Raw genomic sequence first — 71,699 nt, 5'->3', positions numbered from 1 at the left:
AGTTTGGAGGAACCGACCGCCAAGCACCGGAAGCTGGACCCGGGGAGGAGGCCCTCCGATGGCGGGTCAAATTTGATGATACCGCAGCTGGCTGGACACTAGCCGTAGAAGAACACCTGGGCGGGACCAGGCATGTCCCTCTTTGCAGACAAGCATATGTGCTCCCAGGAGCAGAGTCAATCCCACAGTTTGGAGGAACCGACCGCCAAGCACCGGAAGCTGGACCCGGGGAGGAGGCCCTCCGATGGCGGGTCAAAGTTGATGATACCGCAGCTGGCTGGACACTAGCCGTAGAAGAACACCTGGGCGGGACCAGGCATGTCCCTCTTTGCAGACAAGCATATGTGCTCCCAGGAGCAGAGTCAATCCCACAGTTTGGAGGAACCGACCGCCAAGCACCGGAAGCTGGACCCGGGGAGGAGGCCCTCCGATGGCGGGTCAAAGTTGATGATACCGCAGCTGGCTGGACACTAGCCGTAGAAGAACACCTGGGCGGGACCAGGCATGTCCCTCTTTGCAGACAAGCATATGTGCTCCCAGGAGCAGAGTCAATCCCACAGTTTGGAGGAACCGACCGCCAAGCACCGGAAGCTGGACCCGGGGAGGAGGCCCTCCGATGGCGGGTCAAAGTTGATGATACCGCAGCTGGCTGGACACTAGCCGTAGAAGAACACCTGGGCGGGACCAGGCATGTCCCTCTTTGCAGACAAGCATACAGGACTGTCTCAGAAAATTAGAATATTGTGATAAAGTTCTTTATTTTCTGTAATGCAATTAAAAAAACAAAAATGTCATACATTCTGGATTCATTACAAATCAACTGAAATATTGCAAGCCTTTTATTATTTTAATATTGCTGATTATGGCATACAGCTTAAGAAAACTCAAATATCCTATCTCTAAATATTAGAATATCATGAAAAAGTATACTAGTAGGGTGTTCAACGAATCACTTGAATCGTCTAATTAACTCGAAACACCTGCAAGGGTTTCCTGAGCCTTGAAAAACACTCAGCTTGGTTCAGTAAACTAAATCACAAGTATGGGGAAGACTGCTGATCTGACTGCTGTCCAGAGGACCGTCATTGACACCCTCCATCAGGAGGGTAAGACACAAAAAGAAATTTCTCAAAGAGCAAGCTGTTCACAGAGTGCAGTTTCAAAGCACATCCACAAAAAGTCTGTTGGAAGGGGGAAATGTGGCAGGAAACGCTGCACAACCAAGAGAGATGACCGCAGCCTTAACAGCATTGTGAAGAAGAGTCGCTTCCAGAATTTGGGGGAGCTTCAAAGACAGTGGACTGAAGCTGGAGTCCAGGTATCAAAAGTCACTGTTCACAGACGTGTCCGGGAAATGGGCTACAATAGCCGTATTCCCATGGTCAAGCCACTTCTGAACTCAAGACAACGGAAGAGGCGTCTGACTTGGGCTAAGGAAAAGAAGCACTGGACAGTTGCACAGTGGTCCAAAGTCCTCTTTTCAGACGAAAGCAAGTTTTGTATTTCATTTGGAAGTCAAGGCGCCAGAGTCTGGAGAAAGGCTGGAGAGGAGCAAAATCCAAGTTGCTTGAAATCCAGTGTGAAGTTCCCACAGTCAGCGATGGTTTGGGGAGCCATGTCAGCTGCTGGTGTTGGTCCACTGTGTTTCATCAAGCCCAGAGTTATGCAGCTGTGTACCAAGAGATTTTAGAGCACTACATGCTTCCGTCTGCTGAAAAGCTCTATGGAGATGAGGAATTCATTTTCCAGCATGATCTGGCACCTGCCCACAGTGCCAAAACCACCAGTAACTGGTGTACTGACCATGGCATTACTGTCCTCGATTGGCCTGCAAATTCCCCTGACCTGAACCCCATAGAGAATATGTGGGGTATTGTGAAGAAGAAGCTGAAAGACACCAGACCCAACAATGCTAATGAGCTAAAGGCCGCTATTGAAGCATCCTGGGCATCCATAACACCTCAGCAATGCCACAGGCTGATTGCCTCCATGCCACGCCGCATTGATGCAGTAATCCGTGCAAAAGGATTCCCAACCAAGTACTGAGTGCATTAATGGACATTTTCAAATGTTTGATTGTGTTTTGCTGTTATAAATCTTTTTTTTTTACTTGGTCTGAGGAACTATTCTAATTTTTTGAGATAGGATTTTTGAGTTTTCTTAAGCTGTATGCCATAATCAGCAATATTAAAATAATAAAAGGCTTGCAATATTTCAGTTGATTTGTAATGAATCCAGAATGTATGACATTTTTGTTTTTTTAATTGCATTACAGAAAATAAAGAACTTTATCACAATATTCTAATTTTCTGAGACAGTCCTGTATGTGCTCCCAGGAGCAGAGTCAATCCCACAGTTTGGAGGAACCGACCGCCAAGCACCGGAAGCTGGACCCGGGGAGGAGGCCCTCCGATGGCGGGTCAAATTTGATGATACCGCAGCTGGCTGGACACTAGCTGTAGAAGAACACCTGGGCGGGACCAGGCATGTCCCTCTTTGCAGACAAGCATATGTGCTCCCAGGAGCAGAGTCAAACCCGCAGTTTGGAAGAACCGACCGCCAGAGCACCGGCACGAAGCCGGGCCGGCGGAGGCCTTCCGATGGCGGGTCACGTTTGCCATTCGATCAATGTCTTTGCAGACAAGCATATATGTGGTTGTTACGCAGGATCAAATAGGTAGTTTGATGAAGTAGGGTCCTGTGCCCGGAGCAAGGCCAATTGCTGAATGCCGCAGCCGACTAAGGCCGCTATGCCACAGTGGAGGATGAGAGAAACAGGTGTTTGTTTTGCATTCCGCGGCAAAGAGGGGAGGTGGAACTTCCACCCCGCTACGGAACCTGTGGTGGGACCCCTGAGTCAGACGGTTCGTCTTGGAAACGCTTCATATCGGTCGGCCTGGGAGGTAAGAGACACGCAGTGTAACGGACACGCAGGGTTACCCCCACGCAGCCCACGCAACACGGAGGAGGCAGGGGAGTCTGGTACCCGGAGGCGCATGGCCGCAACACCGCACTGGAGTCAGGGTTTCGAGTTTTTCGAGCCAGGTCCCAGTGAACGCAAGACTCCAGCAGGAGCCTCCAGCAGACCCCCCCGACGTTTCCCTCGTCCCTCCCGGCCATCAGAGTCGAACCCGCAGTTCGGAGGAACCGACCGCCAGAGCACCGGCACGAGGCCGGGCCGGCGGAGGCCCTCCGATGGCGGGTCGCGTTTGCCATTCGATCAGTGAGAAATCAGAAGAGGAAGGGGGAAGAAAAAAGACTAACTTGTCTTTTTGGAGAACCATCAAAAATGGGTGAAAATGAAAAAATGTATCCGAGAATAGTGCCCCATAAGGCGGGTAAAGTCCCCTGTCAACTCCCCTCACCTTCCTCCACACTCCGAAAAAGTCAGAGTTATTTTTTGGAGAACCATCAAAAATGGGTGAAAATGAAAAAATGTATCCGAGAATAGTGCCCCATAAGGCGGGTAAAGTCCCCTGTCAACTCCCCTCACCTTCCTCCACACTCTGAAAAAGTCAGAGTTATTTTTTGGAGAACCATCAAAAATGGGTGAAAATGAAAAAATGTATCCGAGAATAGTGCCCCATAAGGCGGGTAAAGTCCCCTGTCAACTCCCCTCACCTTCCTCCACACTCTGAAAAAGTCAGAGTTATTTTTTGGAGAACCATCAAAAAGGGCTAAAAGTGTTGAAATGTATCCGAGAATAGTGCCCCATAAGGCGGGTAAAGTCCCCTGTCAACTCCCCTCACCTTCCTCCACACTCTGAAAAAGTCAGAGTTATTTTTTGGAGAACCATCAAAAATGGGTGAAAATGAAAAAATGTATCCGAGAATAGTGCCCCATAAGGCGGGTAAAGTCCCCTGTCAACTCCCCTCACCTTCCTCCACACTCTGAAAAAGTCAGAGTTATTTTTTGGAGAACCATCAAAAATGGGTGAAAATGAAAAAATGTATCCGAGAATAGTGCCCCATAAGGCGGGTAAAGTCCCCTGTCAACTCCCCTCACCTTCCTCCACACTCTGAAAAAGTCAGAGTTATTTTTTGGAGAACCATCAAAAATGGGTGAAAATGAAAAAATGTATCCGAGAATAGTGCCCCATAAGGCGGGTAAAGTCCCCTGTCAACTCCCCTCACCTTCCTCCACACTCTGAAAAAGTCAGAGTTATTTTTTGGAGAACCATCAAAAAGGGCTAAAAGTGTTGAAATGTATCCGAGAATAGTGCCCCATAAGGCGGGTAAAGTCCCCTGTCAACTCCCCTCACCTTCCTCCACACTCTGAAAAAGTCAGAGTTATTTTTTGGAGAACCATCAAAAATGGGTGAAAATGAAAAAATGTATCCGAGAATAGTGCCCCATAAGGCGGATAAAGTCCCCTGTCAACTCCCCTCACCTTCCTCCAGAGCCCAGTTCAAAAACTTTAAGTTTGGTAAGAACCATGCTGGGGGGTCTCCAGGCAACAAAATGTATCCGAGCCAAAGTGCACATACAGCGGATGAATTCCTCCATGAAGTTACACAGCCGTTTTTTTTCTGAGTCCTCTCAAAAACCGGGTTTCCGATTTCATGCAGAAGGTAGCTTGTAAAACATGAACGGTTTTTTACAACGGAGGAGGGGAAGTCTGGATTCCCCTCTCCGTTGTACCTTGCAACGGGGGAGGGGAAAAGTGTTCGGGGCTTCGTCCCGAAGCGCCGAACACTTTTCCCCTTCTCCAATTTTTCAGATCCCCTCTCCCATGTAATTTTAAAAGTTCATTTTTTGATTATTTTAACATATAATTGACCGTTTTCTTTCATTTTTTTTTTCATTCCACGGGTGGGGGCCTATGGCAGGCTGCCTATGAGCTCCCAAATTTGGCCCGGATCATCCGGGATTTGTGGGATAAGCTCCATAAACTGACAAAGTCATCCAAACATGTCGCTTTTATAGCCCAAAGATATATCATGCAAATACATTAAAATAGTAAAAGGTACGATTGTGCTCGGCATTAACCGGAATTTGATTTATATAGCCCCCAAAAAATGATTAAAAATCGTTTTCGTGGGGAAAAGTGTTAAAACGCCTGATTAAAGCATTTGCGGGACACCAGCGAGCTCCAGACTAGTTTCATTGTGTCGGGGACCCTGGAGAATGATAAAACCCATCATTTAAATGCCAAAAACACCATTAAAAGTCACTTTTAGGGGCAAAAAACAGCCTCTGTCCACTTCGTTAACAAACTGATGGGCAAATGGACCAAATCGTGATTAAAGCATTTGCGGGACCCCAGCGAGCTCCAGACTAGTTGCATTGTCTTGGGGACCCTCCACAATGATGAGACCCATCATTTAAATACAAAAAACACCATTAAAAGTCACTTTTAGGGGCAAAAAACAGCCTCTGTCCACTTCGTTAACAAACTGATGGGGAAATGGACAAAATCGTGATTAAAGCATTTTGCGGGACCCCAGCGAGCTCCAGACTAGTTTCATTGTGTCGGGGACCCTGGAGAATGATAAAACCCATCATTTAAATGCCAAAAACACCATTAAAAGTCACTTTTAGAGGCAAAAAACAGCCTCTGTCCACTTCGTTAACAAACTGATGGGGAAATGGACAAAATCGTGATTAAAGCATTTTGCGGGACCCCAGCGAGCTCCAGACTAGTTTCATTGTGTCGGGGACCCTGGAGAATGATAAAACCCATCATTTAAATGCCAAAAACACCATTAAAAGTCACTTTTAGGGGCAAAAAACAGCCTCTGTCCACTTCGTTAACAAACTGATGGGCAAATGGACCAAATCGTGATTAAAGCATTTGCGGGACCCCAGCGAGCTCCAGACTAGTTGCATTGTCTTGGGGACCCTCCACAATGATAAGACCCATCATTTAAATACAAAAAACACCATTAAAAGTCACTTTTAGGGGCAAAAAACAGCCTCTGTCCACTTCGTTAACAAACTGATAGGCAAATGGACAGAAGGGGGAACACGGCCCAGCCGCTGCTCCGCTGCTCCAGACTATGTGCATTGTGTCGGGGAGCCAGGTCAAACCCCTCCATGCACACCGCCAGAACCAGAACCTCACGACCCTGGTGACCTTAAAGGTGTTTGTCTTTGTTTGTTTTTGTACTCCACATAGACAGGCAGGTGTTCAGCACCGCGGGCCCGCTGCTGCTGCTGCTGGAAGGTGGAACACTTTGAGTCTTTTTATTTTCTCTTTTCTCCCTGCTCCTGCACACACCTTTTGTTCCCCTCCTCTGCCTTACACATCCTCCCACGCTCGAGCACTCCTCACTCGGACTAAACCCCTCCATGCACACCGCCAGAACCAGAACCTCACGACGCTGGTGACCTTAAAGGTGTTGTCTTTGTTTGTTTTTGTATTCCACATAGACAGGCTGGGGTTCAGCACCACGCACAGAGCCTACCCGCTACCTCCAGGGCGCATCACCACATTTTACAAGCCAGGAAAGGTGCATGGATCCTGGGTAAACATTGATTAAGTGTTTTTAAATGTGTGGAACAGTGTTTTGTCACTTTCAAAACTCTCCTGTCATTGACCGGAGAATTTGGGTCGATGTTGTATTCAATCTGGCCATTAATATTCCAGTGAGACGAAGTCCGTACATTGACCGGAGTGATCCCATGTTAATGTTGTCCAAATACCGGAACATTCCCTAACCCTCTGTCTTCTCTCTCTCTCCTGTACAGTGTGGTGATCGTTAGAAGGCTCAGCTGGTTCACAATGAGGAGCACCTGTACTCATCTAATCAACTCCTCCATAAAACCCTGGTCATGTTCACACTCCAGTGCCAGATAATTCCGTCTCACTCGGTAGAGCGGAATGTCGTAGTAGCCTAGCTTAGTGTGATTTTCTCTTGCTGTTTTTGTTGAAGAGTAACCTTGTTTTTTCCTCTGTTTTTCCAGTGTCTGCTCGAGCCAGCCTGAGTCCTGCTGCCGCCACCAGCGTGAACTAGATCCACCTTCATTTTGTGGATTGTTTTTTAGTTGCTCCTTTTTTCCGTTATTAAACTTTGTTAAAAGACTGAATCCATCTGGTCGCTGCCATTGTAGGTCCTGAACTTTGGACCCAGCCCTAACAATATGCAGTATATTTTTTGTATATTTTTGTGTTTGCTTCCTCCTGCTCCCTTTCGGACACATACTGTATGATTTATTATTATTATTAATATGAAGATATTATTAAGATAAGATAAGATGTTACTTTATTGATTGAACATTTTAGTTTAGAATGTGTTGTCCCACGGTAATTCAGAAGGCTCACAGGTCACATTCCAACCATTATTTAAAACAATAGGTGCTTTCACACCGTCTACAGTTTGATTTGTATAGAGGGAGCTCTGTGGCCAGTGTTCAAATTACCCATTTGCTTTTGGGGGAGCCCTATTATTCAGGTCACATCCTGCTACTAAATATATCACACGCACGCTCTGTTGACTGGCGCAGCAGCAGTTGAGTAAAGTTGGAACCATATTGGCAGATTCAGATTTCACGGATCAATAACTCATGAACAAAACGTTATTCAGACACAAATGACGTCTCTTAAGTACCGTGGTAAGGTTGACAACGAACTACATTTTTATCAAAAAAAGCCAATACGTGCTGTCCTCCAAACTGGAAACATTACATTGGTCTCTATCCGCAGCCGGAGAAGAAATGAGTGCTCAGGGACCGTCTGCAAAGTGCAACTCCGAAAAAAGACAATACAATAATATTCAATCACTTCACTATTATACAGATTATTACTACCAAACTCACTACACACATCAATAGTCTCCAAAACCGAACCATATTCTTCCAAACTCTCTGCTGTAGTCTGACTACCAGAAGACTAGTGATGTGTGTAGTGAGTTAGGTAGAAATATACTGTATAATAGTAACGTTATTGAAGATGATGCCATGTTTATTGAAGATTTTACATTATAAATATTCCCCAACATTACTCAAAAGCACATTCTTCCAAACTCTCTGCTGTAGTATGAGCATCAGGAGACTATTGATGTGTGTAGTGAGTTTGGTAGTAATACTGTATAATAGTGAAGTGATTGAATATTATTGTATTCTCTCTTTTCGGTGTTGCACTTTGCAGACGGTCCCTGAGCACTCGTTTCTTCTCCGGCTGCGGAAAGAGACCAATTTAATGTGTTCAGCTCGGAGGACGGCGCATATTGCCTTTTTTTTTATCAACATGTGATTGCAGTTGTCAACCTTACCACGGTACTTAGGAGACGTCATTTATGTCTGAATAACGTTTTGTTCATCAGTTATTGATCCGTGAAATCCGAATCTGCCAATATTCGATCAATTGCTATAAAATCACTCTGCTACTACTACAGACGGTGTCACTACGCCGACGGATGTGGCCGTTGTTGAAGCGTCTTCAGGCTCCGCATCGGCAGGCCTCTCCCTCGGTGTGGAGCTGTCAAACTCGACCCTAACGCCGCTTACAGCCGGCCAACTAAAAGTTTTTTTCCGTTCACGTTGTCATTTTTAGACTCCTTCACTTCTTTGCTTGTGAATCCAAAAGCTTTGACACTTGGCTGTTTTCGTTTTGCCATATTTTTTATTACAAAGCCAGAGTTAAAAAAATATCAATTTGAACATTTCAAATACCGCGCCGGCATCACCACCGTAACCATAGCAACGTAAGTAAGAATGCAGCGCCGCCATGTACAGATGGCAAAACCCAGACATATTCACAAATATAAAAAAAATATTCAGAAACTGTAATGAACAATAACTATTATTTATTTCAAGAACTGTTATTTACAGAAACTCAACATTTCTAATCTGTGTGACACAAATATGCACGATTGTTTTGGGCTCCCCCTATTTATCTCAAAGTCAGCCTTCAGGGGAGCTCCCTCCCTCTTCGGGGGAGCAAAGCTCCCCCTGGCTCCCCCCATTTCAAACAGTGTCTGTGGCTGAATGGCCAGCGATTAGGTGCGGCGCATTTATCATAGGTGATCAGAGCTAACTGGCTGCCGTCAGATTTCATTTAAAAAACAGCTCTGATTTTAAGACTACTTCTGCGCTCATAAAAAATGATAAGAATAAGAATAATGCGTATTGAACTGGTTTCATTAATTAGTGAGTTTATTTAACACTAGAACCACCAATCGGGTCAATTTGTGTGATGTGTGTTGTGCTCTCTGAAGAACCAGCACCTTACCGTGGTAGAGAGGTTTGTGTGCCCTGATGAACCTGGGGGCTGTGTTGTCTGGAACCTTGTGTTCCTGGTAGGGTCTCCCATGGCAAATTGGTCTCAGGCAAGGGGCCAGACTAAGATTGGTTCAAAAGACCTCATGAAAGACGACACACGAAGTGAGGATACCCGGCCCGGAGGAAGCCCGGGGTCCCCTTCTGGAGCCAGGCCCAGAAGGAGGACTCGTCGGCGAGCGTCTGGTGGCCGGGCTTGCCACGGAGCCCGGCCGGGCACATCCCGAAAAGGCGACGTGGGCAACACCTCCGCTTCTCCGTCCCGCGGGCCCACCACCTACGGGAAACAGCGATGGGGTCGGGTGCGCTGCCAGAAGGGTGGCAGTGAAGGCAGAGGGTCTCGACGGACCAGACCCGGGCGACAGAAGCTGGCTTTGGGGACGTGGAACGTCACCTCTCTGGGGGGGAAGGAGTCGGAGCTTGTGCGGGAGGTGGAGCGTTACCAGTTGGATCTGGTTGGGCTCACCTCTACGCACAGCGTCGGCTCTGGAACCTTACTTCTGGATAGGGGTTGGACTCTATTCTTCTCCGGAGTTGCTCAAGGTGTGAGGCGCCGGGCGGGTGTGGGGATACTCACAAGTCCCCGGTTGGGTGCTTCGTTGTTGGAGTCTACCCCAGTGGACGAGAGGGTTGCCTCCCTACGCCTGCGGGTTATGGGGGGGAAAACTCTGACTGTTGTGTGTGCTTATGCACCCAACAGCAGTTCAGAGTATACGGCCTTCTTGGAGACCCTGGAAAGAGTCCTGTATGGGGCTCCTGAAGGGGACTCTTTAATCTTGCTGGGAGACTTCAACGCACATGTGGGCAATGATGGAGACACTTGGAGGGGAGTGATTGGGAGGAACGGCCCCCCTGATCTGAACCGGAGTGGTGGTTTGTTACTGGACTTCTGTGCTAGTCATGGATTGGCCATAACAAACACCATGTTCGAACATAAGGATGCTCATAAGTGTACGTGGTACCCGAGCACCCTAGGCAGAAGGTCCATGATCGATTTGGTTATCGTATCATCGGACCTGAGGCCGTATGTTTTGGACACTCGGGTAAAGAGAGGGGCGGAGTTGTCAACTGATTACCATCTGGTGGTGAGTTGGGTCGAGTGGCGGGGGAAGCCTCTGGATAGACCTGGTAAGCCCAAACGTGTAGTTCGGGTGAACTGGGAACGTCTGGAGGAGGCCCAAGTTCAGGAGGCCTTCAACTCACACCTCCGGCGGAGCTTTTCGGGCATTCCTGTGGAGGTTGGGGACATTGAACCAGAGTGGTCGGTGTTCAAAGCCTCTATTGCCGAAGCCGCGGCGGGGAGCTGTGGTCTCAAGGTCCTAGGTGCCTCAAGGGGCGGTAACCCTCGAACCTCCTGGTGGACACCGGTGGTCAGGGAAGCCGTCCGACTGAAGAAGGAGGCCTTCAGGGATTTGTTATCTCGGGGGACTCCCGAGGCAGTTGCAAGGTACCGACAGGCCCGAAGGGCAGCAGCCTCAGCCGTGGCCGAGGCAAAGCAGCGGGTGTGGGAGAAGTTCGGAGAAGACATGGAAAAAGACTTTCGGGCGGCACCAAAGTTGTTCTGGAAAACTGTCCGACACCTCAGGAGGGGGAAGCAGGGAACCATCCAAGCTGTGTACAGTAAGGACGGGACGTTGTTGACCTCAACTGATGGAGTGTTAGGGCGTTGGAAGGAGCACTTTGAGGAACTCCTGAACCCGACAACTCCGCCCTCTATGTTAGAGGCAGAGCTGGAGTATGAAGGGGGATCGACACCAATCTCCCGGGGGGAGGTCACTGAGGTCGTCAAACAACTTCACAGTGGCAAAGCCCCGGGGGTGGATGAGATCCGCCCAGAAATGCTGAAGGCTCTGGGTGTTGAGGGACTGTCATGGTTGACACGTCTCATCAACGTTGCGTGGAAGTCGGAAACAGTACCGAAGGAGTGGCAGACCGGAGTGGTGGTTCCCCTTTTCAAAAAGGGGGATCAGAGGGTGTGTGCCAATTACCGAGGCATCACACTACTCAGCCTCCCCGGGAAAGTTTACTCTAAGGTACTCGAAAGGAGGGTCAGGCCGATTGTCGAACCTCAGATTGAGGAGGAACAATGCGGATTCCGTCCTGGTCGTGGAACGACGGATCAGCTTTTTACTCTCGCAAGGATCCTGGAGGGGGCCTGGGAGTATGCTTATCCAGTCTACATGTGTTTTGTAGACTTGGAGAAGGCGTATGACCGGGTTCCCAGGGAGTCACTGTGGGAGGTGCTGCGGGAGTATGGGGTGAGGGGGTCTCTACTCAGGGCCATCCAATCTCTGTACTCCCAAAGCGAGAGCTGTGTCCGGGTCCTCGGCAGTAAGTCGGACCCATTTCAGGTGAGGGTTGGCCTCCGCCAGGGCTGCGCTTTGTCACCAATCCTCTTTGTAATATACATGGATCGGATTTCGAGGCGTAGTCGTGGGGGAGAGGGTCTGCAGTTCGGTGGACTAAGGATTGCACCACTGCTTTTTGCAGATGATGTGGTTCTGATGGCTTCATCGGTCTGCGACCTTCAGCACTCACTGGATCGGTTCGCAACCGAGTGTGAAGCGGCTGGGATGAGGATCAGCACCTCCAAATCTGAGGCCATGGTTCTCAGCAGGAAACCGATGGACTGTCCACTCCAAGTAGGGAATGAGTCCTTACCCCAAGTGAAGGAGTTCAAGTATCTCGGGGTCTTGTTCTCGAGTGAGGGAACAATGGAGCGTGAGATGGGTCGGAGAATCGGAGCAGCGGGAGCGGTACTGCAGTCTCTTTACCGCACCGTTGTGACGAAAAGGGAGCTGAGCCAGAAGGCAAAGCTCTCTGTCTACCGGGCCATTTTCGTTCCTACCCTCACCTATGGTCATGAAGGATGGGTCATGACCGAAAGAACGAGATCGCGGGTACAAGCGGCCGAGATGGGTTTTCTCCGCAGGGTGGCTGGTGTCTCCCTTAGGGATAAGGTGAGAAGTTCGGTCATCCGGGAGGGACTCGGAGTTGAACCGCTCCTCCTTCGCGTCGAAAGGAGCCAGTTGAGGTGGTTCGGGCACCTAGTTAGGATGCCACCTGGGCGCCTCCCTAGGGAGGTGTTCCAGGCACGTCCAGCTGGGAAGAGACCAAGGGGTAGACCTAGAACCAGATGGAGGGATTATATCTCTTCTCTGGCCTGGGAGCGCCTTGGGATCCCCCAGTCAGAGCTGGTCGAGTGGCGGGGGAAGCCTCTGGATAGACCTGGTAAGCCCAAACGTGTAGTTTGGGTGAACTGGGAACGTCTGGAGGAGGCCCAAGTTCAGGAGGCCTTCAACTCACACCTCCGGCGGAGCTTTTCGGGCATTCCTGTGGAGGTTGGGGACATTGAACCAGAGTGGTCGGTGTTCAAAGCCTCTATTGCCGAAGCCGCGGCGGGGAGCTGTGGTCTCAAGGTCCTAGGTGCCTCAAGGGGCGGTAACCCTCGAACCTCCTGGTGGACACCGGTGGTCAGGGAAGCCGTCCGACTGAAGAAGGAGGCCTTCAGGGATTTGTTATCTCGGGGGACTCCCGAGGCAGTTGCAAGGTACCGACAGGCCCGAAGGGCAGCAGCCTCAGCCGTGGCCGAGGCAAAGCAGCGGGTGTGGGAGAAGTTCGGAGAAGACATGGAAAAAGACTTTCGGGCGGCACCAAAGTTGTCATGTCCAAGAAACTTATTGTGAAAGTTTATTCTTTATGTTAGAGTTGTCATGTCCTTTTGTCTTGTGCTTTATGTCTATACCCTTAATTATTTCTTCCTCTCATTTCAGGCCTCCACGCTCCCCGCCCCTTTTCTGTCTCCTGCGTCCTTGATTATTTTCCCCGCCCTGATTGTTTCCAACTGTGTCCCCTTTACCTGTGTATATATTGTGGTAGCTCCCTCCTGTTAATTGTCAGTTCGTTGTCTCTCGAAGACCACGTATCGGCTTACCTCACGGATCTTTTCACGGACCTTTCACGGACCTATGCTATAGATCGCATTATAGTTTTCCTCGAAAGAGTGGTTTTGTTTTCCTTGTTTTATTACTGTGCAAATTCCAGTAAAGTCTTTATTTTGAAACGCTATTTGAGTCTGAGTTTTGAGTCGTGCAATTGAGTTCATGCCTCAGTGTTCTCCCCTTGACAGTACGAACTGACCATCAAAATGAACTCAGCCGACTCAGATCAGATTAAGAACGCTATCCGTTCTCAGGGCCAACGTCTTGGGCAACAAGAGGAGCGTATGGCCACCATGCAGCAGGGAGTGCAGGATCTAACCAGCAGCCAGGGGGAACTACAAACATCGTTGACGACCCAAGTTAATCTACTGGCAGCAGAGGTTCAGCGTGTGCTCACTCACCTGCAGGCTGTTTCTCCTCCTACGACTCCTCCGGTTCCAGCGGTGACCGGATTCGATCCCAACCGGGTTACTGAGCCGCACAGTGCTTCCATGCGTCTGGCTCCACCCGAAAGGTACTCCGGGGACTCAGAAGGCTGCCGGCCGTTCATCGTGCAGTGTGAGTTACACTATCACCACCAACCGGCTGCTTTTCCCACGGACATTTCCAAAGTGGCTTTTATGATCTCTCATCTCTCCGGCCGAGCAGCAGCGTGGGCCACGGCAGAATGGTCCCGAGGCTCGCCTATCTGCGGGTCTCTGGAAAACTTCATAGACACTATGAGGAAGACCTTCGATCAAACCACGCCGGGCAGGGAAGCAGCTCGGGCTCTGATCAAGCTGCGACAACATCAGCGGAGTGTGGCTGACTACGCCATCGAGTTCCGGACTAAGGCAGCCGACAGCGGCTGGAACTCCGCTGCATTGTTTGACGCTTTCGTCAGCGGTCTCTCGGATTCTTTACAAGACCAGCTGGCGCCTCTCGATCTGCCCGCTGATTTGGACTCTGTCATATCCATGGCCTTACGTATAGACAATCGTTTGACGGAGAGGAGAAGGAATAAATCCAAGGATACGGTTGATCCACCTCTCCAGAGGAGACGCTCGCCGCTGGATATTACTTCTTCTTGGAGGCCCCGTCACCCCTCACCAACTGCGTTCCGGACAACAGCGCCCCCTGGCTCCGTGGAGGAGCCAATGCAGTTGGGCCGCGCCAAGCTGTCGCTGGCAGAACGTCAGCGTCGATTCAAGGAAGGTCTGTGTTTCTACTGCGGGCAGCGCGGACACCCACAAGCGGCTTGTCCGGTAAAAGAGGAGGCTCACCAATGAAGAGGAGTACGTTGGTGAGCCGGATCTCTTCCTCTGACTTTCCTCCTCGCACCCTGACCCGGATCCAGGTAAAAATCAGAGACAATGTAGTTACTCATGGTGTTCTCATTGACTCAGGGGCGGACGAAAGTCTTATGGATTGGGGTTTAGTTAAAAAATGGGACATAAAAACTAAACCTCTACCCCAGCCTCTTGAAGCGAGTGCTCTCGATGGGCGGCTGTTGTTTAAAGTGACTCACCAAACGGAGCCTTTAGAAGTAAGATGTAATGATAACCACCATGAGACAATGTCTTTTCACTTATTTAACTCAGCCCAACATCCACTCATTTTGGGTTTTCCCTGGTTGAAACTTCATAACCCTCACATAGATTGGCAATCTGGGAGGGTGGAGGGGTGGGGAAAGAATTGCATTGATCTCTGTTTTAAGCAGGTAGCAGAGATTGACAGGGGATGTAACACTGGGAGTGTTAGGCAGGATACAGTCCCAAAAATATATCTTCCGGATGTACTTTCAGTTCCTTCCTGCTACCACGACCTTAGTGAAGTTTTTAGTAAGTCCAAAGCTCTGGCTCTTCCTCCTCACTGCTCCTATGACTGTGCTATTGACTTGATTGCCGGGTCTCCCATTCCTAAGGGTCGACTTTATGCAATTTCAGGACCTGAGAAAGAGGCCATGAAGGACTATATTGATGCCTCCCTCAAGACAGGGCTTATTCGTCATTCCTCATCCCCAGCAGGGGCAGGTTTTTTTTTCGTGGGCAAAAAGGATGGGTCTCTTAGGCCCTGTATCGACTACTCACCTCTCAATGACATTACGGTTAAAAACCGGTACCCCCTCCCTCTCATCTCGTCCGCTTTCGAGCAGCTTCAGGAAGCCAAGGTTTTCACCAAATTAGACCTGCGGAACGCCTATCATTTGGTCAGGATCAGGGAGGGCGATGAATGGAAGACGGGTTTTAACACCCCTTCAGGACATTATGAATACCTGGTCATGCCGTTTGGATTGTCAAACGCTCCTGCAGTCTTCCAGGCTATGATCAACGACGTGTTGAGGGAGTTTCTGAACCGTTTCGTTTTTGTTTATCTGGACGACATTCTGATCTACTCCCCTGACCTTCACACCCACAAACAACATGTCCGCCTGGTTCTACAGAAACTGCTCCAAAATAAGTTGTTTGTCAAAGCTGAAAAGTGTGAATTTCATGTGGAAACAGTCACTTTTTTGGGCTTCATCATTTCCCCAGGTCAGGTTATGATGGACCCAGAGAAGGTTAGCGCAGTAGCCTGTTGGCCTACCCCTGACTCTCGCAAAAAAGTGCAGCAGTTTTTAGGCTTTGCTAATTTTTACAGACGTTTTGTGCGGAGCTTCAGCGCTATTGCAGCCCCTCTTCATGTCCTCACGTCCCCTCAGGTGCCTTTTGTGTGGTCTCCTCAGGCTGAGGAGGCTTTTTCTCGGCTGAAAAAGATGTTCACCACTGCCCCCATACTTACCATGCCGGATCCCACTCGCCAGTTCGTGGTGGAAGTGGATGCCTCCAACGAGGGGGTGGGAGCGGTCCTCTCCCAGCAACAACAGACGACAACAAACTTCACCCCTGCGCCTTCCTGTCCAGGAAGCTCTCCCCGGCAGAGAGAAATTATGACGTGGGAAACCGTGAGTTGCTGGCCGTGAAGTTAGCGTTGGAAGAGTGGAGGCATTGGTTGGAGGGAGCCGAGCATCATTTTGTGGTCTGGACCGATCACAAGAACCTGGAGTACATCAGAAAGGCCAAAAGACTGAACTCCCGCCAGGCTAGGTGGACCTTGTTTTTCAACCGTTTTGACTTTGTTCTTTCCTACAGGCCGGGGTCTCAGAATGTCAAGCCTGACGCTCTGTCCCGTCTGTTTGACCCTGTGCCTGCAGCCAAGGAGCCGGAACCCATCATCCCATTGAACCGGGTGGTAGGAGTGCTGACTTGGCCAGTAGAGAAGGAGGTAATACGTGCCAATGCTGGAGCTCCTGCACCAAGGGGTTGCCCGCCTAACCGGATTTTTGTTCAGGAGGCCGAGCGACCACAGGTGATCCACTGGGCTCACACTTCGCTGCTCACCTGTCACCCCGGAGTCAAGAGAACTATGTTCATTGTTAAACAACGTTTCTGGTGGACATCCATGGAGAAGGAGGTGAAGGAGTATGTGGAGGCGTGCCCTATCTGCGCTCGAAACAAGACCTCTTCCAGGTCGCGAATAGGGTTATTACAACCACTCCCTATTCCCAACAGGCCCTGGTCAGAGATCTCCATGGACTTCGTCACTGGCCTGCCCCTCTCTAGAGGTAAAACCACAGTTCTCACGGTAGTGGACAGATTTTCCAAAATGACACATTTCATTGCTCTGCCAAAGATGCCCTCAGCTAAGGAAACGGCGGAGGTCATGATGCAGAATGTGTTTCGGCTTCATGGTTTCCCTAAGGATATTGTCTCCGACCGGGGCCCCCAGTTTGTGTCACGCTTCTGGAAGGAGTTCTGCAGCCTCATCGGTGCCACGGTCAGTCTCTCGTCTGGATATCATCCGGAGTCTAACGGCCAGACAGAGCGCCTAAATCAAGAACTGGAGACCTGCCTGCGCTGCCTGGTGTCCCAGAATCCATCCTCCTGGAGCGAGCACCTCACCTGGGTTGAGTATGCACACAACATCCTCCCTACTTCTGCCACGGGCCTGTCCCCGTTTCACTGTGTTTATGGCTACCAGCCGCCACTGTTCCCAGCCACGGAGAGGGAGGTCACGGTCCCGTCTGCCCACGCTCTGGTCAGGCGTTGTCGGCGCGTGTGGGCTGCGGCTAGGAAGATACTCTGCAGGAATTCACAACTGGTTAAAAGAGCAGCAGACCGAAAACGCCGACCAGCCCCTGTATACCAGCCAGGCCAAAAAGTCTGGCTCTCTACACGAGACCTTCCCCTCCACGTACTCTCCCGAAAACTGGCTCCCCGGTTTGTGGGTCCTTTTCCCATCACCAAGGTCATAAACCCAGTCTCAGTGAGACTACGGCTTCCCAGGGCCATGAAGGTACATCCCACCTTCCATGTAGGGAAATTAAAACCATTGAAGGAGAGCGCTATGGTTCCCACCGTCAAACCCCCCCCGCCCCCCCGGATGATCGATGGAGGTCCGGTTTACACGGTCAAGTCACTATTGGCTAGTCGGAAAAGGGGTAGAGGGCGACAGTTACTGGTTGACTGGAAGGGTTATGGTCCTGAGGAGCGGCAATGGATTCCTTCCCGCTTCATCGTGGACAAAAGCCTCATTGAGGATTTTGACCGCCTCAACTCAGAGGAGCCTGGGCCGTCAGGAGCCGTCCCTAGAAGGGGGGGTACTGTCATGTCCAAGAAACTTATTGTGAAAGTTTATTCTTTATGTTAGAGTTGTCATGTCCTTTTGTCTTGTGCTTTATGTCTATACCCTTAATTATTTCTTCCTCTCATTTCAGGCCTCCACGCTCCCCGCCCCTTTTCTGTCTCCTGCGTCCTTGATTATTTTCCCCGCCCTGATTGTTTCCAACTGTGTCCCCTTTACCTGTGTATATATTGTGGTAGCTCCCTCCTGTTAATTGTCAGTTCGTTGTCTCTCGAAGACCACGTATCGGCTTACCTCACGGATCTTTTCACGGACCTTTCACGGACCTATGCTATAGATCGCATTATAGTTTTCCTCGAAAGAGTGGTTTTGTTTTCCTTGTTTTATTACTGTGCAAATTCCAGTAAAGTCTTTATTTTGAAACGCTATTTGAGTCTGAGTTTTGAGTCGTGCAATTGAGTTCATGCCTCAGTGTTCTCCCCTTGACAAAAGTTGTTCTGGAAAACTGTCCGACACCTCAGGAGGGGGAAGCAGGGAACCATCCAAGCTGTGTACAGTAAGGATGGGACGTTGTTGACCTCAACTGATGGAGTGTTAGGGCGTTGGAAGGAGCACTTTGAGGAACTCCTGAACCCGACAACTCCGCCCTCTATGTTAGAGGCAGAGCTGGAGTATGAAGGGGGATCGACACCAATCTCCCGGGGGGAGGTCACTGAGGTCGTCAAACAACTTCACAGTGGCAAAGCCCCGGGGGTGGATGAGATCCGCCCAGAAATGCTGAAGGCTCTGGGTGTTGAGGGACTGTCATGGTTGACACGTCTCATCAACGTTGCGTGGAAGTCGGAAACAGTACCGAAGGAGTGGCAGACCGGAGTGGTGGTTCCCCTTTTCAAAAAGGGGGATCAGAGGGTGTGTGCCAATTACCGAGGCATCACACTACTCAGCCTCCCCGGGAAAGTTTACTCTAAGGTACTCGAAAGGAGGGTCAGGCCGATTGTCGAACCTCAGATTGAGGAGGAACAATGCGGATTCCGTCCTGGTCGTGGAACGACGGATCAGCTTTTTACTCTCGCAAGGATCCTGGAGGGGGCCTGGGAGTATGCTTATCCAGTCTACATGTGTTTTGTAGACTTGGAGAAGGCGTATGACCGGGTTCCCAGGGAGTCACTGTGGGAGGTGCTGCGGGAGTATGGGGTGAGGGGGTCTCTACTCAGGGCCATCCAATCTCTGTACTCCCAAAGCGAGAGCTGTGTCCGGGTCCTCGGCAGTAAGTCGGACCCATTTCAGGTGAGGGTTGGCCTCCGCCAGGGCTGCGCTTTGTCACCAATCCTGTTTGTAATATACATGGATCGGATTTCGAGGCGTAGTCGTGGGGGAGGGGGTCTGCAGTTCGGTGGACTAAGGATTGCACCACTGCTTTTTGCAGATGATGTGGTTCTGATGGCTTCATCGGTCTGCGACCTTCAGCACTCACTGGATCGGTTCGCAACCGAGTGTGAAGCGGCTGGGATGAGGATCAGCACCTCCAAATCTGAGGCCATGGTTCTCAGCAGGAAACCGATGGACTGTCCACTCCAAGTAGGGAATGAGTCCTTACCCCAAGTGAAGGAGTTCAAGTATCTCGGGGTCTTGTTCTCGAGTGAGGGAACAATGGAGCGTGAGATGGGTCGGAGAATCGGAGCAGCGGGAGCGGTACTGCAGTCTCTTTACCGCACCGTTGTGACGAAAAGGGAGCTGAGCCAGAAGGCAAAGCTCTCTGTCTACCGGGCCATTTTCGTTCCTACCCTCACCTATGGTCATGAAGGATGGGTCATGACCGAAAGAACGAGATCGCGGGTACAAGCGGCCGAGATGGGTTTTCTCCGCAGGGTGGCTGGTGTCTCCCTTAGGGATAAGGTGAGAAGTTCGGTCATCCGGGAGGGACTCGGAGTTGAACCGCTCCTCCTTCGCGTCGAAAGGAGCCAGTTGAGGTGGTTCGGGCACCTAGTTAGGATGCCACCTGGGCGCCTCCCTAGGGAGGTGTTCCAGGCACGTCCAGCTGGGAAGAGACCAAGGGGTAGACCTAGAACCAGATGGAGGGATTATATCTCTTCTCTGGCCTGGGAGCGCCTTGGGATCCCCCAGTCAGAGCTGGTTGATGTGGCCAGGGAAAAGAAAGTTTGGGGCTCTCTGCTGGAACTGCTACCTCCGCGACCCGACCACGGATAAGCGGGAGAAGATGGATGGATGGATGGATGGTGTTGTGTGTGTGCAATGTAACTTTTTTTCAATAAAATATTAAAGTCTTCCAGTCCGTGACTTATGTGTTATGTAGCACCCTATGTTGTTAAAAATGGCGTTCTAATAGCGGGATTTGACGGGTTTAGGTAGGCCGATACAAAAACCTCTGGCGGTTCTAGTGTTAAGGTAATTAGGTACAGTAGAAGCCCTTTTTTATCAGTCACAAATTTAGCAGTTGAACATAAAAGTCAACTAACTGAGGGTCACTTGCAATGACAGTGTTGTGTCTAACTGTAAGCTTGTCACTTAGAGTAACCTACAGTTAATTTAGCTGCTGGAGAAGAAAGATCAGGGGGGAGGGGGGGAGAGAGCTGTGGTTGATGGGCCATTAGTTGTGTAAATACACAGCTGAGAGCTGCCGTTTCATTCAGACTGTTTAAAAAACGGTAACAACGGACTATTTTTCTTAGCGGATGCATGTCAATTTAAATCAATACATAGGCCTACAACTATTTTTTAAATCAATACATATTTTTTAAATCAATAAAAACATTTTCTAAATCCATAAAAGCATTTAAATTAATATTGGGAGTCATGTCGTTACTTTGTTGAGAATTTGGCCATGTAATAAGCGGGATAATTTGCAGCGACTTGTTCCTTATGGGGAAAATAACACCCGTCATGTGTGTGTGAAGGTGTGTGTGGTTAAAACACTTTCATGAAGTGAAGGAGGTTTTCCTTCTATAAAACAGCTGTGGGCAGCAGTGAGTGTCACGGACATGAATTCATAGATCAAGGCAGACTGGTGCACACACTCTCCTGTCCTGCCAACACTGGCAGGACAGTAGGCGACACGCCCGTTCTAAGCCGTGTCCCTCACTCCTCACATCCCAAGCTGCATCCCCACAAGTGTATTATGTTGTTACATCTCAGATGTTATGTTTCAGTTGTGCTCTGTCTATGTTCAGTGATGCAAACTTGTCACCTTTTGGCGAAATTCGCCGTTTTGAATCCAAAATAGGTCGTTTGAGTGATTCATGTAGATCTGCAATAAAAATATTTTTGGGGTATGGGGGGGTCTGGGACCTGGAGTAATCTGCGACCGTGAGCTGTTATGTCCCATCATGACACGCATGGTGTTCTTTTTTTATATATTATAATGAAGTGCGAGCTGTGTGCTCGAGTCTTCCTGCCTGTCGGCTCTGCTCATGGTGGATGTGTAGTAAGGCTCTGCTGCTCCGAGATGATGGTCTAGCTTCAGCAGCTACATTACCTACGGGTGCGTTCGTTAATAACTGCGCGTCCGGAGTTACTGTGGCACAGACTGGACCGCTGGTGAACAGCTGTTAGAACGGGCCGTTCAGGTGTTCAGAGCAGAGCTCCCTGTCGGAGCGGCAGAGCGTGATGTGAATTGAAAAGTTTTTCTGTGTCAATATTATTTAAGGAATCGTTGAGCTAGCTAGCTAGCATATATTGTCACTATCTGCTAACGTTAGCTTTAGCCTTCTATTTGTAATCGTTTTTTTCATAGGCTATAAACAGAGGTGGTATAAGTATATATATATTGTACTTGAGTAAAAGTAGAAGTACTCAGATCTTGTACTAGAGTAAAAGTAGAAGTAGGCTACTCAGGTCTTGTACTTGAGTAAAAGTAGAAGTACTCAGATCTTGTCCTTGAGTAAAAGTAGAAGCACCAGAGTGTAGGAACACTGTTACAGTAAAAGTCCTGCATTCAAAATGTTCCTCAAGTAAAAGTAGAAAAGTATTATCATCAAAATATAGTGAAAGTAGCGACAGTAAAAGTAGTCATTGTGCAGATTGGTCCATTTCAGAATAATATATATGATATGTTTTTTAATGATTGATCATGAAAGTGTTCTCAAAGCTGGTAAAGGTGCAGCTAGTTTTAATGACTTTTTATACTGCAGGGTAGCTTGTGGATTTACTCCAGGTGGAACTAAAGTCTGATTTAACACTTGATTATATTTCACATCATTCATCCACATCTGTAAAGTAACTAAAGGTATTAAATACATGTAGGGGAGTAGAAATACACCATGTAGCTACCTCTGAACTGTAGTGGAGTAGAAAAACAAAGTAGCAAGTATCTCAAAATTGTGCCCAAGTATAGTAGCCTACTTGTTGAGTTTATGAACTTAGTTACTTTACACCATGTGGCTATAAAGATAAAAAGACTTAAGCCTTGCACAGAGGCATGAACATACATTTTCAAAATGCTCAACAGTGCTGCCAAAATTATAAACTGACTGCTCCACAATTTAAAATAAATGCTTTTATATATTTCTATTAGATGTGACTCTTTGGCGTTTCTGTTATTATTAACACTGCTGCTTTAGTTGTTCTGACTGCTAAAATCCTCTGTCATTCCGTGGGGTGGGGGAGCCCGGGGCTCGGATCCTTGTCACCTTTTTCATACCTGATGAGTTTGCATCCCTGTATGTTAAAAAGCCTCAGTCACCTTAATTCATGTAATAAAAACATCTCAGGTCAGTAACACTCAAAGCTAAATGTGCAATACCATGTTCAGCTATGTTACTATTTATAATGTTATTGTTACATCAGAAGATGTACATATTGGAATGATTTCTTAACTTACAGTAGGCTATTTTTTATAATGTGTGTTGGAAGGATTTATTAAATTACTATGAATATTGTCATTGTTGAAGGCTTTTAGAGAAGGATGAACTATAAGCCTGAATTACATAACATGTTATACCTAAAAACATAAAAGCCACAATAAATAAATCACAATTATTCTAGTTATTTTTACCTCCCGTATTGCTTTCAACCCACCAGCTTTTATGGTGTTGTTACGTCACTAACTGTAAGCTTGTCACATACAGTCTATGGTCACTCAGAGTAACCAACAGTTAATTTAGCTGCTGGAGAAGAAAGATCGGGGGGGGGGGGGGGGGGGGGGGGGGGGGGAGAGGGCTGTGCTTGATGGGCCATTAGTTGTGTAAATACACAGCTGAGAGCTGCCGTTTCATTAAGAATGTTTAAAAAACGGTAACAACGGACTATTTTTCTTAGCGGATGCATGTCAATTTAAATCAATACATACAACTATTTTTTAAATCAATAAAAACATTTTCTAAATCCATAAAAGCATTTAAATTAATATTGGGGGTCATGTCGTTACTTTGTTGAGAATGTGGCCATGTAATAAGCGGGATAATTTGCAGCGACTTGTTCCCTATGGGGAAAATAACACCCGTCATGCAGATGAGGATCCCTCCGCTACACTTTGGGATCCTGATCGACCGACGAAGCTCCATTAAAATATAAATATTTTTGGTGAATTACTGAGTTTAGGCACGTTAATAACGTTTTAATGAAGTTGAATACAGTATATTCATATGTGTCAGTGATTTCATGTCAATTCGGCAAACATAAACAAATGATCGTGGTGAAGATGATTAAATTAGGATGAAAAATCGAGAGCCGGGCTGCATTTCCTCCCGTTCGTTTTTTTCGACGAAACATTATTTTGTTAAATAACAATATGGTGATGTTTTATAAATGATTAGGCCTACACGTCTCTTATTTAGCACAGAGTATGATATCCGTGACATATGGATCTTAACAAAGTTCCGCTGTACATCCAGCGTACTGTATCTGACTTTATTTCACATGAGCTCCAGTGTGGAACCCCACTGCACCCCCTGTTGGATCAATGATCCATTGCAGCTGGCTTCATTATAAATTACATTTATCTATCACGGGGGCGGTCTCAAGTCAAGCTGGAGGTTTTCCCTTGAGCGAGGGCAGATCACGTACCAATCATGGCCCTCGCGTTTCAAATTGTCTGAAATGCATCGCCACATCTGTAAACTGAAAAAACTCCTTTATTTCAAGGCTACGATATATATACAATGACAAAACAGAACACTCACCGCAGAACTAGTCATGGCACAAGACGAACCCACAAAGACAGACAGAAAACCCAGCACTTAAATACACAAAAGACTAATCAAGCAACAAGACACAGGTGAGGAGGGAGGAGGAAACACAGGGGCCACATGTGAACACAATCAGACAATTAGACACACCAGGGAAAAGGACCAGACAATAAAAAGGAGGAAAACATGACAGGGAAAACAGCAAAACACCCAAACCTAGACATAGAATTGTGACACATATTGATAGATGTCTTGTAATGCACTGTTGAGGAACCTGCGACCCAAGTTGTTCATCTCCGACCTTGTCAGGTATTGAACATTCAATAAATAAAGAACACAGAATTATTAAATATAAAAAACAGAATTTGTGTGATTATACTAAATGATTTACAAATAAACACCACTGCATATTTACAACTGTTACACATGCTGATGTAACGCAAATGTTTCCAACTTGGGATCAATAAAGTATATCTTATCTTAAGATGATCGATGGCTACTGCCATATTTGTAAAATTTGCCTCTGAAACTTGACAAGTGCATGTTTCAGGCTTATCAATTTACAACAGGAGGGGTCACAGACATAAGACCAGCTGTTAAATAAAGCTCTTCTGACCTTAGCTGGCATGTGGGTATATATACCCACATGACAGCTAAGGTCAGAAGAGCTTTATTATTTATATTATATTATATATATATATATATTATTTATATTATATATATTATATTTATATTTATTATTTTATTATTTATTAATGCTGCCCATTATGGGCACAAGCAATTTTCCCCCATTTATTAATTATATGTTTTAAATGTGAGTGTTTCCTATCCCCTAAACCTCCAGGGATGTACACAGTTTAATACTGGCAACTTCTTATTATGGGAAATATGAAAACATCTTTTAAAACTACAATTCCCAGCAGAGAACATGTTGCGAAACACACAATAGTGTGTAGTTACTACACAGTTACTACATTTTTGGTTCTGGGGACGGTGGGGGAGGGGGTGGACCCGTTCAAATCCAGTTTTGGACAGTCTGCCGTGGTTCCATCCCATTTCAAATTGCTGTTCGACGCTCGGCATAACCCTCGGCGCACACTCAAACATCCAATCAGAGCTTGAGGACTATCACGGGGTTTGTCCATGGAAGGGTTTGTCCAGCGCCGTATAGACTGAGAGTTACGTCATCTCCGTTCACTCCAATGGACCACTTTTTTACAGCAATGGCGGATCGTGGAGCCTCTCAATCGTTCCCCGGAAGTTAGCGCCATGGCTAGCAGAGCTGTAGAGTTGCAGCATAATAGACCGTTCGTGACGGACTTTTAAAGGTAAGAAGAAGTTTAAAGATTTATATTGCGGATATTGTCAGTACATCTGATTCAAATTAACATGTGTATTAAAGGATGTCAGTGGATTATCCCTAAATTAGTAGATTTAGGGAACGTTTACAGATAACAGATAAAGCTAGGATACCGGATCAAGTTAGCAACACACGTTGAACAGCCTTTTAATTGTAAATTCCATTCTCTTAATGTCATTTCGTCCAACGTTGTTGAATTAGAGAAGAGGGGCTTCTAAACAGGATTGTATGCAAGGGTGGAGGGAGTTAAATATTAGATAAATATAACTTTGGTGCGTGTAAGAATGAGTGTTTTTAGCAGAGCCATATTGTGTCCTTTTGATTATGTTGATTATTACCTGTTTGTATAATGATGCAGCTCAGCTGATTTTGGATTGATGGCAAAGGGAGAGGGACTTAAGTGAGAGTGAAAACACAAGGTAAGTTTAATACTACTGTTTTATATAAGTAAGCATACTAAACATGTATTCTATCACTGTATTATATAAGTAATCTTGTTAGTAACCTACTGTATGGCAGGTGGAGGGGCAGTGATGTTACAGGTGGAGGAGCAACACTGCAAGACTCCAAACTCACAAGACAGAGAAATCAAAGTTTGTTCTCCAGAGAAGAGGTTGATTTCACTTCATTTATTTCATATTTTCTAAAGATGTGGAAATGGCACAAAAAAAAACTTGAGAGCTGTAACCAAGACAACTGTAACAACATGAGTAGAGAGCCACCAAGGTTTTTCAAGTCCCTCTCTTACTCCATTTTGCCAACCCAAACTTCCAGGTGCATGACGGGACACCTTGCTTGTTTTTGTTGTTTGCGCTCCTCTGGCTGGGTGCTAGCAGGTGAAGGGCAGTGATGTTGGCAGGTGGAGGGGCAGTGATGTTACGGGTGGAGGGGCAGTGATGTTAGCTGTTACACACCAGGCTCAAACTTAACACATTGCATCCTTCTTTGCAGTGTCCTTATTCCTGGAAGGGGAATCTGCAACTCCTGCAGAGTTTTGTAACCCGTTGGACCGCACGCAAAGCGAATTTTTAAAGCCTTCTTAATTGTCTCATTGCTCCATTTCATCCCCTTTGTGGTGAGTCTGCCTAATGCCTTAAGTTGGTCTTTTGAAAACGTTTTCTTATATTTGTTGTCCCTAATTTTCATTGTTTTCTTGAGAGCTGCATCTTCCTTCCTGATTTTTCTTAGTGCAGACTTTTCTTTTTTGGTGATCCCTCATATGCTGGCTGACTGGCTGCTGGTTCCCTTGTATGCTGACTGGCTGCTGGTTCCCTCGTATGCTGACTGGATGCTGGTTCCCTCGTATGCTGACTGGCTGCTGGTTCCCTCGTATGCTGACTGGCTGCTGGTTCCCTCGTATGCTGACTGGCTGCTGGTTCCCTCGTATGCTGACTGGCTGCTGAGTGGGTGGTGTCCACCCTCCCCGTCTCTCCTCACTAGCCATGTCCTCTCTTTCTTCACCCTCACTTTCCTTTCTCTCAGTCTCCTCATCACTTCTTCCCTCAATCTTTGAGACCAATGTAAGTAGAAGACATGGCACTGTACATTTTCGAACATTTTAAATATTATACCACTTAAAAATAAGCAATATGACTTTTGTTAATAAGAGTTCATACTTATTACACCTGTGTCACCTTTCACTCTATAGCTGTGATTATGAGCTATGGGCTTTGTAGATACAGGTCCCGGGGTGAATCGTGGTGCAGGGGCCCTTCTCTTTTTGACCACAGGGCGATGCACGAAGATGGTGGGTATAGCCTCTGCTCTCAGCCTAGTCTTGCCCTTTTTTGTCTTGACAAACTGGTCTGCATCAAAATATGCCTGCGGAGTGACTTGAGGTTACTTCACACACAGAACAACTCAGTTTTGTCTGCCCACATACATATTCCATAGTGGTTGAATACAAAGTATTAGGAAACACTTTATACTTACTGGACATGTTATACTCATTACATACTGTATATAAAATATGACCAATAATGTGAGACAACTTTATAGAAATTCATATCACATCTGTTACTGATGCCATTTGTCATACTTTGTTAAACTCACAAATAATAAAGTTCCATAACTTCAGTTGGGAACAAAGACCACACCTTATCTCCCCAAGGCAATTTCCCATCCAATAGGTGTGCTATATAGGTGTGTATAACCCTTTCTCCTGTCTGTTACTCCCTCTTTCAGCACAAGAACCAGAGGGGGATTCAATGGAGCCTGAATACCTGCACTGAGACCCTCACCCTGCACCCTGAGTCTCAACTCTGTGTTTTTCAAGCCTTTCCCTGTTTTTTTGTATTAAACAAAACATTAAGCTTTCCCAATGGTGTGGTTTTCGTTTTGTGAAAAAGTGCAAATGCAGTGTTTGTATATAATAACCTCACATATTTTTTTGCTGTTGGTCGTGAAATTGCTCCTGCTGACTTGAGCCAGCCATTTTTTCCTGCGCTCTGTGTCAGTGGGGAAGCCGTACATTCGTACTCCTTTCTCTGAGCGATTTGATCATCCCCAGGCAGCACAGCAAACCATGGTGGCGACTAGGAGGCAACACAGCAAACCAGGACAACACGGAGGAAAAGGCACAGACAAACTGCATGATATGCTATTCAATGTTTATTGAATTCCATGTATTTGCAATGGATGTTCCTAAAGTAACACATTTAACATCATCATCATGCTGCTGCTGCTGCTGCTGCTGCTGCTGCTAGTCCTTTGATAGTCACCTGTCGGTCTCCTGTCCTTTCTGAAAGCCATAAAGATGACATTAGTCATTTAGATAACTTGTGTCCTCAATTACCATGGGATTACTGAAACTACCATGAATTTAAGAAAATGGTAGAAATTAATCTAATCTGAATTTTGAAGCATTCCTTTAGATCCCCTCCCTCTAAATATATCAATAAACATTAGAAAGTGTTGCTCCTGACCACCATACAAGTTTAAGAAGATAATATTGGTTTTAAAGAATTCAAAGCTATAAACAGCAACAGGCTCTTTAACCAAGGCACTGTTAGCCTAACATGTAAACTAGTTGTTCACACTAATCCTAATATTATCACTTAATATTAGCAAATTATATTTTATTTTTTAAAACATATTGATGTAAATACATACACATATCGATTTGTTGTATAAATATTGCAAATCAAAACCTTTATTCACTAATAATTTCCAAAAATCGTAGTTCTATCTCCTGTTATCAATGCATTCAAATTGCCCGCCATGAACTTCCGGGGAACGATCCTCGTCTACATGAACCACGTAACGATAACCGTTTTTGGACTTCCGCTGTCGTAACTCTTCTATCTATATGGCGCTGGGTTTGTCAAGCGAAGCGGAGAGAATACTTACTTCCGGGTGTAAAATTCTCTAAAGCAAATGAGCTGCTCCGACCCTCGGTCCTGACGGACTCCAACTTGTGTTTATTAATCAAACAAATAAATACACACAAGGATACTTATGTGTTGTTGAGTAAATAACAGTGTGTGGTTTAGAAAAGAATACAAAATTAGAAGGAAAAAACTATGAAACAATACAGATTTCAGTATTCTGAGCCCCTACTCTCCCCATAACTGACGGCAACAAAAGTCCTACATTATTCAATTAAAATAAAGAAATAAAAAGAATTAATGTGGCTTGATATTGAGTAAGAAAAATGTTGATAAACGCTGTGAGAATGGATCTGCGGAGAGCATTTCACCTCGATCCCAACGTGTCTATAACAAACGTTCAGGGAGCTCTATACAAGTCGGTGACCGGGAGGGGCCCTGACCGTCCGTCAACATGTGACGGGTTGGGAGTGAGAACGTGATGCTGTACAACAAATCACCTCTAGCTGGAAGAGAACTCTCTGCTCTATAGTTTCTCTTTTCACTGTACATTTGACATATTCAGTGTAATATTTAATATTCCATCTGTCACATAGTTATGTAAATATAATACCTTGCATATCTTGTTATTGCTCATTTGTAAATTCAACATGTATATTTTCTTCTTTATTTCTTGTCTTTTTATTTGTATTGTATAATGCCATGTGTTTTAATGCTGCTGCAACGCAAAGATTTCCCAAATTGGGATCAATAAAGTTATATCCCTACACGGACCACTATTGCGGTAAGCATGTTGTAACTTCCGGTTGTTGTTGTCATCTCCGGGTATCCTGTGTGCCTGTTCTGTTGCTGATAGCTTATTATCTTAACTTAATCGATTGTTTTAAAACTCTTGATCACGGCAACTGCCTGACGTTGTAATCACACGTTATTACAGCTTAAGCACTCACAAACTCTCCTTCTCTTAGCGACTGTAACTCCACAGTTGCCTACACTCTTTTCGAGTTTGCTAACGGTAGCTACTTTAGCTTGATAGCTAGCCATGGCTCTTTCCCCACCCTCGGGTGCTATTTCCTGCTCTAACTGTCTCATGTTTGGTTACTTCCCTACCTCCTTTACTGGTACCGATACATGTGTTAAATGTAGTATAGTTGTTAGGTTGGAGGCGGGAATCATAGCCATAGAAGCCCGGCTCCGCATCTTAGAAAATAACTCAGCTACAGTAAAGCCCATGTTAGCCGGTGCGGACCGGCAAAAGGTAGCTCCTCTTAGCCGTCCCCCGGCAACTCCTGAGCAGCAGGGAGATTGGGTGATTGTTCAGAAGGGGCATAACGCGAAACCCGCAGGTCCCCACCAACCCGTTCACGTATCTAACAGATATTCCCCACTCAGCGAGACACCCGCTGAGAAGCCAACTCTGGTTATTGGTAGCTCTATTATGAGACACGTGAAGTTAGAGACCGAAGCGTCCACAGTCACATGCATTCCGGGGGCCAGAGCGGGCGATGTTGAGGCGCATCTTAGACTGCTGGCTAAAAATAAACGTAAATACTCTGGTCCCCTCCCCAATCTGATCAATGATGAAATGTATAGCCGCATGTCATCATTTCAGCGCTGGTTGTCTTGGTGGTGCCCAGCAAACAATGTGGGCTTCGTGAATAATTGGACAGCCTTCTGGGGAAAACCTGGTCTGATTAAGAGAGACGGCATTCATCCTACTTTGGAAGGTGCAAATCTCATTTCGGCAAACATTTCAGGGCCAGTTTGTCATGAGCCAATCTCATGACAAACTGGAGTTGAGACCAGGAGGCAGAGTCGCAGTCTTACAGGCTTCTCTGCGCTCTCTCCTAGGCAGTCATCCATAGGAATCCCGAACCCAATAAAATACCCAATATTAACGGTGTGTGTGTCTGCCCAAGGACAATTTAAGGTAAAACCTAATAGAGGTGTCATACATAATAACCTAATAAAAGTAAATGTAACAACTACTACAGTGCAACAAAACAGGAAGATTAAATGTGATCTCTAGCATCTAAAGCAATACTGGTAAATGATTTAATATCAGATTATAATATTGATATATGCTGTCTCACTGAAACTTGGTTGAGACATGAAGAATATGTCAGCATAAATGAGGCCACTCCACCCAGCCATATCAATACTCATATTGCCCGAGGCACGGGCCGAGGAGGTGGAGTTGCAGCAATCTTTGACTCAAGTTTACTTATCAATACTAAACAAAAATTTAATTATACCTCCTTTGAAAGCCTCATTTTCAGTCTTACGCATCCGACCTCGAAAACTTTGAAGCCAATCTTATTTGTTACAGTGTACCGTGCACCAGGTCCTTATTCAGAATTCTTATCAGAATTATCTGAGTTTTTATCAGCTTTGGTACTTAAAACAGATAAAGTAATTATCGTAGGTGACTTTAATATTCATGTTGACGATGATAAAAATAGCCTTACTGTTGCATTTAACTCTATATTAGATTCTGTTGGTTTCTGTCAGAGTGTAAATAAACCAACCCACTGCTATAATCACACTCTTGACCTTGTTCTGACTTATGTTATTGAAATTGAGCAACTATTAGTCGAACCGCATAATCCTGCTTTATCCGACCATTTCTTAGTAACTTTTGAAGTACTGTTACTAGACTACAAAGCATTAGCCAAAAGCTCCTGCAGCAGAAACCTATCTGTTAGTGCTATAGCCAAATTTAAGGAAGAGATTCCACCAATACTTAACTCGATAGCCTGTTTGCATGTAGGGGAGGAAACTTATACAAAATGTACACCACCCCAAATTGATCATGTTGTTGATAGTGCTACAGATGCGCTGCGAATAAAATTAGACTCTGTTGCTCCTTTGAAAAAGAAGAAAATAAAACAACATAGATTAGCTCCATGGCATAATGCCGAAACCCGCAAAATAAAGCAAAAGTCGAGACAACTTGAAAGGATATGGCGTTCCACTAAACTTGAAGAATCTCGTTTGATTTGGCATATTACTCTCAATGAATATAAGAAAGCACTGCGTAAAGCGAGAGCAGCCTACTAATCTTCATTAATAGATGAGAATAAGAATAATGCAAGATTTCTTTTCAGCACTGTAGCCAGGCTGACAGAGAGCCACAGCTCGACTGAGCCTTCTATTCCCATAGCACTCAGTAGTAATGATTTTATGTGCTTTTTTAACGATAAAATTGTTACTCTTAGAAACAAAATCAATGAACTCTTGCCTTTGACCAGTATAGTATTATCAACAGCTCCCAGAAACGTAAGTTCTAATATTACACTAGATAGTAAACTAGAATGCTTTTCAGCCATAAACCTTGAACAATTAAATTCAATGATTCTCTCTTCTAAACCATCAACGTGTATCTTAGACCCGATTCCAACTAAGCTGTTAAAAGAAGTTTTTCCATTAATTAGCACTTCTTTATTAAATATTATGAATATGTCTTTATTATCAGGCTATGTTCCACAATCATTCAAAGTAGCAGTGATAAAACCGCTTCTTAAAAAGCACAACCTCGATCAAGAGGTTTTAGCCAACTATAGACCTATGTCTAATCTTCCGTTCCTCTCAAAAATTCTTGAGAAAGCAGTCGCAAAACAGCTGTGTGATTACTTAAAAAACTATGATTTATTTGAAGATTTTCAGTCTGGCTTTAGAACACAACATAGCACAGAGACAGCTCTGGTTAAAGTCACAAATGACATTCTAATAGCCTCTGACAAGGGACTTGTCTCTATTCTTGTCTTGCTCGATCTTAGTGCTGCATTTGATACTATCGACCATGATATCCTATTGCAAAGACTAGAGCACTTAGTTGGCATACAGGGAACTGCTTTAGGCTGGTTTACGTCCTATCTATCTGAACGCTCTCAGTTTGTACGTGTCAACGATGAATCTTCCATGCAAACCAAAGTTAACCATGGAGTACCAAAGGGCTCAGTGCTTGGACCTATTTTGTTCACACTATATATGCTTCCGTTAGGCAATATTATAAGGAATCATTCTGTAAACTTTCATTGTTATGCGGATGATACTCAACTATATTTATCAATCAAGCCTGATGAAATTAATTATCTAAATAAAATTCAAGACTGCCTCAAGGACTTCAAAACGTGGATGACCTTACATTTTTTGATGTTAAACATGACCAAAACTGAAGTTATTGTACTTGGCCCGAAGAATCTACGAAACAAATTATCTAAAGATATATTAACTATGGATGGCATTAATTTGGCCTCCAGTGAGACTGTAAGGAATCTTGGTGTTATATTTGATCAGGATTGATCCTTTAACACCCACATAAAATCAATTTCAAGGACCGCCTACTTCCATCTACGTAACATTGCAAAAATCAGGCATATCTTGCCTCAAAACGATGCAGAGAAACTAGTCCATGCATTTGTTACTTCAAGGCTGGATTATTGTAACTCCTTATTATCAGGGTGTACCAAGAAGTCAGTCAAGTCGCTTCAGCTGATTCAAAATGCTGCAGCTCGTGTACTAACCAGAGTTAGGAAAAGGGACAACATTACTCCTGTTCTGGCTGCCTTACACTGGCTCCCTATAGAACACAGGACAGAATTTAAAATTCTTCTTCTCGCCTACAAAGCCCTTAATGGGCAGGCGCCATCTGACCTTAAAGAACTCATTATACCCTATTGTCCTACTAGGGCATTGCGTTCCAAGAATGCAGGGTTGTTGGTTGTTCCTAGAGTCTCTAAAAGTACAATGGGAGCCAGAGCCTTTTCTTATCAAGCTCCACTTTTGTGGAATCAGCTTCCAGTTTGAGTTCGGACGGCAGACACCCTATCCGTTTTTAAGAGTGCGCTTAAGACCTTCCTTTTTGATAAAGCTTATAGTTAGGGCTGATTAGATTCAGCCCCTAGTTTTGCTGATATAGGCTTAGTTTGTCGGGGGACATCTTACTTCTTCCTTCTCTCTGTCTATACCTGTATACTCTCATGTTCCGATTAACCCAGCTTCCCCAAATGTCTTTCTTTTTGGTGTCTATATACGCCGGGATCCGGAGTCATGGATGATCCTGCGGTCCTGTGTCATGGATCGCGAGTCCTGGATCTTGAGTCGTGGCTGTGGTCCTGGATCATAAGTCCTGGATGGATATACTCGTGGATTCATCTTCCTATTATACACACATGCATTTCCAAACATTTGGACTACCTATGTTGGAAATGTATTATCTTTTCAATTTACACACGGCATCTATTGCACGTCTGTCCGTCCTGGGAGAGGGATCCCTCCTCTGTTGCTCTCCCTGAGGTTTCTCCCATTTTCCCCTTTAAACTGTGGGTTTTCTCTGGAAGTTTTTCCTTGTACGATGTGAGGGTCTAAGGACAGAGGGTGTGGTATTGTCATACTGATATTCTGTACAAACTGTGAAGTCCACTGAGACAAATGTAACATTTGTGATATTGGGCTATATAAATAAACATTGATTGATTGATTGATTGATATCTTATCTTAAACCAACAACCATTGTTCCGGATGAGGATCATCTCTTTACAAAAATATTCAAGTGCTAAACCATATTGTTACTTCTAAATGAATTTATTTCCAAACGCATTATAATGCAGTGTGATGTAAACAACAAAAAGTACCACAGACATATGCTTAATTTATATTTATTAATCAAACAACCACATGAATAACATTGTTTTTAAAACAATAAAATGGTCCTCTCTGGCAATGGTTTACTTATGTGTTTCACCACAATACAAGTAAAAGGCCACCATATCTTGACTCTAGAGCGTTGGGGTTAGTTTAACATGAAAAGCATGGACAACAGAACATAAAATCAAGTTATGCGAACGGTTATAACATACAGTATTAAGAAATCATACAACACAACCATTTTTGTATGATTTAACTATGTATATTAAACATGTACATTCTATGTGTAAATCAAATATAACAATTTATAACAATGTATTATTTGGTTTTGAGAACAACAATGAGGTGATTCACCAAATAAACTATTTGTTGTTTATCTCAATGTCCCTAATTATACATCCTAAAAGACTGTGCATTGTACATGTTGATTGAAGTACTTCAATCAATCAGGTTAATAGCCGGAGACCAAAAAGGAAATATAACTGACAAAGAAATTAAAGCAAGTAACGCAAAAGAAACAAAAATGAACAATTGGAGGAAAGCTGTTATTGGCCTGCGGTGTAACAGGTGCAGTCATATAAAGTTAATGAAAGGTAAATCCTATAAGAGATCGAAAATAATAATGCATAGGCATCCCGTTCTGGGAAAAAAGGGAAAGACCTCCTGCTCTTGGACAATGATGTGCTCACCAAGTTGTATGGTAACCAGCAAGATATACTTGGAGATTTAGGAATTTACATTCTAGTGTTTCAAAAAGGATGAAAAGTGAATGGTTCATTGCTCAGGATGCATTCCAGGGACGCTGAGCATTTTCTTCAATACAATTTAAGTTGTTTACAAGTTAAATGTTTGGCCTGATGCTGCGGCATAGGGAAAAGTCATATGGTCAACATATTCAAGGGTGATCTTCCATTGAGGAGTATGAATACAATCTCTAAATATAAAGTCAGTAAAGTATTTACATTTCTGATAGCACATCAAGTCTTGGCGGATATTCGTGCTTGAGAGCAGCAGCAATCTGGGGAAATACAGAGAAACAAAAAGGAGGGGCAGATCAGAAACCAAATTTGAGGTTTTTGAATACACGATGTATGTTTAGCATTAATGAATACAAAAGTAACAGCAACATGTCTAGGTTGAGGCTAAATCAACAAAGATACTGTACATTAATTCATAAGTAAATTACCTAAATTATGTTTCCTTCTTCATCTTCACTGGTGTCTGGACTGCTTAGGCCACTTTGACTTTCCTCTTCATGTTGAAGGAAACAAGCATCAGGACCTAAAGCAGTCTTGTACTGCTGCAGTACCACCTGCAACCTCTCCAACGCCTCAGCATGCTTCCCTCTTAGGGTGCACCCAAGTCCTCCATTCCCCTTGTCTACATCTGAAAATACACAAAATATTGTTAAATGGACATACTATAAAGTAAGATTGCTTCACGAGGCCAGAGCACTTCAATGGAGTATATTCTCTCCCATGTACATCTAAAGATGATTCTCATTGTCAAGGGACTTCATTATGTAAAATGGCTGGGTCGAATGGGCAAAGGCCATTATACTCCATCCAATTTCTGTGACCAAGAATGATTTGGGCTGACTTTTTTTCCTTTAAAACTCATACTTTACAAGGTAGGTTAAGTTTTGCTTTCAACTTACCTTCCTCAGCCACCTTATTTTTTAGAGCAACTGCCATGTTCTGCAACCATGTGCAATGCTGCGCCATCTCCCACAATAGGATGCCTTTCTCCTCTTGCAGTCTCCGTGTAAGGATGACTTGATCAAGTATCTTTTTCTTGGCTGTAAAGTTAGCTAAAATCCAATCACAGTTATGTATATACATGAATCACATTTTCATTATAGCATAACAATATGTTTAAAACTCCAAACATGTACTTTCAAAATAATCAAATGTATACACAATAAGAAAACTTAAGATATGCCCTTAAACTAAATGAACGTTCTAACACTCTACATGATATGTGCATAACTCAGCAAGGTATACCTTCATATAACAGAACTTCAAATTAATTATTATGAAATATCTGAAAACTGACCCATGCCATGAACTTCCCACGGCCACAGCGCGGACATGATGCTCCCTCCAGAGAGGGAATGCTCCACCGCAGCAACATCTATGCCTCTGGCAGAGTCGTGTACCAGCTGGTTGTACTTCAGTACCTCCTGATTAAGGCGCTTTTTGTCATCTGCAAGCTTCCTTCGAAGTCGATGGCGGAGCTTGCTGCTGTCTGAAAAAGACATGAAGTAGTGGGATAGGGATATGTGACAAACTATATTTTGCAAGTGCAAAAAATATATATAATTCAGTCGGTTGAATCTGCAACCTAAAACATTATATTGTTATACCATTCTGTCGGTAAAGGGATTGCTTCCGATGCCTCCCACTTAGGTAAAGCCCCTCAATGCTTTGCTACAGTGCTGTTTGAAGGATGTCTTCAGAAGTACCCGATGTTTCTGATGTTCCTGTAGAAATAATATTGGCAGTAAAATGTACTGTTACACAACACGTAACGGTTTTGAGAAACAAAGTTGTGCAACATATTTAACACCTTTTAACACAAATTGATGGTACAACTATGGAAACTGGAACATATCAGAGATAAACATGGACACATAGTTGGCTTGCTATTGCTTGAAGATTATGTCCCTGTCTACTGAAATCCAGTGAGGGTCCCATTACGTGGCATGAAAAATCAGCTTTATTGCCTTAAAATTGGCTGCTCTTTAGGATCAAATCTGTAAATTCAAACAGTCATGGACAATGATATGTAGCTGGTGTTATCTCGTCGTGCTTACCAGATGCCCATTCCCTCACGTCGGATATCCAAGTCGACATCATGTCATCTGAGACACAATGTAGCTCCGTCTTGAGTTCCTCAAGACTTGCAGTCTCTTCCAGGAGCCTCTTACTAGTCTGATAAACAGTAGACGATGGACATTTATCAAGATTAAAACTTGCTATGATTAACAACAAGTCATGTGCAAATGACAAAGGACACAACAACACCTTTAATAGGAGGCTCACCTTCACATATCTTGTGGAAAGTGCCTGATGAAGGGAGTCCCCTTTTTTCCTGTTCCATCCCATTGCATGCACTGTGAGCATGTCCAGTCGTGCTTTTGAAAGCAATAATGAGGTTATGATGTGTCATCTAAAAAAGTATGCAATAATAGGGCAAAACCTTCCACTCACCTGCTTTGGACATGTATTTTGTTGTCAGGGCACAACGGGACAGGTAGCTGTTGACCTGCTCCACCTCTTCCCCAGCGGTCATCCCTGCTCCCTCCTGGTTCTTCCCACTCCATATAATCTGATGGTAAAAGGTTGCTGGAATTGTTGTGCAAAGAGACTATATACTACTATACTAAACAGTATAGCTTAGATATTTACTACTTCAGTATTATAAATATAAAAAATATAAATGTACGTGATACACAAATATTTCACATACCTCGCATTTGGTAGCATGGGCTCGAGCATGCATTACACTGAGGAATGGCTTCATGGTGGTCAGCTCCTGGAGAGCAAGAAGGACACTTGCAGCTTTCTCCATGTACGGCCAGTACTTGCAAGCCACATCCGTGGCGAAAAACTTGGCTTTGGCTGGCATGAGTTCCTTTTGAAGATACAGGGGGTAGGCGAATATCTCCCCCCTGTACATATGTAATAGACCCTCCAGAAAAACGCGGGCAAAAATCCTTGATTATGCGGGCTAAATTCCTTGATTATTCGGGTTAAAATCCTTGATTATGCGATTAAACATGCAGGGGTTTTATGTAATTTTATGCGGTGAAATTGCGGGAAGTTGCGAAATATGCGGAAAGTTGCGAAATATGCTAAATATGCGGGGAAAAAGAATATAACATTTTTTAAATATTGGGCTGTCTTATTTATTCTCTCTCACACACAACCTGCCACTAACGTTAAACCCCTTTACTATTCAATTAAACACATTCAATGTTTATTTAATGTAAAAGCAATTGGGCTATTTTAATCACACACACACACACACACACACACACACACACACACACACACACACACACACACACACACACACACCGCCCCCCCCACACACACACACACGCACACACACACACACTTCTCCGCCTCATTCTGTTTTCATTTACTCGTTCGTTATCTTCAAGCTTCAATCTTTTAGGCTACTCACTTCGTTTCTTGTAGCCCTCGAAAGGGTTTTGGAGGTTGATGCCTCGGTGAACGTGAGTTGTTTGGCTTTCTTGTCCACAGCAGCAGAAAGCATTTTCGAATGTTTGAATTAATCAAAGTGGGTCGTCACCGTCGATTTTCTCTTATGCTCCAACACACAGTTGCACGGGGTGCAGAATAGTTTCCCCCCACTTTTTGCCCGGTCTTTAGTAGAAATGTTCGTCTGTAAATGAGATGGATTAGATTTTTTTATCTTGGTGTTTTCTCTATCGTGTGAGCTCCACACGTTCACTCTATACAGTGTTGTTTACATTCTGTGATGCGCGAACTGATGACGTCACCCAAGACGAGTTAACTTTTTTTTCTTCTGAACTTTGTGTGGAAAAAAGCGGGGATTATGCGGCCTTTTGATAAATATGCGGCCTTTTAAAAATCTGCACCATTTTGCTGATTATGCGGTAAATTCTGCGATCGCAGAATCGCGTTTTTCTGGAGGGTCTAATTTAAGGCCTTCAAAAGAAACCCATGGCGACATACAGCCACCTCCGTCCTTTCTTCATCCAGCTTCGAACCCCTCCTTGACGTCTCCCTCGCTGCTGTCCACTGGGAGTCCCCACATGTGCCTCTTCCCTGGGTCTAAGACACACATTACATCATGACAAATCAGTTAAAAGCAATGGAATCACGATCTACACCATTTGTTCTAATTATCTGATTTTGGAGTAGATGGTAAGGAGAAGTAGCTGAATTTGAAGAAAGTCAGGGTCGGATATACATGGCTATTTTTGTGATATACCTATAAGGTAAAATGACGAATAAAAACTTGCATTTTTCAGTGATCTCTGTATTTTGTCGACAAATGCAGCCACCGCGCTGTCTTCTGCTACAAAGAGCCCATTAAAAAAGGCGCTGCCATCAGAACTGAGGAAAAAAAGATTAGCAAATATATCCATGAAATATAAACAGTAATCAAAAAAGTTAAATAACAACATTGTAAAAACAGCACCTTCCACTTCACCGAAAACGATACAGCTTCCTGTTTCCATCGGCAGAAACAGCCAACATCTCCGGCGTGCAGGCAGGGCAGATGAGAGGAGCACCACAGCAGAGCTGGTCTTCCTCATACGAGGCATAGGAGAACTCCAGAAAGCTGCGCTGCAGTGCATCTCCGTTGACAGGTCCAGACTGGAAGATAATTACATATATTGCTGTGATTTTGTCTATTTACGGAAATGTTATAATGTATAATATGGTAAAGAATAGTTACACTTACTCTTCCTCCACACTTTGTGCGATGCTCCAGCAGCTTTGCAAAGGCCTGTCTGGAGAATCCCGGAGAGATGACCTTGAGCTCTTCAAAGGAGCTCAGGATGTCCAAGGTGTAAAATGTGGAAATACTGACCGAAGCTGGCCAGTATCCACTCTTAAGGAGGACTTTCAAGTCGGGGGTCCACTGCTGCTGGCAAGTTTGACAGACATATAGTGGCAGATGCAAGTCATAACGCCCTTGGAACAAGTAAATAAACATAATTAAGACACATTTTACAACAGTTCCATCTACAAATAGTCAAAGATGAACAGATATTACATGAAGGTTTTACTCCAAGTGGAAGCACAATGCCTCAGCCCACAACAGTAAACATATAACAACAATTCAATAGAAATCCAAATATATATATATATATATATATATATATATATATATATATATTTGTTTACCATTGATGGTAATTAAAATCACTGGTTTGCCTGGTACCACAGTGAAGTTTGTGCCTTTACAGGAGCAGTTGGGTGCCTTCACAGTTGGCAATATGCAAGCTGTCAAAAAAAAAAGAAAAGCACTAATTACCATTATATGCTGGCCGAAGAGACATGTGAACATCAAAATGCAAGTTTGAGAGGTCTTGGGTGTCATATCCACCTTCCACTCTAACAACACACGTTGTTGGACTAATTGGTTTAAAAAAAACATTCATTAAACTGTCCCTGTTGTGGAGTGGCTGGTTCTTGTGATGAAGTACATCACAGTCTCCATAGAACCACTCCTCGGGGAGACACTCTCTACACCTTGGGAGGAAATACAAAATTATTCTAATATCCTAGAATTACTTTCATTTTCATCTGGGTTTTCTCTAGGTATCCAGTTTTCTAACATCCCAAAAGTCATGCATGTTAGCTGAAATAGCAGGGCACTGAGCATTAAAACTGAAAAATTACAATTAGGTAAAGTAATTTAAATAAAGGCAAATGTTATCTCACCTAATAACAGCCGGCTCGTGGCAGAGGCCACACAGGGGAAGACCAACAGCCTCTTATTCTAGAAGGCATTGTAGGTGGTGTGGTCTCGCTTCTTTCCAGCGCTCTGAGGCTTTCTGCTGCCGAAAAGACCAGGATGAGGCAGAGCTTCTTTGAGGCTCAGGAGGAGGACATGAGGAAAGAATGTCAGAGAGTCTCTCCATATTCTTTTCTGTGAACAGAATGGGAAACTTTAACTGTAAATGACTATATTTAAGATGAACACTAAAAATCAAGGATCATTTCTTTGCTCAGTATGGAACTGACCAATATCTTTACTGAATTGCAATCCTCGTTCGAGTCCTGAACTGTCAGTTGTGTATAAGGTTATTTTCTCTCAGTAACACAATTTATTTAAAAATTGATTTTAGTTTTAAACTTAAAGTAATTTTTGTGATTTACCAAATTCGTGTTGTGCTGAAGGTTCAGTACGCAGAACCTCCACACTGGAAGACTGGAAGCCCTCAGTCGGGGGGGATGTGACTGTAATACATCACACAGAGGGTTAACAGGAGATAACTGATGATTTGTATAATCTACCTATTGTTTAAAAGCTTGTGAAATTAAATAAAGCATAGTTCTTATGACACCACAGTGGGAATGTCTCCGACTGTAGTGTCACTATGCGTTTATATATTGGAATTTTTGTAGACCCTGTAGTGGCAATTTCTTATGTTACTTTATATGGTAAAGCCAAATGATTATATTATGCTTAGAAATTGTATTGGAGCAACTCAACCTGTTGAACCACAAGGGAGCATCCCGCCAAGGTCGTACCTAAAGAATCCGGCCCTCCCTAAGGGCGGATTGTAAGATAATAGTTTTCTGTAGTTGTCTTATCTTTTACTTCCTGCACAGCAATCAGTCCTCTATAAAACACACACACACATTATACCCTGTGTGCACTCCTGCAGACTACTCTATACTCTGTGAGACATGTACCTTCGAGGCGCCTCGAATAAAGATCTTAAAAGACAACGCTGCCTGCTTTCACCAGTTTATTATTGATTACTCTCATTGTACATCTTTACAGTATTGACGAGTTTAAAATGTGTACAACAAATTGGTGTCAGAAGAGTGGGATCTCTGAAAGCTCCATCGGGGATACCTACGGACGCTGGTGGTTGGCCGCCGGGATCCTCGGATTCTCCTCTACCTCGACAGAAAACGTACGGGACGAGAGGACCAGCGCCGGGGTGAAACCGATTGACTTCACAAGATCCAATGAACTCAAAAGGCCTTCAATGCTCGGTGAGATGTACAATTTCTAATTGTTTAAAAGTAAAACGTAATTAACCTCCATGACATTTATTAAGCGGGTTGCTCAAAAGTAGGATATTTGGTATATCCGTAGGATATTTGGTATATCCGTCGTAAAAGGTTTTACGATCAGTTTTTGTGTGATTTGTACTGAGGAACAAATATCACATCACCGACGGGTGAAAAATAGTGTTTTGGTAACACGGGGTGTTTTGGTAACACTTAAAGACTTTCTCCATGGGGACAAAGCAAAGTAAGGGGGCATAGCCTCCTGAGGGCCCAATTGTAGATGTCATGCGAGCAAAATATGGTGAAAGCAGTCTGTCTAAATTAAATATATGGACGGAAATGTTCGGATTTCCAAAGGGAGGATCTTTGAGTAAATAAAAAATCAAAGACCTAAAGGACAAATTACAAGAGTGTGAAGATGGAATGAGAAAGAAGAGTACAATTAAAGTAAAAGAATTGGAAAAGATAGAAAGTCACAGAAAGTGGTTAAAATACTGGGAGGGTGAAGCAGAATGCCGTGAAAGGAGGCAGTTGGCCTCGACAATAAAGAAAATAAAGGTGGATGATGAAAGTGAAGGAAAAAGGGAAAATAAATGTTGTCCGAAATCACACAATCCATTCCACCAGACATCCACTTCTCTGTATCCGTCTCTTACAGGTACGAGGGACCCTCTCCTCGACCACGGATTTCCGTTCCACCCTCAGGCCCATCCACCTCCCCCGTCGTATCGAGACCCAAACCATCTGGACGCCGGTGCCATGGGTGGGGATCCAGCAGAGGCAGTTCCACCTGTTCGGGCATCTCCATCTACACCACCCAAAACGGGGACACAACTCAGCCCGAACACCTTAAAAAAATCATAGAGAAAGAAGAAAAACGCCAAGACGCCGCAAGAAGGAGAGTTGCTAGAGAAAAAGCGTACAACTCTGAAATATACAAACAGCACCTCCGGGACCACGACCAAACCAACAATGACGACAGCGAGCAAGACGTTTCGACAGCGGAGGAGAAGGAGAAGGGGATTGTGCAGCATTCTTTCCCTATGGTCCAGGTAGCGGGACACGATGGACCGTCTGTCGTGTATCGCCCTTGGACCATCAGAGACATGAAGGACATGATGAATGACCACCTTCCTGACATTCAACAAGACGGAGAAAGATTCTCCACAGCCCTTCTCCTTTTCTGCCAACAGTTCTCTCCCACCATGCCTGAGATAAAGACATTGCTGGCATTAAAAATAGGCCCAACTCATGCCAGCCATTTCACTGGTCTGATGAACGGTCACCAACACCAGATGAATACAGAATGGCTCCACCGCAATAATGAGGGATACCGCAACGCAATTGCCATCCTCTGCCCAGCGATTAAAGCAAAATTCCCCGCAAAGGTTGATATGGAGAAAATCACCGCCTGCAAACAAAATCCTGATGAATCGGTAAATGACTATTACCACCGCCTGCACCTTGTTTTTAATGCAAACAGCGGCATCCAAGAACCTGATGGCTACCCAGTTGGGGTTGTAGGAGTTTGGGAAACCCATCTCAGCAACGCTTTTCTCAACGGCCTGTCCTCTGCTATCTCTACATATGTGCGAGCCTCCTGCATTGGCGTTATGGACGGTGCCCGTCTGGAAGAAATCCGCCGACATGCCATACATGCCGAGAAGCGCCTCTCAGAAGAAAAAGCTAATGACGACAAGAAACGCCGCGACCGAAAAGACAAGGCCCAACTGACCATGGTCCAAGCCGTTACAACCGCCTGGTCACACCAACCCCAAGGAGACGGCCGTGGCAGGGGGGGCCAAAGAGGCAGGGGAGGTGTACGAGGCCATGGAGGTTTCAGAGGAAAAGGCAGAGGACGAGGAGGCAACTACACTGGCAATAATGGTGCTGGTTTCCACTGCGGTGAAATGGGTCACTTTATCGCTGAATGTCCGAAGAACACCCAAAAGAAAGACACTCAATCTGCTCAAAACAATGACAATTCTTCAAACTGACATCGTCCGCGGGAGGAGGTGGAGGAAGAGGAGGGAATTCGGTCGAGTGAGACGGGACCTCTGCCTGCAGCATCAAAACAGGGAAGTGCCGCACACACACACATCGTGCAAGCTATTGATACATTAGAAAAATTAGAAAACATGCCTGTGGTTAAAGAGGGTACATATTTGAAATATGACACTGAAACAGCATTTAAGAAATTTCCCACACTAACTCTGGCTATCATGGGTGTTGATGTTACATTTTTGGTTGATTCTGGGGCTACACATTCAGATTTGCCAAATTGTAAATTTAGTGGTAGATTTATCCACTCAATAGGAGCTGCTGGTGTGACTGTAAAGGAGAAGTTTTCTGTACCAATTCAGTGTAGAGATAACGGTGATGCCAGCCATCCATTTCCCACATCAGTAAAACACAGTTTTTTTCTGTCATCTGTCTGCCCTATACATTTATTGGGCAGAGATCTGATCCTCCGGTTTGGCCTTGATCTAATTTCTACAAATGAGGGTCTAAAGGTCAGACGACCATCTCCTATGATGGTCCAAAAACTTGCATTTGACGAAGAATTGTTGTATGTGTATCAACGGCTGGCAACATTTTCTGATTCTCAGAAACTGTTGCGTTTGACCCGTCAGCGTGTCTCCTCACTGGCTGTGTTTATGGAAGCTCCTCATTTGCATTGCACTGCTAGTGTTTCTGATGATAAATGCAAATACTATGATGAACAGTTTTTGTTGGAATGTGTGAATGATGAAATCATGCTTAAAACGATGTATTGGAGCTCGCTGCGCAGCGCTATTTCTGTCACACTCACACCTGCACAACACCAGCTGTATCAAATCCCAGGGGCGGTCCCACACATTTCACTAGCAAGGGGCCCCACTGATAAATGGAGGGATTTGGGTCCATTCGTTAAAGATTGGGAATCTATTACTGATTGGACAGCCACACACACACCTCAGATCATGTACTCTATGTCACATGATGTGTTTAAGTACGATGTCAACTGTAATGTACACGCGCTGCGTACTCTGGCTCTGATTAGGGATGATTCTGTTAACCCTGTGCCAGGCCCAGGGGAGCCTGTGTTTTCAGGTTACTTTCATATTTCTGAGCTTCCTGCCGCGCTAAAAGATGTGCCTCCGACACTCTGGGCAGCTCACAAATATGATGTTGGTCTAATCCGTTCTGCCGAACCTATTGTTATCACCCCAAAGTCTACCTACCGCCCAAACCAACCCCAGTACCCATTAAAGCGTGAAGCTGTTGATGGCATCCGGCCAGTTTTTACCTCTCTGCTTAAACAAGGGGTCATTGTTCCATGTAATGATTCTCCGGTAGGCACTCCAGTGTTTCCTGTTAAAAAGATCCGGGAAAAACCTCCTGACGAATGGAGATTTGTGCAGGATTTACGAGCTGTAAATGAAGCCGTACATGCACATGCGCCGCTCGTTCCAAATCCTTATCTCATTCTCTCTCAGGTTCCAGTCTCTGCAGCCTTTTTCACTTTTGTAGACCTCTCAAATGCATTTTTCAGTGTCCCTGTATACAAAGACAGTCAATTTTGGTTCGCATTTGAATATGAGGGTAAGCCATACACATTCACACGTTTGTGTCAAGGCTACTGCGAATCTCCCACTGTGTACAACCAAGCATTGTGTACAAGTTTGGCCTCTCTACAAGTTTCCAAAGGCACCGCTCTCATACAATATGTTGATGACCTCATGATTTGCGCACCCACAGCAGAACAGTGTGAAGCTGACACCATCTCCTTGTTACAACACCTCGCAGCTGAGGGCCACAAGGCCAGTTTGTCTAAACTTCAGTATGTGCAAAAGACAGTTACATTTCTGGGTCACATCATTTCAGGAGAGGGAAAAACACTTTCAGATAAGCGTATTGCATCATTGGCTGCTCTGCCAAAACCTGTCACTAAGCGACAGATGATGTCATTTTTGGGTATGTGTTCATACTGCAGGTCATTCATTCCTAACTATTCTCCGCTCGGACAGCCACTCCGTACAATCACGCATGTCACCGGTTTGAAACCTGCGGATCGCCTTATATGGACGCCAAAAGCCGACGAAGCCTTCATTAACATGAAGCTGGCTCTCCAATCCCCGCCGACGCTAGGTCTGCCTGATCCTACCAAGCCTTTTACACAGGCAGTAGATGAACGCGATGGGTGTATGACCTCAGTTCTCCTTCAAGATCATGGGGGAAAACAGAGGCCTGTTGCCTATTTTTCCTCCAAGCTGGACCCTGTAGCTGCTGGCCTGCCTAAATGTCTCCGTGCAGTTGCTGCAGCTGAAAAAGCTCTCAACTCTTCACGTGACATTGTATGTTATGCACCTTTGACACTGTTGGTTCCACATGCTGTTTCTCTCATTCTCTGTGAACAGAGAACATCACACCTCTCTGCTGCACGTTATCTTAGGTATCACACATGCCTGTTAGACATGCCTAATGTTGAAGTCAAACGCTGTACCACTCTGAATCCAGCATCTCTTATGCCTCTCCCAGAAGACGGTGACGAACACGACTGTGTTGCCGAGCTTCTTATTGTATGTACTCCCAGACCTGACTTAAAAGATGTACCCCTGACCAACCCTGACCTTGTTTTGTATGTTGATGGGTCCGCCTCTCGCGACCCTGTGGGCACTAATCGGGTGGGTTTCTCTGTTGTTTCAGATTCTGCTGTCCTCTGTTCCGGACCGCTCCCATGCCACCTCTCAGCACAAGCAGCAGAGCTCATAGCACTGACTGAGGCCTGCACTTTGGCAAAAGGCAAATCTGTAACTATCTATACTGACTCACGTTATGCCTTCGGGGTAGTACACGATTTTGGGGCTATCTGGAAGTGTAGACAATTCCTGAAATCTGACGGTAAGCCAGTGCTTAACCATGTCCTAGTTGCAGGCTTATTGGACGCCATTCTGCTCCCGTCTGAGGTCGTAGTATGTAAATGTGCTGCACACACCAGCAACACCGACCCCGTTTCATTAGGAAATGCTGCTGCTGACTCAGCTGCAAAGGCAGCCGCCCTGATTCCTCTCGCACCACACGCACACTTGTTTGTTAACATTCCTGTTTCCTCCATCACTGACAATATGTCGTCGCTAACTGCCATGCAGCAGTTAGCTCCCCCAACAGAAAAAGCGCAGTGGAAAACTGCTGGTGCTACCTTTGACCCCACCTCCAGCATCTGGGTTGGTCCAAATTCCAATCCATGTCTCCCGAGGCATTTTTTCTCACATTTTGCTAAATTGACACATGGGTTGGATCATGTGTCAAAAGGGGGGATGTTAGAGGCTATCAATCAACATTGGTTCACAAGGGGATTCACAGTAACAGCTCAAAAGCATTGTGAAGCATGCTTAATTTGCATTACGCAAAATTCTGGTAGACCGGTAAAGGTTACAGGAACAGGTGCACACCCACCCCCAACTAGACCATTTGAGCACCTAATGCTGGATTTCATCGAACTTAGTCCATCCGAGGGTAAGAAACACTGTCTTGTAATGGTTGACATGTGGTCCAAATGGGTTGAAGCATTTCCGGTAAACGCACAGACAGCAAATGCTGTGGCTAAAGCTTTACTAAGGGAAATTATTCCTAGATGGGGGATACCAAGCAAGATCTCTAGCGACAATGGTTCACATTTTGCTAATGAGGCCATTGCACAGATAGGAGAATACCTTGGCATGGACATCAGAAAGCATTGTGCTTACCATCCACAGAGTGGTGGTGCGGTGGAAAGAGAGAATGGTACAATCAAAAACAAGCTAGCAAAATGCTGCGCAGACACAGGTTTATCCTGGACACAAGCCCTGCCCATTGTGCTGATGTACATGAGGATGCGGAAACGAACACGGAGTCAACTCAGCCCGTTTGAGATCCTTTTTGCAGCTCCTCCACAGATTGGGATCAAGGCTCCAGGATGTCCTCTCCCCTCCACAACTTTGTGTGAGGATGCTATGTTGTCATATTGTGTTAACCTGTCATCCAATTTAGCAGATATCAGACGCCAGGTAGCGGCAGCTCTACCTACCCCTGCTACTGGTCCACTCCACCGTATCCAACCAGGCGACTTCGTGCTGGTCAAGGACTTCCGGAGAAAGAGCTGGAGATCCAGCCGTTGGCAAGGTCCCTACCAGGTGCTTCTCGTCACCCAGACAGCGGTCAAGGTCGCCGAGAGAGCCACGTGGGTCCACGCCAGCCACTGCAAAGCTGTCATCGCCGCCCCAGTCTAGCCGGTCCAGTAGAAACAGACGACGACAAGTGACGTGCCAAGTCACCACCAGCACCACACACGCAGCACATACACCCTAGTACCACACACACAAGACTCATGAGCGACGGCCAGCTGTGCTTTTTCATATGCCTCTGGTTCCTCGTCTGTGCCGTCATGGTGTGGGGTTTAATTGACATGGTCATGAAGGCTCGGGCTCAGTCAGACTAGACACAGCCACGAAGCAGAGGACGACACCAACATAAACTTTGTGCCTGATCGCTGGCGAGTGATTGAAGATGGAACCCCTCGTACAAGAATTGGCTAACGCCCACCTGGAAAGACGACAACGCAACCGTGAGCAATGCAGAAACTGTTGGAGGGTCTGGACACTAGTAGAGTGGATCCTTTGCATATTCCTTATGGGTTTTGTGTTTGCCATAATCCTATACTTCATGTATCCATGGTTAGTACACAACCCTCTAATCAAAGTCAAAGTAGCAAAAAGGTATGTTGGGGAATCCGGGAGAACCGTATGGTCAAAGGGGCTTATCAAAGCAGGGATTGGTAACATTACTCTGGGAGAAGAGGAAAATAGCACATTGCAGTTAGACCCGTGTAACTACTTCCCTTGCCCCAACCCTAGGAAGCTGGGGCGGGCAGACGGCTACATCTGCTATGTAATAGATGGCAGTTACACTAGCACCATGTGAGCACATGGCGAACGCCACACTGCACGCAATAAACTCCACCGAGATGATGACTAACTACTTCGAATTGTACGACCCGGTGGCACGCGTTCACCCCAGCCGTCTAGAAAACCTTACCCATAGTCTCTGCATTAGTAGAAGGAAAAACCGCATAGGCTTACACCTTGGCACAACCACGGGTTGTACTCGTATCATAAAAAACACATGCGACGCTGAAAAATTCAATCTCAAAGACTGTCTAGTAAAAGGATTTCCCGATAGAATCAATTCGTCCCAAGCATTCCCTAATGTCACGCATACCTCTCTTCTCCTAGCATGGCCTACCGATGCTGGGGCAGGGGCTCCGCAAGACTATGTGTGGCTGTGCGGAAACAAGTTGTATCAAGTCTTAGCACCCTTTTGGACGGGCACGTGCACCTTAGTGGATCTGACTCCAGCAATCACCGTTCTCGACTCATTGATGCATACTACACACCACTATCCAGAATTCAGACATCCCGACCACCATAGGGCTAAGAGGGCTTCAATGACATCTCACGGCGAGAAGGGTTTCAGCGGGGCGTTCCCCTGGTGGGGCTCCGTGAATAACGCTCCTAATATAGACAAAATACACACACGATTGGAAAACCTCACTTTCGAAGTTACTCAAGGTTTTCAGGCGCTGAATCCGTTTATGGTAGCAACTAGAAATATGCTAATGCAACATCAATTTGCTCTAGATATCCTGTTTGCCTCAAGGGGGGGCCTATGTCACGTTATTGGAGACTCTTGTTGCACATACATTCCAGACATATCAGAGAACATGACTCGCACCATACAACACCTTAACGCACTTCTGGCAGACATGAAGGCTGACGATGTGGACTACGACCCTATAGGCTGGGACTGGTGGTCCTGGCTCACATCGGGAGGGTGGGAAGGTTGGCTGGCCAGAATAGTCACGCCACTCCTCACCATCATAGCTTTGCTCCTCTGTTGTACATGCTGTGTAGTTCCCCTCATGAAGAAATGTTTTTCTAGTATGATCTCCTCTGCATTCGTACAATACACCGCTCTACCTCAAACCATTGACAAAGTTACGACCAACCCATTTTCAGCCCCCACTGATTCCGACACTGAAGAGTCAGACACTGAACTGTAAAATTGTGTGTAAAATTGCCATTCCCTCTTTTCAGTATTCTTTTGCTTTCTACATACGGAGTCTGTCCTCCACAAAAACAGCCATTTTCCATGATATGTTTTTGATGTGTTTACTTAAACCAGCGATGGAGTGTATTCATTGATGTGTTATATCAGTCTATCCTGTCATTTGTTTTATTTTCTTGATTGATCAAATATGATCAAAAGGGGGGAATGTAGTGGCAATTTCTTATGTTACTTTATATGGTAAAGCCAAATGATTATATTATGCTTAGAAATTGTATTGGAGCAACTCAACCTGTTGAACCACAAGGGAGCATCCCGCCAAGGTCGTACCTAAAGAATCCGGCCCTCCCTAAGGGCGGATTGTAAGATAATAGTTTTCTGTAGTTGTCTTATCTTTTACTTCCTGCACGGCAATCAGTCCTCTATAAAACACACACACACATTATACCCTGTGTGCACTCCTGCAGACTACTCTATACTCTGTGAGACATTTACCTTCGAGGCGCCTCGAATAAAGATCTTAAAAGACAACGCTGCCTGCTTTCACCAGTTTATTATTGATTACTCTCATTGTACATCTTTACAGTATTGACGAGTTTAAAATATCCAGAACAACCCTCAAAAAGCAATTACTGTGTTTTAATTCGATTTTCCAACCATTTACTTAGTAAATTCATAAAAATGTAAAATAATTGGGATTTCAACCTGTAGCTGAGCCTTGGCGTCGCCCTCCACACCTCCCTCTCGGCTTGCCACGTCCTACACAGCCCCTTTTAGGGGACTGTAAAGTGTCTCCTACAGAGCGTGCCCGTTTCCTCTCCTCAGCTGCTTTCTGTGACCAAGTAACAACTCATGTAAGGTTGATGTTGCTGATAAACTGATACCATATGACAGTGGACAAATACAAGTAAATTCATTCACTTGAAGAACATTTTTGCTTCAAGTTGTTCCTACCATATACAACTAATGAAGTAAAACAAGTTGAACAAGCTTTATTTAGTAAGCCTCTGCCCCCCATGTTGTAATGATGAACCGTTTTGCAAAGGCCCTATACATTGATCCAAAATCCAGTTACTCTTGGCCTGTTCAGCATTTTTTGGATAACAGATAGTGCCAAATTCAAGTGGGAAATGAATGAGGTCATATGGGTTAAAACACCAACCTTAGCTTCAGCTAGCATGTGTTCATGCTTCAGCTCAAGAGCCATGCGTTTCCCTTCTTTGGATGTGGGATTATTGGGGTCTGGGTTGTGTTTTGTTGCCATTGCAACACAGCCAGCCAGACAGCCAGCCAGCCAGACAGACGGACACAACAGATAGGCAACATCTGCTGTATGAGACAAACAGAGATAGAGAAACAGATTGTAAGATTGAGATGGATAGATGAAGAAATGGATAATGAATGATAGAAAAAGATAGAGACAATAACTATAAGAAAGATAGGTAGATAGACAGAGAGATAGGTTGAGTTTGGCTCTTAAAAGTGCCTTTGGTTTTATGATGGTGTAGATCAGTGTATGGGTTTGTGGTGTGGGTACAGGAGCTGCAGGAGAGAACAGAAAAAGTGAATTATTTAGTGAAACTAGCTTTTTTAAATGCACATTGTGACGGTTTAACTACTTTAGACAGACTGAGTTCATTTACGTGTTTCCTGTTTCATACGCGTAACAAGCACATGGACGTGGACAATGCCCCTCCCCCCCAAACATATATTAAAATGTCGGCCAGCGTTAGTACTGTCATGTGTAAAACAAAAGCGATTAAGATAACGTATAACTCACACTTTAACAACGACGTATATAGCCGTAATTAAGACAAATATTTTTCACACACCACTTATGGGCTGATATAAATGTAGCTAAACTAGTTTAAGCTTATTTTGAACGTGAGCTAGCTAGCTAGCCGCCTGCAAGAATAATTTCACATTAATGTTGCTTTGCTGATTATGGCGAAAGCATTTCTCAGACTTAGAACAGTTCAGTATGTATGATGAACCATGCGAGTAAAGGCTTAAAAAAAGCCCCAATTATTAAATCTAAGCAAAACATGTATCAGACTTTAGTGACCCAACTTACTTTGTCAGAGGATGGATCGCAATGCCGGAGGCAGCGTCTTTGGCCAATAGGTGGTGCTCTGAATGATGTAATTTCCTGTACCGATTATACAATAAAATATTAATACATTTCCTATATTTTGACATGATAACTCTTTAATAACCTAAGTAGCCTACGGAAAAAAACAAAAAAGTATATATTGCCTTATAAAATGCAGAAAAGTTTAAACATCTAACATGATAATAATAAATAAAAAATAATGATATCTTAAACCAAAATAAATAAAATGGAAAATTAACCGACAACAACCATTTAACATAAATAAAACAAGGATTAAAACAAGGATACATTTGACTCAATGTTGTGTAAAGTACCCGTTATGGTTAAAAAAAATATCTTTTTATTTTTATTTTTTGAAAATAATACAGCTTCCAGCTTCCCGAGACACGAAGAGGAGACACGAAGAATTCTTCCACTTGAAATGCGTTTAAACTGTGTCAGAGAGATGTTTAATCGGTTCATTTTAATTGGTTAATAATTGGTGTTTAATACTGGCAACTTCTAATTGTTGGGGGGGGGGCGGCGTTCGATCCAGTTTCGATTCCGTAACCTTGGCGCACTGCCACTCCAACATCCAATCCGACTTGAAGTTTAACCACGGGGACTGTAGTCCTAAACGATAGCTGGGAATTATGGGTAGTGTAGTGTCTTCGGCCATCCTAAACTCGATGATGCTCGAAATGTCCCTAATAGGCCTACGTCTGTTTCCGGTTATTTTTATTTTGAAATTCAGTTCCTGAAGGATGGAAAAAAAGCCAAAGATTATAGAATTAAACAAATAAATAAAAACAAGGATAATTGTGTGTTATGGTGAGTAAATAACGGTGTGTTATTTTGAAAAGAATAACAAATTAAAAGGAAAAATGAGCCCCATTTATTTTCCTCACAGACAGCAACAAAAGTCCGAAATGATACGATTTTAAATAAAAGCAATAATCGTGGCTTGATATTGAGTAAGAACATGTTTTTATGAACCACACAGCTTCCGGTCTTCCTATAACACGTAATGCTGTGAGACTACCAACAGAAATACATTGCTTTTAAAATCGTGCTGTGCAACACAAAAAAAAAGGGGAAAGACTACCAACAGAAATACATTGCTTTTAAAATCGTGCTTTGCAACACGGAAAAAAGGGGAAAATCGTATTGGTGAACACGAATCAATAGATTAAAAATCGTGTTGGTGAACACGAAATGCCGTGAGACTGGGTTGTCCTCTCACACCGCCTGCGGTGTCTCCTGTCCAGCTTCGGGGTAGCAGTCCAGGCCGAGGGCGAGCGTATTCCAAGGCCGCTGAGTACCTCTGCCAGCGTAGCGTCTATTGTGTGGTTTGTTGTTATGTCCTTGTCCAGCAGGAACTCACAACTGTACTGTATACTCGTGGCTGTACTATCAGTCCGGGGTGGTTGAAGTGAACTTGACGAAAAGACATTCAAAACATTAAAACGAATATTTTTGCTAAAAACGGTGGGACTGGTATGGGATGGAGATCCTATTCTGGGGCCAACTGGTGTGAGCGGAGATTAAAGTAAGTCTGCGCAGGAACTGCATGATGGCTAGGGAGCAAGATTAGCCTCTATGACTGCACTGTTATCGGTGTGGATAAGTATGGCCTTCCTAGACCATTCGTGCCCTCAAAGAATGGAAGCTATGATGATTGGGTACAGCTCGCGAAGCATAGTTAGCAGGTTTGACAAGAAAGGTTTTGCTTGTGGTATTATGCGAATGGCATAATTCAGGAGGCCGAGGATGGCTAACAGCTGACAAGCATCTGTCTGCCTGCATGTAAATTGACAGGATAAGAGTGCTGCGTTGTATTTTCTCTGAGGATGGAGAAGCCTGGAAGGACATGGAGTCCAGGGTGAGACCTACGAACTCGATGGAGGCTCTAGGCCAGGCATCCTCAAAGTCCGGACTCCGGTCCGGATCCGGACCGAACGACAACTGTCTCTGGACTCTGAGCGAAATTATACTTTTCATATGTATTATCTGTGTTATTTTTGAGACAACGCAACGAGTCAAAATTCTCCGTTGTGTACAAACAGCGCTCTATCTGTCTGTCTGTCTGTGTGTGTCTGTGTGTGTCTGTCAACGCATTGGTCCAATCACATTCAGCATCCCATCAGCGTTTTTTCCCCCCCACCAACAGTCTGCGAATCAGAGGCACAGTAGGGCGGGTCTTCACGGAATGCGGGTGGGAAAAATGTGTGTTTAAAAAAAAATAAGTCAGAGCGAGAGTTAACAGCTCATCTAGTTGCATCTGTACTGTAGCTAGCAGCCTAGTTTCACCTACCTGGGACCCCGGGGCGGCATGGCGTGGCAACTGCCACCCTAAAAATAGGCCTTGCCACCCCAGCTGCCACCCCAGTTGGCAGCTTTGTTTTGAAAGAAAAGTTGCGGCTCATCAGACATTTATGAGAGAACGTCTCTAATGTCCGAGTGCAAGTGAATGCAGCACAAGACACACGTCTTGTAACGCACGTCAACCCATGGCGCGAGCGTTGAAATATGATAGGCGGCGATTTCATTTGAACGGTACGGCGCAAAACGAGAAGCATTCGGACCATAGACTGATTCGGACCCAAGTACTGAAGGAATGAGTTATTTGCGGTCTACAATGACAGAGAAGAGACTGTCAAGTTTGGCTGTACTCAGCATTGAATCAAAACGCACTAAAGCTTTGGATCTTACTAATTTTGTGAGGCGTTTTGCTGAACAAAATGGTAATCGCCGCATTCAGCTGTAATAGACATGATGCTCTGTTCACGGGATGAGCATACAAAACTGTTAAGATGATGACCTTACGTGTTTTTTCTTTGTGGGGGTCTGCCCCCAAAAAACTGTTCTAAGTCCTGAGAAAGTCAAATAAGACTGTGTAAAACTACACTGCCCAGTCAAAAAAAAGTGACCACTAGGCCAGTAGGTAAGGACTTTCCACTCGATAATAACTGAAGTATAAAATAATGCATGACTGAAGTGATGGAGACCATGTTTGAAGGCAAACAAAAAGAGGAAATAACAGGTCAAATAAAGCAAATCCCCCTCTCAGATTCCACAGCAACCAGAAGAACATACATACTGGCTGGTGATTTGATTAATCAGCTTTGTGATGGAATACAAAATGCACAGTGCATTTCCTTAGCTGTGGATGAGTCCACTGGCACCACTGACAATGCTCAGTTGCTGGTGTTTGTGAGTTTTTATGATGAGGCAAAGGGGGAGTTTGTTGAAGATGTGTTGGGCCTGACGAACCTCAGTGGACACACAAGGGGGCAAGACACTTATAAAGCAATGATGGGAATGCTGAATGAAAGAGGGTGCGGCTGCCTTTATTCATAACTGTGCAGCTCTGCGACTCTGAGGGATCAAGCACAGACGCAATAACAATGAAAACTGCTGCATACAGATTATTTTTGTTTTTGCAACCTCGTGTTAAGAATCTTGTTGCAATTTTTTTAAATGTTGAAAGACCGTAATAATCGGACCTTTGTCTTATTAAAAACTTTTTTTTGGACCTTTAACATTTGTATTTGAGTACCCCTGCTCTAGGCCTTGAGGTTTTCTCTTCGGACAGAGGGATGCCGAGATCTGAAAATGATTGTATCAGTCTGTTTAGCCCGTGTAGAGGGGGTGAGGATGGTGAAGCGATCACGAGAAAATCGTCGAGAAGATGGAGCACGTAGGGGAGTGTGTAAATGTTTGTCATAATCCAGCACAGAGCCTCTGAAAGAGAATCTAAAATATTTGGACTGCTTCTGCAGCCGAGTGTGAGGCGTACTGAGAAGTAGTAGGCTCCCTTCCAGTACACTCGGAAGAAACGCCAGAAGTCCGGATGAATAAGCAAGATTTGTAATGCACTGGTGATATTTGCTTTAGAGAGCCATGCTCCGCGGCCTGCTGAGTGGATGAGGGTAATGGCGTGGTCGATTTTTTCATATTGCATCTTAAAATCTGGGCATGAAATGACGCTGTTAATGTTCGGGATGGTGGAACCCTGTTGGGTATTTCCGAGTGGCGATGCCTATTGGACTGATGCGAAACACGGGAAAGGGAGGATTATCAAATGGGCTAATCATGAATGACTTCTTTAGCCGGTAAGAAGTCGACAGTATAAGGTTTATTTAAAGCAGACTGAAGGTTGTGGCAGATGTGTTAGGGAGTATTTCTATATCTGGGTTGAAACCGTGAGGGAAGCCACTGGTGGGGGAGTAAACAAATTGTAACCTATGTGCTGCATTGTAGAGTGCATAGGAACGAACCCCAGTGTTTTTTCAAATGTTTTGGCGTGGACTGCACGCGGACATTTTGTACTTACGCAGCTTTAAAAAAAAGGGCTTTTCCTTGTGTCCAAAAATGACGAGTCCATGGAGTTCTGAGAACTGCTCATTATTTTAATTCAAAATGATTCAATTGTGTATTTTACGATGAATATACATAAAGCTCACTATCATTCTGAATACCCCCTGTAGCCTACTCTGTGACAAAACAGAATGCAATGTTGCAATGTCTTAACATTAACGACTTGGTAGATTTTTAACGGCACCAAGTCATCCCGCTGAAACACAGTGTGTTGTCAAAAATAAACACGATATTGGCTGTGTTGAAACCATTCTAACAATGCAGATGTATGCTTAGCGAAAATGATAAAATACTATTTGAACATATTAAAGTGACATCAATTTTTGTTCTGCAATTTACAGAAATAAAAAGTATACATCCTCATTCACACCCTATACTCAAAGTTGAGGTTCTTCTTATCTGTATATAATGTATGTACAGTATTACTTGACTAAATATCTAAATATCTTTGTCTTTCATTTGTAATTTTGAAAACTGAATTGTGCCATTCTTCCATGATTCCAGAGATGACTGACTTGGAGCAAACATTTTGACGCAGTGCCATCACTGAGATCTTGCCTGACCTTCCAGAGATGAGAAAGGATATTCTGGAAGAGACTTTACAATCCCTTGTGGTGGAGACGATGATTTCCAGTTTATTAAGGAAGCAGATTTGCTTTCACCTTTGAGGCCAATTCAAGTCGAAAAGTCCATGCTGCTTGGAAGCTGAGATGTGTGTATACTTGTGACTATTGCAGTACAGCAGTGACCACCAACTGGCGGCCCGCGGGCCACATCCGGCACGCCAGACATTCTCATCCGGCCCGCACGACGTCTCGTGAGTAAGGTGCAGTACCGGAGTCCAACAGATAGGCAGCAGCTGCAGGACAGTAGACTGCGTACTGCGAAACCTTCCCTTCCTTGAAGAAGAAGAAGTGATCCTTCGTTGTGAAAAGTCTGGTTAATGCGCTCCGCACTACAGCAATAGCCCCGCTGCGACAGAGTCCAACAGAGAGGGAGGAGCTGCGGGACAGTAGCCTAGAAGCAGCTGGGTTGTAATGGAATACATGTAACGGCGTTATGTAATCAGAATACAAAAATCAAGTCGGCTAACTGTATTCAGCTGGTGTTACATTTGAAAAACGAGTAACCTGATAACAGTTACTTTCGTAAACCTGAAGTTAATACATTTTGGAATACTCATTGGAATTATTGGTGGAAAAGATTCCTCACAAAATGTAATATTCATTAGCGGCAGAACTGTGCACACTGCACAGCGCTGCAGCACGTCTGTGAGCAAGAGAGAGATGCAGCGTGTCTGTGAGGCCCCGCCCCCGCACGCAGATGAGAGAGAGAGAGATATCTTTTAAAATATATTGAAAGTTAGAAACGGAGATGGATAGATAAAATGTGCAAGATAACGTTTATGTAGCATTTATTTATTTTCGAAATGATGAAATTTCATAACGGGATCAAATCAAAGTGAATGGCCTGCTGCTGCTGAATGCATGGGGCAAGTGACTGGAAAAGGTTTTAAAAGTTATTACATAGTTTCAGATAATAAATAATAATGATAATTCATTCTATTTAGGGGCGCCTTTCAAAGCACCCAAGGACACCTTACAATTCATAACGTATTCCAAGGAAAGGTTTTAAGACAGTGCAAAGAATGCAGTCCGGGTGATGTTTTTTATGCGGGGTGCAGATGAGAGAGCTGCCAGAATGACACCAAGATGTTGTGTTTGAGTTCTTGATAAGCCATTAAAACAGTAAAATAAGTGTCTCCTGTTCACCAAAAACATACATCTGTTATGGAAAAATAAAGTATTCTAAAAGTAATCTGAATATGTTACTTTTTTAAGACACATAACTGTAACTGTATTCTGATTACTTTCAGAGCATGTATTCATTCAACAACTTCAAAATTCTGGGCTATATAAAAATTGCTGGCCCGCGATAGTATCTATTGGATACATTTTGGCTCTTGGACAAATGTATTTGGTGATCCCTGCAGTACAGGAAGCAACCAGTGCCCAAAGTGGCCTGCATAAAAGATCAATCAGAAATATAGAAACATTAAAACTGTGTTCCTCATAACTTTTTTGTTGTGTGTTTTTGCAGGCCAGACTCCTGGAACCAGCAGCTCATCTGTTTATGGCTTGCTAGGACCTTCAGCATCATTGCCCTCCTATTCACCCAGAAGTTCATCCTCGACCCCTTCCAACAGCTGCCTCGATTGGTTAGTTTTTTTGTTATTGTGTGATAATAACACACAAAAACTAACTGCGGCTTCAGTCCCCATCAGAAACAGACTGTATAGCTGTCTGACAGCAAGGTTCTTTAATATAGCATACACTAAGAGTAATATTGTTTTGGTTTTTTTGGTGGCTTAACTATGTCCACAGCAGTGCATTGCTTAGCTTTCTGCTGGTTCTCCTCTCTGTTTCTCCAAACTGTAGCTCCTACAACCCCCCTTCATACAATATGAACTATCCCCTAAAAGTAAGTCAAACTGGCATTACATTTATCTCCCCTTAACTTGCAAATACAAGTACGTACATTTTTGTATTGATGGTGAGCAATTCAACAGACCTTAACATTTAATAACATGTGTGCTAAAATTGTTTTGTGAAATGTTTCAGGAAGAAAAGTCTTGTTTTAATTTAATTTAAATTGTGTTTTTCTTCTTTTTCCGGACGATCCTGCTATTCTTCAAGGCGGTTCATGCTGAGTGTGGATCGAAACACTGTAAAGTTTTTGCCCTGAGCATGATGTTTGGGAGCCATTATTGCTAAATCGTACAGATGTAGCGATTCATTTCAGACAGTTTGAAACGCGAGGGCCGTGATTGGTACGTGATCTGCCCTCGCTCAAGGGAAAACCTCCAGCTTGACTTGAGACCGCCCCCGTGATAGATAAATGTAATTATAATGAAGCCAGCTGCAATGGATCATTGATCCACCAGGGGGTGCAGTGGGGTTCCACACTGGAGCTGATGTGAAATAAAGTGAGATACAGTATGCTGGATGTACAGCGGAACTTTGTTAAGATCCATATGTCACGGATATCATACTCTGTGCTAAATAAGAGACATGTAATCATTTACAAAACATCAACATGTTGTTATTTAACAAAATAATTTTGTTATTCGAAAAAAACGAACGGGAGGAAATGCAGCCCGGCTCTCGATTTTTAATCCTAATTTAATCATCATCTTCACCACGATCATTTATGTTTATGTTCGCCGAATTGACATGAAATCACTGACACATATGAATATACTGTATTCAACTTCATTAAAACGGTATTAACGTGCCTAAACTCAGTAATTCACCACAAATATGTATATCTTAATGGAGCTTCGTCGGTCGATCAGGATCCCAAAGTGTAGCGGAGGGATCCTCATCTGGATGAAGGGTGTTATTTTCCCCATAAGGGTCGCTGCAAATTATGCCGTTTATTACATGGCCACATTCTCAACAAAGTAACGACATGACTCCCAATATTAATTTAAATGCTTTTATGGATTTAGAAAATGTTTTTATTGATTTAAAAAATAGTTGTATGTATTGATTTAAATTCACATGCATCCACTAAGAAAAATAGTCCGTTGTTACAGTTTTTTAAACAGTCTGAATGAAACGGCAGCTCTCAGCTGTGTATTTACACAACTAATGGCCCATCAACCACAGCTCTCTCCCCCCCTCCCCCCTGATCTTTCTTCTCCAGCAGCTAAATTAACAGTAGGTTACTCTGAGTGACCATAGAGTAGACTGTATGTGACAAGTTTACAGTTAGTGACGTAACAACACCATAAAAGCTGGTGGGTTGAAAGCAATACGGGAGGTAAAAATAACTAGAATAATTGTGATTTATTTATTGTGGCTTTTATGTTTTTAGGTATAAAATGTTATGTAATTCAGGCTTATAGTTCACCCTTCTCTAAAAGCCTTCAACAATGACAATATTCATTGTAATTTAATAAATCCTTCCAACACACATTGTAAAAGATAGCCTACTGTAAGTTAAGAAATCATTTCAATATGTACATCTTCTGATGTAACAACAATAACATTATAAATAGTAACATAGCTGAACATGGTATTGCACATTTAGCTTTGAGTGTTACTGACCTGAGATGTTTTTATTACATGAATTAAGGTGACTGAGGCTTTTTAACATACAGGGATGCAAACTCATCAGGTATGAAAAAGGTGACAAGGATCCGAGCCCCCGGCTCCCCCACCCCACGGAATGACAGAGGATTTTAGCAGTCAGAACAACTAAAGCAGCAGTGTTAATAATAACAGAAACGCCAAAGAGTCACATCTAATAGAAATATACAAAAGCATTTATTTTAAATTGTGTAGCAGTCAGTTTATAATTTTGGCAGCACTGTTGAGCATTTTGAAAATGTTTTTTTGTGCCTCTGTGCAATGCTTAAGTCTTTTTTATCTTTATAGCCACATGGTGTAAAGTAACTAAGTTCATAAACTCAACAAGTACTATACTTGGGCACAATTTTGAGATACTTGTACTTTATTTAAGTATTTCAATGTTTTGCTACTTTGTTCTTCTACTCCACTACAGTTCAGAGGTACATGGTGTACTTTGACTCCACTACATGTATTTAATACCTTTAGTTACTTCACAAATCTGGATTAATTAAGTGAAATATAATCAAGTGTTACCTGGTTGTAAATCCACAAGCTACCCTGCAGTATACAAAGTCATTCAAACTAGCTGCACCTTTAGCAGCTTTGAGAACACTTTCATGATCAATCATTATAAAACATATCATATCTATTATTCTGAAATGGACCAATCTGCACAATGACTACTTTTACTGTCGCTACTTTCACTATATTTTGATGATAATACTTTTCTACTTTTACTTGAGGAACATTTTGAATGCAGGACTTTTACTGTAACAGAGTATTCCTACACTCTGGGACTATTACTTTTACTCAATTACAAGATCTGAGTACTTCTACTTTTACTCAAGTACAAGACCTGAGTACTTCTACTTTTACTCTAGTGCAAGATCTGTGTGCTTCTACTTTTACTCTAGTACAAGATCTGTGTGCTTCTATTTTTACTCAAGTACAAGATCTGAGTACTTCTACTTTTACTCAAGTACAATATATTTAAGCAATAGCTCACGACAGGCCGTGGTATATGCTCATTATATCGGGCCGAACCACGCCCCTTAGCTGTGATATAATGAGCATATATCACGGCCTGAAGTGAGCTATTGCTTTTATAAAACGGTTACCAAGTGTGGCAATATGAAAGAAAAATACACACTCTTATTTAAATAGTTTTTATTAGTAAATAATGATGTTCAAAATAAAATAGTCCCTCCGTTGCCTTCTGCACAAAACATAGTGCGAGGTGGTTGCTATGCAACAACACTAACAGCAAGCGAACATATTAGACAGAGAGCGTTGATCCATTATTTGGCTGTTTATTTACATTAATGTGTATGTTGCTGTTTATTGTGCATCCACTGAAAAACTGTCCAGCATCAGTAGCATGGCTTACGTGGTCACTTGTATAGGTTGAGGTTGTTCGAGGCTGTTGATTGGCGTGGCGAGAATATTGCTCCACTTTCTCCGGTCCCCGAGATTGGGCTTCCAGTAGCTCTGGAGAGAGCTTTCGCACCTGTGGCCACTAACGGTCATAATCTCTCTGCTTTGTTTCAAGACCCGCATCAGAAAGCTTTTGAATGGTGGTACTTTTCCAGTTGGTCTACCTGCTCTTCACGTAGCTCTGCATGTCGTAGTTTAGGTGCTTTTTTTCTGGAGATCGGCACTGCTCAATCCACTCCTCAATACTATAGTAAGACCCCCCCGGAGGTCGAAGTTAATCTTAAATGTTTCCATTTTATGCTTTGTAAGTTTGTTTTCGTAACGGAAGAAATTTTAATATATTTATAAAACTGACAAGTCAAATCAAGCAATCTGATTGGTCGATAGCGTTTTTGCGGACCTCTTTGATTACAGATTTGAAAACATCGTTGCTTGCTTTAAAAGTAGCACAATTCATTATGTCAAACCTTCAAAAGTATCTAGATATCCCTGCCCTAATGCCAAAGGAACTGCACACTGAATATGTTTTGGCGTTTGATGTCTATGTCTGGACCGCTGCGTCAAAAAGGAGGGCTTCTGCCCCGTTGCTTCTCCGCTGCTTTCTTGTTCCAGTATGAAAAGCAAACTGCCTGCAGTTTGCAAACTGCCTGCAGTTTGCTTTTCAGCCCAACGGTATAGACAAGTTTACGCGACAAACCACGGGTAGCGCCATAACCCTACACAAATGCACTTCATTTCTGCCGGAAGTCTTTTGCACAGCGTCTGTCGGTGTAAACCGGTGTAAACAGTCAGACGGGCACTGGTGTAAACACAGCGATTTCGATGCTAACAGTGATGCTAGCTTGGGAACACGATTCTACTTCTTTGACTGGAGATGGCGTTACTCTCCCCCACCCGAATTCAGTGCAAAACTGGGAGGATAACATGACGACGTGGCCCAGCATAACGTACAGCAAAATTTGCTCCTACTTCGTTCAATCCATGGCAATAGATGGAAAAGCAATGGACAGTCTGAAGGCATATCATAAGGCTGCGCACATTCTACTTTGCCCACATGCTCCCGAAAATTGTTGACGATTTTGTTGAGGGAAGGTTACAGTTCTGCAGTAAATATCTCAGCATTTTAAAACCAAAATAAACTTCCTTATTTAGGTCATGCCCACAGGAGCCAACAGTTGTCTGTTGTTTACATAATGCACAATTTACATGATCTCTTTATGCTGTGCAATATATCATATGTGCCTGTACTGTTTGAGTGAAAATAAAGTTTGATGTAATTTAATGTCATTATTGCACTGTTATTGCATTATTGCATTTCATATGTTCCTTAGAGTGCTACAATTTCTTTTAACACAGTTCATCATTCATATTAACTCATACTGTACATAAATAACACTGAATTAATTAATTGTTGAGAGGAAACTAAAGAAATGGCTTCAACAAGAAAGATCACATGTTTAATCCTAACAGGTATTACAAATTAAAATATAAAAGCAGCCCACACAATTACATCACTATGAAAATATTCATATATAATATTAAAAAATACAATGCATGCAGTATTTGTTGTGTTTATCTGTATTTAATGAACAACATGGCTGGGTGTTGGTAGACAGGGACACGAGGCAAGATTCTAAACCTCACGAGGCACTCTGATCAGTGGACTCTTCAGGTTAACTAGGCCAGCACAGATGGTTAAGATGTTGTCCAGTTTCGGTGCCATGATGATGGGAACGGTCTGGGATAAAATCTTAAAGACCTTCAGTCTCTGGATTGCTCTTTCCACGTGTATGCGGACATTGGCTACTCGCCTGGTGCGTGTCGTCTCCTCATTGGTCAACTGATTGCGCCTGTAGGTGAAAGCAGGGATGTTCAAACTGACCCTTCTCTCATCAAGCAAGTCTCGAATGGTGAACCCACGGTCCGCCATGACCTCATCACCAGCCCTCAGATAGTCTAGAAACCCACTGTCCATGGTGATAAACTTATCGCTGCTTCTGCCAGCATAGGCGTCAGATATAAACATGATTAGCCCATTAGGGGCCACAGTGACAAGATATTTCACAGTGTTGCGTGATTTGTACTGGCTGAAAGTGTCACTCCTTGAGTCGTGGTTTGTGGCTCTCTGCATGGCACTTTCGGCACAGTCAATGATGCAGGTGGTTCGAGGGTAGTTCCTCTGAAACGACAAGGGCATGGTGGCACGAATTGTCTCTCTTGGAAGCCAGGGGATCAGGACTTTGAACTGTTCACCCATCACGTCAATCCAGTGACTAATCACAATGCTTGCCATTGATGTAGACACATTGAAGCGGTGAGCAATATCTCCTAATATTAGGTTTAGTTTTAGCTTCATCAAGGTCATCAGGATTTGGTAAACAACAGGGAGGGTAATTGATGGCTTACTGAAAGGCAACAACACCGTCACCAGGGTGAAAAATTGAACCATACGCACTCCTGTATACAGCCGGGACCTAGCATCATCAATGACCGTGGTGCTAGTCACAGTAGGACCCATTTCTGCCTCGCACTGTGTGGCCTTGTCTATTTTAACAGACTGTGTTGTTGAAGAGTATGTGTGGTCAATATGTGACGGATCCTCCCATTGGGTCTGGGCATCTTGAAATGTTGGTGTAGCAGGCTCAGTCTCACAGGCAGGCTGACAGGTTTCAGGAGCATCTAAAAAGGGGAAGAGAAAACATGGATGGAGCTAAATTAATGCAGGCATAGAGTCCAGGCAGGCATTTGGGGATCAATAAAGTATCTATCTATCTATCTATCTATCTATCTATTTACACGCAGGCGCACACACACACATACATACACACACACACACACACACACACACACACACACACACACACACACACACACACACACACACACACACACACACACACACACACACACACACACACACACACACAATTAATGAAGTAGCCGTCCTGGGCATTGTTTGTCCCATCTCCAAAACAATCAACTGCCTTAGCAAAATACCGGTAGCAATGTTAGTGTATGACAACTTATTCATAATTAACAGTATTGTCAGCTTCATAGCTAAAGTTGCTGAACTTACCCTCAGCTTCAAGTCTGCGTTTCTTTATCTGGGGGGAGGCAGTGGTCCGCTGGGTGAGTTGACGTCTCTTTGGCTGGGGAGGGCGATTGTACCCCAACCACAACGCTGGGAAAGGATTATCCTTGGTTGGTTTTTGGTCAATAAAGTGATAGGAACAAACAAAAACGTTGCGGGGTGGTTTCTTTAAATTCAATGCCTTCAGCCAGGTCCTTGATTCCGAGTCGGTATCAGGCTTGCGAAAAAATGTCAACAATGGAGCGCATGGACATTGCCTCTTCGTAGCTGGTTTGTGGTCGTAGCACTCTCTATCTAACCACTCGTTCAGGTGCTTTCTCGAGTGATTGCAACCAACTACCGCACACGTAGTTCCCGAACCACTTTTCTTCATGTTGTAATTGTTATATCCTCTTTGTCTCTGCGATATCAGTGCTTTGTCGGCACAACGGAGCTAGCTAGCAAAACAAACCCAGTCCGCCAAAACGGAAGTGCATTGCATCGAAGGGAGGAGTTCAGGATGTAGAGCGGAAACGGCTCAATAACTTGTGTATAGAGAGGCGAAGTCACGCCCATCTACTTCCGGTCCATGGGACCCCGGAAGCGAAAAATTATACATTGAATTCAATGGAGAGAGAAAACGTATCTTTTGATCCCGTTTGAATTGTGCCACGAACTACACATATGATGTTTGTCAATCTTAAACAATCATTTCCATGTCAAAAAAATCACATTTTGTCGTAATACTGTTGAAATATAAGACTATGAAAAATACGTGACTACAAAGACTACAAATCCCAAATCCCATTCTGGGTCGCGCATGTGATGTCACAGGCGATAATGCTCCAAGTGGTTGCGACTCGTAATTAAAGCGAAGAAGAAGATTTCATAACTGATTTATTCCCTCCAATAAATATAAGAGATTGCTCCAATAAATTCACTTTTACAAGATGCCTGTGTGCTTTGTACCATGTTGTAATCACAAAAGTGATCATACCACTTGCTCGTTCTATCGCTTCCCCTCTTATGAAAGGACCAGGAGTCGCTGGATCAGACATATCAGGTAATATCATAGGTAATATACATGTTGTGCATGGAACATAGTCAAGTTAGCTACCTAGCTAGTAGCGACGAGTAGCGAGCACGTTAGTTAGCATTACATTACTTAGCCTTGTCATTTTTAGTAGCCTTACCATTAAGTTATTATTTTATTACATGAAGTACACCAAAATGTTAAACAGTAAGAGTAGTCATCATGGTAAGTATTTCGTGAAACATTTGAAGAGTGGCCTACTGCGCCCTCCACCGGGTGCTAAGGAAGCAGTTCAGGGAGAGTCGAAGGAAGGCAGGCAGGCAGGGAGCTTTGCATGACATTCTTCTGGACATGTGTCATTGTGATGACAGTGAGGGTGAGTCAATCTGTTGGTTGGAAAGACAGTAGTTGAGTGATTACTGAGAGAAAATTATTAAAATAGATAATTATTCAGTGTTGTTACTTTAAAGTGTTTTTACTGACCTTTTTCTCTTTTATTTTCTTTACCTCACCTGTAACTGCTGAGACCCTGAGGAACATGCACACTGGACTGACCTGCTCTGGCAACCTGATTTCCACTGTACGTAATAGTATTTGGTTATGGTATATTATTTATATACATCAAAGGCACAATGCACCCCCCAGAGAGAAACATGTATTGAGTGTGATATTTTGCATAGGTCATGTGAAATCATCTTTACATACTAGAAAACTGTAGGAGCAGCAACTTGTTTTGAAATTGAATTTTTAATATCCGATAATAAAGTTGATCTGTGTTCTTTATTCTTCTCTCTTCCCAGCTCCATCCATCACCATTCTCTGTTCCTGCAGGTCCTGCTTGCTAATAAATGCTTTATTGTTTTACACAGTTACAAATAAAGTCAATGTATTGTATGACATGAAGTTGTGCTTCATTCTGAGTCAATAATAAATTCATTCTGCCTTCAACTGCAAAATGATTGTGGACTGCACCGACATCCATGTAGCTGCCCCCCAGTAAGATGAACCAAGCAAAGCTGACACTCAACATACAGCTGTGCTCTTAAGTTGACATGAAGAATTTGTGAAATATTGGTAATTATTTGGAAAAAATGACTGACGATGCGGAAAACTTTTTTTATTTAGGAACAGTGGTCAGGTGAAGCATTTATCACTACATATGTGTCACACTTAAAAGGCCAAACACACTGGCCAAACACACCTCGTTTACAACTCCCCAGTTGACAGCCATGACTCCGTCTAAATTGTACCCCCCAAGCACCCTCTTCATGAGGGACGCGCATGGAGTGGATGAAAGTCCCGACCTCAGCACAGCACCAAAATTGCTGGCTGTCAACCTGCCCTGCCTGTGTAACTGCCACTGAGGATTTGTCCGCTGTCCTAAGGTGGCTGTCTGGATGGCAGCTTGCTGGTCTCTGCTCAGTCGCATTGAGGCAAGAATTGCCTCAAGCCCCCGACCCCCACGCTCCTTCACCAGCTCCGGCACGTTGAAAATGGCCTGATGTTGAGGCTGCAGCTCTGGCTCAGGTGACAAAAGCCATGCCATGCCACGCTGCGCCCCTCAGTGGAGACCTGAACAAGTCTACTTCCTCAGTGGCGATGTCTCTGGCCAGTGGGTTGTATGTCTCCTCTTGCTGTTGGTAGAGTTGAGACACCGGCTGGACTACTTTTGAAGTGCCAGGCTTCCTCCACTGGCACTCAACTTATGTGGAGCTGATCTGCCACATGGCAAATATTGCCAATGCTGCAGCGTGGCTGCATTTGCACATCCCCCGTGCACAACCACAGACAGCGCTCTGCATCACGCCATCCTCTCCCATGTAGATCTGTACAAATAAAGTAAGTACCATGTTTGTTAACATGCTATAATAGATTGAATGAGCAATACAAGGATGGTCCAGATCTGGCGGTGGGAGGGTTTATTTTTCCATAGTTTTGTCCTCTTGTCTGATTGTTGTTGTTTGTTTTTTCTGAATTTTTTGTAATTTGTGTTGTATTGGTTGTGATTGTACATTGTATTTTTTTAAATGTGTATTACATTTTTGAAAAACATTTGATCAACAAAAAAGGATTTGGTCAGGGTCTAGACTCAGTGTGTAGTTTATGAATTAATCAATGCTCTCTACATTAGGAAAACATACCAGTGTACCAGAGGGAGTCACACACAGCTGTGCCTAGATAACCAAACAAATTGACAAGATAACCAAAATCCTTGAATCTACACACAGCAAATAAACTCAAATGACACAACGAGATGTAAAAAGGAGATCACACATATAGTCGATATAAAACTGGCCGCTTCAATCTGAAGAGCAACTAAAACAAAACACGGGAGTGTACCTTGTTCTTGTGAACACTAATGTTATCCACAGCATACACACCCGTATACAGTACACCCGTTCTAGGTTCTGATTGGCTCTCTAGGTTGGCATTCTAGCTTCTGACTGGCTGTCCAGGTTGTCAATCACAGCCGTGGTTCATATTATGCTAGTCGACTCGTAACATCGCTAAACTTTTTTTCTTGACGGTTTTCTCAGTCAACTAATGCTATTGATAACAGTAACATAAATTAACACAGCCCTGCACACTGCAGTCATTATATGCCGGGTCTGTGGTTCATCATCTTCTTTTTCATTCTCCTCCTTATTGACTGACATTAACCTTAAACATTGCGCTCATATTACTCACCGAAACCTTGTAAAGCCGGTCCCGCATGCTGGCTCTTACAGAACCGACTAACTCCCCTTTCGTGTATGTACAGCTCTCAACGTGCCCAGACTTGTAGTGATTTTCACCTCGTTTTATACTTTTATTCTCATTCTGAAAGAATGAGGTGAAATGTGCCAACGTGACGGTCATCTTTGTGTTGGTGACGCGTATTGTGCGGGACCAGAGACATGTAGTTCACTGAGCGGCTTAACACAAAAAAATGTGTTACTTCACAGTTTTACGACACATTTTAATTTTTTTGACTTGCAAAATGTTCTTTTTAATTGACAAACATCATATGTGTCATTCGTGGCACAATTCAAACGGGATCAAAAGATACGTTTTCTCTCTCCATTGAATTCAATGTATAATTTTCCGCTTCCGGGGTCCCATGGAGGCTCCCGGAAAGGGAGGGACTTCGCCTCTCTATACTGTTTTTCTCAGACGCGGAGGGATACTGACTTGTTGTAAAAAGTAACTTAAAATTCTACCCGTGGTATATGCTCAGTATATCACGGCTAAGAACCAATCAGATTGCTTGATTTGACTTGTCCGTTTTATAAATATACTTATACCACCTCTGTTTATAGCCTATGAAAAAAACTATTAGAAATAGAAGGCTAAAGCTAACGTTAGCAGATAGTGACAATGTATGCTAGCTAGCTAGCTCAACGATTCCTTAAATAATATTGCCACAGAAAAACTTTTCAGTTCACATCACGCTCTGCCGCTCCGACAGGGAGCTCTGCTCTGAACACCTGAACGGCCCGTTCTAACAGCTGTTCACCAGCGGTCCAGTCTGTGCCACAGTGACTCCGGACGCACAGCTAATATTAACGAACGCACCCGTAGGTAATGTAGCTGCTGAAGCTAGACCATCATCTCGGAGCAGCAGAGCCTTATTATACATCCATGAGCAGAGCCGACAGGCAGGAAGACTCGAGCACACAGCTCGTACTTCATTATAATATATAAAAAAAGAACACCATGCGTGTCATGATGGCACATAACAGCTCACGGCCGCAGATTACTCCGGGTCCCAGCCCCCCCCATACCCCAAAAATATTTGTATTGCAGATCTACATATGAATCACACAAACGACTTATTTTGGATTCAAAACGGCGAATTTCGCCGAAAGGTGACAAGTTTGCATCACTGAACATAGACAGAGCACAACTGAAACATAACATCTGAGATGTAACAACATATTACACTTTTCGGGGATGCTTGGGATGTGAGGAGTGAGGGACACGGCTTAGAACGGGCGTGTCGCCTGGCAGGACAGGAGAGTGTGTGCACCAGTCTGCCTTGATCTATGAATTCATGTCCGTGACACTCACTGCTGCCCACAGCTGTTTTATAGAAGGAAATTCCTTCACTTTATGAAAGTGTTTTAACCACACACACCTCTACACACACATGACGGGTGTTATTTTCCCCATAAGGAACAAGTCGCTGCAAATTATCCCGCTTATTACACGGCCACATTCTCAACAAAGTAACGACATGACTCCCAATATTAATTGAAATGCTTTTATGAATTTAGAAAATGTTTTTATTGATTTAAAAAATAGTTGTATGTATTGATTTAAAAAATAGTTGTATGTATTGATTTAAATTGACATGCATCCGCTAAGAAAAATAGTCCGTTGTTACAGTTTTTTAAACAGTCTGAATGAAACGGCAGCTCTCAGCTGTGTATTTACACAACTAATGGCCCATCAACCACAGCTCTCTCCCCCCCTCCCCCCTTGATCTTTCTTCTCCAGCAGCTAAATTAACAGTAGGTTACTCTGAGTGACAAGCTTACAGTTAGACACACCACTGTCATTGCAAGTGACCCTCAGTTAGTTGACTTTTATGTTCAACTGCTAAATTCGTTACTGAAAAAAAAGGGCTTCTACTGTACCTAATTACCTTAACACTAGAACCGCCAGAGGTTTTTGTATAGGCCTACCTAAACCCGTCAAATCCCGCGAATAGAATGCAATTTTTAGCAACATAGGGTGCTACATAACACACTTTCAGGAAAAGTCACGGACTGGGAGACTTTAATATTTTATTGAAAAAAAGTTACATTGCACACACACAACACACATCACACAAATTGACCCGATTGGCGGTTCTAGTGTTAAATAAACTCACTAATTAATTAAACCAGTTCAATACACATTATTCTTATTCTTATCATTCTTTATGAGCGCAGAAATAGTCTTAAAATCAGATCTGTTTGTTAAATGAAATCTGACGGCAGGCAGTTAGCTCTGATCACCTATGATAAATGCACCGCACCCAGGGCCGGCCCTAGACTTTTGGGGGCCCTAAGCGAGCTTTGGCTTGGGGGCCCCCCTCACTCTAGCGTGTTCTCACTACACACAACACGGAACCAACTTTTGTCTTATGATGTTAGCATAAGCACACATATTGTATACATAAGCATGTAAACACCGTGGACCTAACCTCCTCTAGGGGGGTCCTCACCTCCTCTAGGGGGGTCTGGGGGCATGGTCCCCCTGGATCTTTTTTTTTTTTTTAATATTGAAGTTAAAAGCATCAATCTTGTGCACTTTGACAGCAAAATTAAGAGATCTATGGATACATCTCTCAACACCCATATGAAACAGAATTGTAAACAGATTTTTCTTTATGGATATTTTACAAATCACTTAAACTGTATTCTTGTTTTGCCATATAGTATTTCATAACTGTTTTTCATTTATTCTCTCTGGCTGTCCATCTCATAATGTTCACATAGAAACTAGCTGT

At 44.0% G+C, this 71,699-nt stretch overlaps 3 protein-coding genes across 5 annotated transcripts; all 3 read right to left on the bottom strand.

Moving 5' to 3' along the window:
* Window positions 1-34,493: 34,493 nt before the first annotated feature.
* Window positions 34,494-37,923, bottom strand: LOC307029882 (uncharacterized protein). Of its 3 annotated transcripts, XM_079665973.1 has the most exons (10): window positions 37,867-37,923; window positions 37,711-37,780; window positions 37,452-37,569; window positions 37,284-37,375; window positions 37,055-37,172; window positions 36,605-36,721; window positions 36,295-36,486; window positions 35,897-36,049; window positions 35,426-35,625; window positions 34,494-35,257 (listed from the first exon to the last, which is right to left on the bottom strand). In XM_079665973.1, exons 2-6 carry the CDS (start codon window positions 37,762-37,764, stop codon window positions 36,669-36,671), a joined length of 435 nt encoding a protein of 144 aa, XP_079522099.1. In that variant the 5' UTR covers window positions 37,765-37,780; window positions 37,867-37,923; the 3' UTR covers window positions 34,494-35,257; window positions 35,426-35,625; window positions 35,897-36,049; window positions 36,295-36,486; window positions 36,605-36,668. The 3 variants fall into 3 exon arrangements, with proteins under 3 accessions (XP_079522099.1, XP_079522097.1, XP_079522098.1); XM_079665971.1 differs by lacking the exon at window positions 37,867-37,923 and having other exon boundaries at window positions 37,711-37,856; XM_079665972.1 differs by lacking the exons at window positions 35,897-36,049; window positions 37,867-37,923 and having other exon boundaries at window positions 34,717-35,257; window positions 37,711-37,856.
* Window positions 37,924-39,467: 1,544 nt separating this feature from the next.
* LOC307029883 (uncharacterized protein) lies at window positions 39,468-51,424 on the bottom strand. Its single transcript, XM_079665974.1, has 7 exons — window positions 51,241-51,424; window positions 50,784-50,910; window positions 41,127-41,207; window positions 40,689-40,896; window positions 40,149-40,247; window positions 39,703-39,935; window positions 39,468-39,614 (listed from the first exon to the last, which is right to left on the bottom strand). The coding sequence occupies exons 1-4, from the start codon at window positions 51,340-51,342 to the stop codon at window positions 40,742-40,744; spliced, it is 465 nt and encodes a 154-aa protein (XP_079522100.1). The 5' UTR covers window positions 51,343-51,424; the 3' UTR covers window positions 39,468-39,614; window positions 39,703-39,935; window positions 40,149-40,247; window positions 40,689-40,741.
* Window positions 51,425-63,564: 12,140 nt separating this feature from the next.
* On the bottom strand, window positions 63,565-65,722 carry LOC307029878 (uncharacterized protein). Its single transcript, XM_079665967.1, has 2 exons — window positions 65,197-65,722; window positions 63,565-64,799 (listed from the first exon to the last, which is right to left on the bottom strand). The coding sequence occupies exons 1-2, from the start codon at window positions 65,582-65,584 to the stop codon at window positions 63,754-63,756; spliced, it is 1,434 nt and encodes a 477-aa protein (XP_079522093.1). The 5' UTR covers window positions 65,585-65,722; the 3' UTR covers window positions 63,565-63,753.
* Window positions 65,723-71,699: the final 5,977 nt, after the last annotated feature.

This window comes from Notothenia rossii, assembly GCF_949606895.1.
Source record: "Notothenia rossii genome assembly, chromosome: 2".
Taxonomy (NCBI): Eukaryota; Metazoa; Chordata; class Actinopteri; order Perciformes; family Nototheniidae; genus Notothenia; species Notothenia rossii.
The sequence above is the reverse complement of the archived record's forward strand: the minus strand, read 5'-3'. Positions and strand labels throughout refer to the sequence as shown.

Bases quoted from the DNA above. Each gene is read 5' to 3' on its own strand.
- LOC307029878 (XM_079665967.1), bottom strand. From the start codon at position 65,584: ATGAAGAAAAGTGGTTCGGGAACTACGTGTGCGGTAGTTGGTTGCAAT. The intron at 64,800-65,196 runs GTAAGTTCAGCA...TCCCCTTTTTAG, and splicing joins ACGCAGACTTGAAGCTGAGG to ATGCTCCTGAAACCTGTCAG.
- LOC307029882 (XM_079665971.1), bottom strand. From the start codon at position 37,812: ATGGAGAAAGCTGCAAGTGTCCTTCTTGCTCTCCAGGAGCTGACCACC. The intron at 37,570-37,710 runs GTATGTGAAATA...TTTTACCATCAG, and splicing joins CCCATGCTACCAAATGCGAG to ATTATATGGAGTGGGAAGAA. The intron at 37,173-37,283 runs GTGAGCCTCCTA...ACTGTTTATCAG, and splicing joins TTTCCACAAGATATGTGAAG to ACTAGTAAGAGGCTCCTGGA.
- LOC307029883 (XM_079665974.1), bottom strand. From the start codon at position 51,342: ATGGCAACAAAACACAACCCAGACCCCAATAATCCCACATCCAAAGAA. The intron at 50,911-51,240 runs GTTGGTGTTTTA...ACTTGGTCACAG, and splicing joins ACATGCTAGCTGAAGCTAAG to AAAGCAGCTGAGGAGAGGAA. The intron at 41,208-50,783 runs GTTGAAATCCCA...GATGTATTACAG, and splicing joins ACGCCAAGGCTCAGCTACAG to TCACATCCCCCCCGACTGAG.